Below are 72,089 nucleotides of genomic sequence, written 5' to 3'. Positions count from 1 at the left end.
GAAGTTGGGGATGATGTTTTGTTCCTCCATACAACATTGCAGATAGTTCAATAGGCACGAGGCATATAGTTTGGCTTCCACGTCAATCAAGGAGATTAATCTGTAATTCCCTGGCTTACCATGATCTCCCTTTTTATAGATGGGGTGAATGACAGACCCCCTCCAGGAAGCTGGGATATTAGAGTTTACATAAATCTCGTTAAAGACTGGTGTTAGGATTTCAGACCATAGCTCTGGGTTATTCCTGAAGATTGCGTTTGGAATGCCGTTTGGCCCAGCCGCTCCCTCGGGCTTTAATTTCTTTATGAGGATTTTTAGTTCTTTCTCATTTGTCAGAGGAGTTTGCTCTTCGAAAGAAGAGTTTAAATGGGCTAAATTAGCTGTTGGTGTTGCGTGGCTCGGTCCGGCTTGTGCCTCCTTTTGGTCATGGTGTTGCCCCTGGGGTTGTTGTTCTGGATCCCTCGTGGATTGGTTGAACAAAGTCTTTACGTGGTCTGTCCCGATTTCTGCCCCGATTCCTGCCTGTTGCTGGAGTGTTGGACCCGTTGTTAAGAATATTAATAATCCCCCAGAAATCGCTGCTGTTGGATTTTTTGCCAGCTATTAGTAGTTGCTGCCAAAATGATTCTTTATACTCTGATTTTACTTTCCCCAACTGCTTTCTGTAGGCACTCCTTAGTGTCGGCAACTTAATTTTTTCTTGTTTTAGGTCCTTTTCTCCTTCACGGGACAAACGTCGGACTTCTCCCGCGATCTCTCTTTTGCGCATTTTGAGATCGTGATTGAACCATGGGTCCCTTTTGGCTGTTTTTAAGGACCTCTGCGGCTTGGTAACTGGGAAGGTTTGAAGTAGAAACTCAACCACTTGCTCCCAATGGCTTACATACGCACGTTCTTGAACTGGGCCTTGAGTTTCGATATAGGCCTTTACTTTGTTCTCAATAAGTTCAGGAGCCTCTCCTCGCCATTTTACTTTACGCAGGTTGAACGTTTCTGAGTGCTGCGTAATGGCGTTATTCTTCTGAGCGGGGTTTGTTCTATTCTTCAGATTCAGTATTAACGGCAGATGATCACTTTCAGCTCTTGTAATTATCCTAAAGCTGTTTATTTCTGAGAGCTGCTTAATACTCGTAATAATAAAATCTATTGTAGAAGCGACTTTTCCACTCAGGTAAGTTGCCACTGGGGGACAGTCCCACGGGGATTTACCGTTCATGATTATTAAGTCGAGTGCTGCTAGTTTGCGGACAAAGTCCAGCGCACCATTCGATACTTTGCGGTTTCTTCCCTGATTGGTCGCTAAAAGATTGGTGTTAAAATCGCCGGCGATCACCAGTTGGGCATTTGTGTGGCTTTTCTGCAATACTTTTAGCAGTTTTATAAGGATTATGTATTTACCATTTTGCTTCTTTCTCTCTGGGTGGATATAAACAATTATTAGGAGGAGATTTGTGGTTTGTTCCTTGCCGGTTACCTTGGTCACTTGGATCCATTTTTCCCCTGTATCTATTTCTTCTGTTTCCCAATTCTGTTCTTGAGTTATGAAGGTTGATAAGCCCCCTTTCGGATGGCCATAATTTGAGTGTTTTTCTCCCAGGCAATGATGTTCAATGAAACCTGGTATTGAGGTTGCCCCCATGTTCCATGTTTCCTGAAGCATGATTATTTGTTGTTGATTTAAAAAGGTTACAGTATCTTGGTCTTGGCACATGTCCCTGAAGCCATGCACATTCCATGAACAGAGCGAGATGTTGGTTGGTTCCGATGTTTGTATTCCTTTGTTAGGAATACTTGTCATTCAAAGTTTTTGCGATCTAGGCCCAGTCCTTAAGGTCCTGGGGGCATCCCCCAGTAGTTCCCGAGCTATCGCTTTTGGGGGGCCTATTGTTTCGCACGGATGTCATTAGTGAATTGGAACGTGCTCCGCGTAAACATGTGTGCTGATGTCTTCGTGGGATGTATGACGTTACAACGCATACTTTTACCACGCCTACCATTACCACACAATTTTTACAACGCAGGATCCATTACAACGAAGTACCATTACCACCCATGTATTTACAACGCATATACCTTTACAACGCATACAATTACAACGTAAGTATTGGTAAGTATATAATATTTTTTAAAATGTAATTTAATTAAAATTAATATAATGTAATTTAATTTAATTAATGTAATTTAATTTAATTTAATTTAATTTAATTAATTAAATTTATTTTAATTTAATTTAATCAATTTAATTTAATGTAATTTAAATTTAATTATATTTAATTTTTACCCTGTACCCATTTACCCAAAAACCCAAAACTGACCCTGAACCCTAAAAATACCCCTTTACCCAAAAACCCAAAACTGACCCTGAACCCTAAAAATACCCCTTTACCCAAAAACTCAAAACTGACCCTAAACCCTAAAAATACCCCTTTACCCAAAAACCCAAAACTGACCCTGAACCCTAAAAATACCCCTTTACCCAAAAACCCAAAACTGACCCTGAACCCTAAAAATACCCCTTTACCCAAAAACTAAAAACTGACCCTGAACCCTAAAAATACCCCTTTACCCAAAAACTGAAAACTGACCCTGAACCCTAAAAATACCCCTTTACCCAAAAACTGAAAACTGACCCTGAACCCTAAAAATACCCTTTACCCAAAAACTGAAAACTGACCCTGAACCCTAAAAATATCCCTTTACCCAAAAACTGAAAACTGACCCTAAACCCTAAAAATACCCCTTTACCCAAAAACTGAAAACTGACCCTAAACCCTAAAAATACTCCTTTACCCAAAAACTGAAAACTGACCCTAAACCCTAAAAATACCCCTTTACCCAAAAACTGAAAACTGACCCTAAACCCTAAAAATACCCCTTTACCCAAAAACTGAAAACTGACCCTGAACCCTAAAAATACCCCTTTACCCAAAAACCCAAAACTGAGCCTGAACCTTAAAAATACCCCTTTACCCAAAAACCCAAAACTGACCCTGAACCCTAAAAATACCCCTTTACCCAAAAACCCAAAACTGACCCTGAACTCTAAAAATACCCCTTTACCAAAAAACCCAAAACTGACCCTGAACCCTAAAAATACCCCTTTACCCAAAAACCCAAAACTAACCCTGAACCCTAAAAATACCCCTTTACCCAAAAACGCAAACTTATAATATTTTTAATAAAATGATATACTTACCAATACTTACGTTGTAATGGTATGCATTGTAAAGGTACCTGCGTTGTAAATACATGCGTGGTAATGGTACTTCGTTGTAATGGATCCTGTGTTGTAAAAAATGCGTGGTAATGGTAGGTCGTTGTAAAAGTTGCGTGGTAAAGGTTGTATACCGTCTTCGTGGGCTTTGCTCTTCATTTAGTTTGTTTAAGAAGGGATACGGGTACATTGGGCGTTGCACTGCCTGGATCCTGATGCCCCATGTCTCAAATCTTCCGCTCATAGCTACAATGTAGTCCACCAGGTCCTTGGACGCCCATGTTGTCAGGGACTCCTCCACCCCCCTTCGGGATGGTTCCATGAATTCCACTGAAATTAAGACACGTGAACAGATTCCTTTTAGTTCGGGGATATCATGGAAAAGTCTCAAGAGGTTTCCCCTGTTGAGCGTATCCTGGGTGCCTTTTGATGAATATTACGGGATAAAAGACAGCTTCAATTCACACGGGTCTTTTGCTTCGTGCTTTTCAGAAGACTGTGGAACGCTACCATTTCTTCCGCCTGGCCCTTTGATAGTTTGCAGGGGTTCTTCGCTGCCTCCCCGTTCGTACTCTGCCGGATTTTTAATTTTTACCTCTTGCCTGGCTGTTGGAGGTCCCGAATGTTTTTGGGTCAACGTCTTTATTTGTGGGTCCGCTTGCTCCTGGACTGAGATCTTGCAGTGACGATCCTTCCCCCTAAGTGTTACAACAATTGGTTTCAGGGGGATTTGAGGCATAGTTGACAAAGTTCCCTCTTGTCTTTTTTGCTTAAGTTCTGCAAGGTTGAACCCATCTTGCGTCTCTGGTTCTTGCCATGCTAATTGTTGACTGTTTTGTGCTTCGTTGCCACTCGGACTGCTTTGTCCCGGCAGTTGGTGGTTTTCCATGTGTGCTATTTCTTCCAATTCGTTTTCACGTAATTTTGTTTTCTTCTCTTGCCTCACCACCCGGATATCTTTGCCAATCGCTTTATCCTCGCGGAATGGGCTTCTGGCTCCTTTTTTGTTTTGAGACTCAGAAAAAGATTTAGCCGTGTCCCTAAGGTCTTGACTGTCTGCGAAGGAGGACTGTAAAGAGTGTGCTTGATTTCTTTCTACGCTTCCTGCCGCAGGTAGGGGTCAAGGTATTTTCGTTTCCGTATTTGGCTTTGCTGTGAAGAGTGGGAATAATTTAACCAGAGCAGGGTTTTGTTGTTTGTTGTATTTTAGTCTGGCCTTCCTTGCACACTTTCTTTCCCGTTTTGTGATTTTAACTTCTGCATTAGTTGTTGGCAGTAGTGACGCTGTTTGATCTTCATGTTGGATTGGATTTATCTCAAGGTCCAAATTTATTTTAGCTTCATTTTTATTTTTTGCTTCCTCATCGTTGACATTAGATAGGTGTGAGGTTTGCTCTTGCACAGTTGGTATTTGAAATGTTCCTTGGCAGTGGTGTTTTAATGACTGTTTAGCTGCCCCTAAGACATCTTTTAAGATTTCCGGTAGTGTAGCCAGTTTCTCTATTATCGGACTACAATGGAAAGTGGCTTGTTGATTATTTGTGTCGCTCTGCCTGTCTAGAGTTTGTTTTTTTGTTAGTAACGCTGTTAATGCGTCCAGTTTTTTATTTATTCCGGCGATGTGACTGGCCATCAAATTTATTAGGTCAATTTGGACGTCCATTTTATCAGATTGGAAATTCAAAACCTTTATGGATTGTTCCAGGGTTTGAATCAAATTGTCAGCCCATTTTGTATTGTGGCGGTCATCGTTGTGTTGTGTCAGAGCTGACGAGCTGGGGCTTGACCCATTTCCGGAAGAGATTGTTATTGGTGAAGACAGGATTAGTTGTTTCTTTGTTATAGGGCTATGGCCATCCTCCTGTGGTTCTGTTATGTTGACATCCTGAATTCTTTGAGGATTCAGGGGCATTGATGAGACCAAGATGGCTCTTCTTTGCGTGATTGTAGTCTTTGGGCTCGGGGTGAGTTGCTCCCTGTCCAATCCCTTCCCTTCTAGAGACTCCAGGACTTCGATTAAGTTCGCCTTGCTTATATTGGAAATCGATTTGCTGATCCGCAGTTCCTTTGTTGCTAAACTTGTTGCTGATTTTAATAGGTTTATTTTTTCCTCCTTTGACCATTTTGTGTTAACGCGGCACTGTTCCTTGTTTCCTTGGGGAATTTCGCCGACGTTTCGATTTAACATAAGTGAGGGGTCTTTTTGTTCCTGTATTTGACCTTCAGAAAGGGAATGGGATTTTTCACACTTTCTACTTGTCCCCATGAGAGCCTCTAGGACCTCTAGGACCTCTAGATCCGAGGATTCCGCGGTGTCTCCGGTATTAATTTTATTTGCTTTTACTGTGATTTCTTTTTGTACTTCAGTTGAGTCACAACGGTTTAATTATGGCAGTTAGTCCCGTCCTTTCAATTACTGCCTGGTGCACCTGGGCTTTTACTGGTACCATTTTTCTGTCATCTGTATGTGCCAGCCGAATCTCTGGGAGTTGTTCTTGTGATGGTACACTGTCTAACATAGCTGTAGTAGCTCTAGGGGAAGGTTGTATTTTGGCAGGCTGCATTGGGGTTGGCAGTAGCGCAGATTCCCTTTGGGGGGGCGTACATAGACGCCAAAGGGTCTTTTAGGAAGAAAAACTTTTGTATCACTGTTTGGTGAGTCGGTTTGGAAATTGACTTTGTTGGTGGGGTTGGGACTGAGACCAGCCTGTCCCTGTAACCCACTCCGTTTTCCCCAATGTTAGTTTGTGAGACCTCCTCCTCTTGTTCTTTTAGTTTTAGTTTTTTGTTTTTATTTCCTTGTTTCCTTCGTGGTCTTGCTATAGCCTCCTGGTGGATTGTACCAGATCGCATTTGTGCAGAATCCCGGCGCTGTGTTTCTTTGCACACCCCCGGGTGCTGACGGCCAAAGTACACTTCATTAACTTCCTCTAGCACTAACACCTGTCGATCTCTTTAGCGGCTGTGCATCGGTAAGTGCAGCCCAGCAATAACTAACCCCGTGGCTTAGGGCTTAGGGGTGGCTGCTGATAAGGCAGATCACTAGCCAGGGGTCCAATCTAGTCTTTCCCCTGCTAACCCCCTGCTTACCGCTCACCGCTTGGTGCTCAGTGCTGGGTGCTGGGTGCTTGGCGCCGGACTCCGGGCTGAGGCTGCCAGGTCCCGCCTTCCGCCTGGTCGGAGCTGCACACTGGTTTAGCCGGTTTCACCACCTCCTTGCCACCGCATCTCCTTGTCTCCTCGTCTGCTCGTGGGTCAATGCTCGCTGGTCACTGGGTCTTGCTCGCTGCTACACTCGACAGGGCTCCAACACTGCAAGTCCCACAATGCACAGCACAACAAAGACCACAAGGGAACTTGTCTTTTAGGCGGCTCCTGCCGCGTTCCTTTTGCAAGTTTGACAAGCTTTGTCTTTGCAAGCGGCTGCTTTGATGTTTATCGCTGGCGGCTCCTGCCGCGCTCGTTTTACAGATGGTGATGGCCGCTGGCGGCTCCTGCTGCGATCAAAACTGCCTCGAGCGATGGCGGCCCCTGCCGCGTCCTGCCGCGTTTGCATTTGCATTTTCAGCAGATTTTCAGCCGCGTTTCAATTCTGCCGGCTCCTGCCGCGTTTCGATTCTCCCGAGACACACTTCTGCAACGAATGTGCAGCTCCTCTGTTCGGGTGTCGGGTCGAAGGCGTCCCTCGCGTTTTCGTGTGAATAACTCATAAGCCAGTCTGTCAGTCCTCAGATAGGTAATTGCATACCACCAGTCTAGGATGTTGATGGAGACTATGGTTCAAGTGTCGGTCCTGTATGTGATGCTTCTGTACCATACCACCCATGGAGTCCAACTTACAAAACATCAGATCTTGTTTGCAAAAAATCTTCTTCAGTGCACACCACATATACAGGATCCAATTAATGTTGACTACCAGTGCTCTTTTCTAAGCATTCCCATAATGTGTGTGCCATGCTAGCATCCCCCTTTGACATTTTAACTATGAGCTTGTTACATTCCCTAATGAGGTTGGCATTAGTTACTTGTATTTGCTTTTTTATATAACAACAGCAAATAGCTGATAAAATGACGGAGCAGCCCTTTTACCGTAGATTCCATTGTGAGTGCAGAGGTTTGCCTATACTGATTTTTTTAATTTGAATTTGTTTGCTGAACACATGTTTTTATGCACCTCTAGCTTTCTATGTAAGTATTTTTCTCACTTTTAAAGAGAAGTACTGTTGTGGGGAAATCAACGGCCCAATTACAAAGTAAAAAGATGGTCTTGGCTTCTCTGTACCACATCTTATATATGTTATTTCTACATCTATTTCTTCACAGATATTGGTATATTAAGTCTTTCCATGGTGTTCTTGGATGTTTACCTGAATTCTGGGTTTAATGTGTAAGAGGTGTTACAAGAAACTGCATAACGAATTCAGGACAGGTACAACAGGTAAATAACATAACCAGAGAAAGGAAATTAAAAAAGCCTTCATTTTTCTTTCATTTGAATAATTCTAAATCTGAAATAATGAACACTGCAGGGACCTGGGTAAAACAGTGATAATCAGGGCTTTAAGTGGGCCGGGTCTCAAGGGGTCTGAGCACCGGCAGTTTTTTTCAGGGGGCCTCGAAACGGGTCTCTGTCTGGCTCTGTTTTGAGCCCTGGCACAGGCGGTCCGTTTTTTTTCCCGGACTGCAGTGACAGGGAAAAAAGTGCCAGAGCCAGATAGAGACCCGTTTCTAGACAGCAGGCACACCGATGTGCGCTGCCCACACTGCTTACTTCTCAACTAGTGGAGAAGTTACGACATGACGTCATGCAAGGTGAGCTGTAGGGAAATGGAAATCCTTAAAGAGAGTCATTTTCTCTCTGGATTTCCATTCTCTTTTTATAAACTGCAGGAACAGCTACATTGTTAGGGTCACCAGGGCTTTAAGTGGAAGTGTTTTCAATATTATATGTAACACGTCATAGTTGCAACTTATTTATTTTATGCAACTAATAACCATTGACAAAGCCAATAGTCCTGACTTGTTGTAGGTATGATGTTACTTGTTGTATCTTATATCTGGATGCAATGACAGAAATAGCAAAATACATGTTGGGCGGCACACTATGCTAAGCACAGATTTTGAACATAAGTGTTTTAAAGCCACGCCCCTAATTACACTGACCACGCCCCTTTGAGAGACCCCCCAGTTTTTTCATCCCACTTAAAGCCCTGGTGATAATCATACCTATGTTTAAACTGAGAGGCAGGTGGTAAAATACTTTAAAACAAACTTTAAGACAAAGCTGCTACAAAATGTTTGCCAAGTATGCCACACAGCAGCAAAGCAGTAAAATTGTTAACTCTCTCCTGTCTCCGTCTTCGCAGAGTAGGCCACGTTCAAGACTTACTCCGAGGGCACACAGTGCTTGCTGCAGGCCACAATGGTCCCTGGATCTGGCTAGCTGCAGGTCAGTTGGTGACCAGGGTTTAAGCTGCCCAAATCGTCTCTTGCGAAATAAAAAAAGATTGTGCAAACAATTTTTCTGAAACTTTCATCCTTAAAGAAATCCACACAAATGTTCTGGTGTGATGCCTGTCAACTTTGCATACTTCAGTGGATTGTTTGTTTGTTGACAATCCAGTGATGTATGTGTTAGACCTGTCAGCCTTAAGACGATCCTCCCTTAAATTGTTTGCCTTCCTCCTCTATTTTTCCTGATCTCTTTTGTTGCTGGGCATAGGACTCTGCTACTTTTCACTGCTCACCAGTGCTGGCGTGTCTGTCCTCCCTGCTTAAAACGTAGTAATATTGGTTTATACCTAATTTGCATATTTGATTTACTTATAAGTCCCAGTAAAGTGGTGCTACACATGCTCAGGGCCTGTAAATCGAATGCTACTAGTAGGCCTGCAACACTGATTGTGCCAGCCTCTTTAGTAGTCCTTTAAACATGTCTCAGGCCAGCCTGCATGTTTGCAGTTTTAAAACGCCATTTCGACCTGGCAAAGTAACCCATTTGCCAGGTCCAAATCTTCCGTTTTAGTACATATAAGCCACCTCTAGGATAGGCCCTAGACAGCCCAGAGTACAAGGTGCAATGTATTTAAAAAGTAGGACATGCACTTTTATGTTCTACATGTCCTGGTAGTGAAAAACTCCTAAATTCATTTTTCACTACGGCAAGGCCTACCTCTCCCATCGGATAACTTTAGTTACCATATTACATTTTATAGGGTAATTTCCAAATGAGAATAGGAAACCAGTTCATGTTTGGTACCTCTGGAATCTCAATTTAAAATTCTAATTTATGGTGAAGTCAGATTTTCAATTACAATTCTTAAAGTTCTTAACGTTAGAAAGCTGGCATGTTCCTGCCTTAGCCATTTTTAGGTCGAGCCTGGGCAGCGCAAACACTGCTCTATGAGGCATGCTATATTCGATATGGACTTGAAGCTCTACCCACTCCCGGCCTATATTTTTCATTGGCTTGTGTCATTTTCCTTTGTAAATGCTGGGTTCTGATTCGTTAATAGGCTTGTTAGTCCCTCCTTAGTATCGTCTTGTCTTCATTTATAACCTCCCAGGGTGACTGGCCCTTTTACTTCTGATGTTACACGGCATGTCTTATTTAGTATGTAAGCACTATTTTCTTCAATGAGTTTCTCCTACTGCAGGCACATGCTTTCCTGCAACATTCAGCGCACCATGCACACTTTCACTTTCCAAGCAGCCCAGGACAATGGTGGCCACTTCTTTGAAATTAAATAGTTCTCATATTTACAAATGTTTGAGCTATTGGCATTGCAAATGACAATGCCTTTTATTTATGGTTTAATTATAAAAACATAAATAAAAGGCATTGTCATTTACAATGCCAATAGCTTAAACTCTTGCAAATGTGAGACCTATTGCATTGCAAATGCTTGTTTGATATGTAACTTAAATAACAAGGGTTTGAAAACTGTTACAATCATGAATCACATTGAAAAATCAGACGGCCTAGTTATGTGATTGCAGGCAGGTTTTATTGAGATGCCACATTTTAATCTCTTGAAATATGTTTCAGTAATTGTCTGCCTATTCTCCAAATAGGGCGAAGCATTTCCCACAAGGAGAGCAGATAGCCTACAGTTGCCAGATTGTTGCAGGGGAGTTGATTCCTCGATTCGGCCCCTCAACTTCTATTGAGATAATCAGCAATTTTATTTTAATTATTGAACGCAATCCTCAGGTTTAGTGGAACGCACAAATGGCACTTTCAAAAATAAACTGGCAAAAGTTTGTTCTTCAACTGGACTAAATGGGCCAGATGCTCTTCCTCTTGTTCTAATGAATTAGAGATGTACTCCTGACAGAAAAACTGGTTGATCTTCACACGAGATAGTGATGAGCAGCAATGGGGCTTGCATATGTACCTTCAGCTGCACTAGTTTCAATAATCAATTATATCATACTGGATTATTGCTAAAATCTGGCTGACGTGGTAAAACCTGTCTTTCATCAAGTGAATATGGCAACAGAAGATTTCAAAGATACACCCTGTCACCGACTGAATGCAAGAGACTGGATGGTAATTTGCAAGCATGTTTGTAAGGGCTACTTCGATGAAAAGTGGAGAGGGCCATACCAAGTGATACTTATGACTTACACCACTGTCAAGTGTGCAGGTGTACCTCAGTGTATCTATGCTGCTCACAAGAAGAGAGTGAGAGTAGCTGAAACAGTGCATGAGGTGAATGATCAAGGTACACAGCTTCAAAGCCAATTTCACGTTCACAGTGTGATTAAGGGGGGTGGAGATTTTTCTGGAACTGGTGAAGACAAAGTACTTAAACAAAAGCAAAGGTTTTATGTGAGTGAAAGTTCTGATGAAGGACCTGAAAACTCCTGAAGTCCAGTTACAGAGTGATAAGAGTGAAAAGATGTTACAGTTCAGAAGAGCAAAGAATGAGTGGCAGCAGGAAGAAGTGGCCTCTGATCAAACTGAAGATAAGTTCGCAGTTAAATATTAAAGTGACAAAGACCCATTTCGGAAGAAAGAGATTGATTGTGAAAAAAGCAGACAGAGACAAAACTGATCTAAGTGTAAGTTCAAGTCAGGGTTCAGGATTGGGCTAAAGTCAAAGCCTTGGGTAAGACAAAAAGCTAAAAACTGGTGTCTAAAGAGAAAAAATGAAAGAAATTCCAAGGAAAGGAACTTGCAAATGAAAGTACTGTGAATTAGAAAGAGATTTTGAGATACAGTTGAATTCAGAAGCTAGTGGGGGTGAATCAACAGTTGATGCTAGACCAACCAGGAGGAGAGTTCCAAATAGAAAAATAGATACATTTGAGGAGGATTATTCTCTGGTGAACAAGTGCCAGTGCAAGGGTGAGAGTCGCTGAGAAAATGAAACTGGAACTGATGAAGTCACCATCAGAGTAAAATAGAGACTTTGAATATCCAGCTTTGATCAAAAGACATGAACAGAAATAGAGAGATTTTGTCTGAAGACAGAAATAGGATACTGAGTATAATCGATCCATGACAAATTTGTTTTGTATTCAATATATGAACTTTTGAAAAGTATTAAGAAAACTTATACTGAATTTTGCTTCACATTTTTGTTTTTAAATATTATTTTAATGAAATAACTAGTAGAAAATAAAAAAAATATCATTGTTTTAAAGAAATTGTTGATTTTTAATGTTTTGCCACTGTAAGGATTTTTGTCTCAGGAAAAGATGAGAAACAGCAGATGCAATATAATTGTAGGGATAATGCTGCTAATTATAACACTATTAATATTAGTTGGTCTTTTAACGTGCTCACTGAGTCCTGTGGGATATATTAGCACTAATCACAAGGTCTTCAAATACATAATACCAGTACATGAAGAGCACTAAGTCGTTTTAAGGATAATGTGGGTACTAAAATGATTAGGGAATACATAGATATAATGAAGATTAGTAAGTGCTATGTATGTACTTACCCTTTCCACACTGTCTAGGGAGGGTTCGATATATGTCCAGTAAAAGATTTCATATGCATTATAGTGTCATTTTTTCAGTGCCATTTTTAATTATGAAATGTGTCTCTAGAGAATGTGCTCATTAACAAGAATAATAGGTAAATTAAGTATGATGAGTATTTGAAAGTGATTGCATAAAACAGGTATGATACTAACTTGAATAGAGATTATTTGTGTCTTGTGTACTGAGGAGCGTGATTTCATTAGAGAATATAATGAAAGAGGAGTGAAAGTAGTGAAAAATTTGGAAGAGCAGAAAATTGCTTTGGAAAGAATAAAGAATAAGAGAAGAAGAATAATTTAACCTCTCAGGTTTATATCCTAGATTAAGAATAGAACAGGAAAGAAATGGTGAAATGTGTGTGGCAAGGCGTAGTCCTATGAAAAAGAAGAAAATAGAATTTGTAGGTGAAAGAGTGAGTGACAAATCTTATGACATTAGTGGAAATCATTTGTCTGTAGAAAAACTGATTATGAGCGGAATCTGTTATGTTTGTGGGAAGACTGCTTATTTTAACCTGCCTGAGAAATTGGTGGGGTGGATTTAAAGTTATTTGACTCTTGGTTTTCCTAAATTATATCATGTAGGTGAGTTGGGTGATGAATATAGTTTGAGAAGTGTGAAATTAACTTTTGGACAGGTAGTCTAAAATATTTTAAGAGCTTTTATTCCATTTATAGGAGTGACAATGAATGATTTGAAAATTAGACAATTGTCTACAGTAGTAGATACACTTGCTGTAAATACAGCAGGATCTTTTAAGTTAGTGAATGTTGAGATGGTAACAATTAGGGCAATGGCCATGCAGAATAGTCTTGCTTTAGAAATTATTTTGATGAAAGAAGTTGGAGTTTGTAAAGTAATTAAGGCTTAAAGGTGTTGCATCTATATACCTGACAATAGTGGAGCTATTTATTTTTTCAATACTAGCATAGCTACTTTAACTCTTGAGAATAAATTATTGGAGGAACCAGGTCTATAAAAAACTGTAGAATACTGGATGAGTTAGTTAGGAAAGAGTTTTGGTAAAGTAGGTGAATGGTTAGGTAATATTTGTGGTGGTATTCTTCAATCAGTCTTAACACCTCTATTAATCTTAATGATTTGTGCAATTATTCTATTTCTTTTATTACCATTTTGGAGTGCATAATAAGTAGATATAACAGTAGGACTAAGAGCAATAATACATTGTTAAAGAGGAAAAGATCAATGCATTTGGAAATGGCTGACTCCAGAGATTAGGCTTATCAACAATTAAAGATGATGGAGGAGAATGGTCAATTTCCTAAAAAGATGAAGACACCTACTAATTAATGGCTGATTAATAAAGTTTGTTGATGGGGTTATAGTAATTACTTAAAAGTAATCTAGAGGAGGCGGGTGTTAAAGTTTCTTCTTATGTGCAAATCTGGGTGCCAAATTGCCTGCACAAATGAGTGATTTTTTTAAAACTCTTTTTATTAAACAAGCAAAGAAAAAGAGACATTACAAAAAGGAAAACGAAACTGCAGGTGAGCACATACAGTCTTAATCACATGGGTTATTATGGCTAAGTACAGAAGCAATTGTTACAAAGTTCAGTATTGGGATCATGGGGATCCCTGCGCTTCCAATTCCAACCTTGGCCTAGGTGGTTCACAGATCTCACCTCGATAACTGTTCCACGCCCCCCATATCTTCCCCCACTTCTTCGGGCAACCTCTGGCCACATACACTGTTTTCTCTCTAAACATGCACCAGTCGAGATCTTCCGCCCACTTGGTGACTCGGGGTGGCTGAGTGGCTCCCCAGAGCTGAGCTATATTCCCTTTGGCCACCATGTAAGCCAGCGTCACCCATTGTTTTTGGTACCCATTTAGATCTGTAGGCTCCCACACATTCAACAGACATTTTCAAGCTTCTGGTCGTATCTCCGCACCCAAAACTTCCCTCAGTTCATCATGAATCTTCATCCAGAATGACTGTATCACCACAAAATGCCAGAGAATATGTATTAAGGTGCATGTTTCTCCACACTCTCTCCTACACTCTCCACTCCCACTTTGTCCCATTCGTACCAAGCGAGGCCCAGTTATATAGGATCTATGTAAAATCTTCAATTGCACGAGTCGGAGCCGCATCTGAATAGCCACTACCTTCGGGGAGGAAACTGCCTCCACCCAATCTTCGTCGTCCAGTTCAAACCCATCCGCACTCCACTGGGCTCTAATTCGCTCCAACGGGTTCTCCATGTTATTGACCAGCTTCCTATATATCAAAGAAATAGTTTTCTCGGGAATGTGTCCATCCAGTACACGTTCTTCAAGAGGCGACGCCTCCGGGAGTACAGTGTTCTTAGGGACGTGAGTGGTGAGGGCGTGTCTCACTTGCCGATACCTATAATGTTCATTATCGTGTAAACTATACAATTGTTTAAGAGACTCAAATGTATGCACTGTATCCTTCCTCCACACATCCTTTATCTGGGTAATTTAATAAGGTCCCACTTGTCGAGCCCTTTAGTTTTCCACAGACTACCCAGCTTCTCTGAGTTTAATAGGGGGGTGGCCAAAGTCAACCTGCCTTCCCAACCAAGATACCTATTGGCCGCGTGCCACACCTGTACCGCGTGCGGGGTCGGGCCAGTCAATGAAAACTTTCCCGGCTTGGAATATAGAGCTCTATCTATCATCCCACCCGGGGCCTGACCCCGGTCCATGGTGTAGCCTGGATCACCAGGGAGTCCATAGATAATATGGTTCACTGCAGCCAGCTGCGAAGCCCAATAGTACTTCCTCAAGTCTGGGAGTCCGATCCCGCCATCGTACCACGGGAGAGTTAGTTTAACAAACGCTATACGGGCCCTGCCGTCCCACAGGAGTTGTCGCTGAAGAGCCTCAATCCCCCTAAAATAGGAGGTCGGCACTGGGTCCATCGAATTCTGCAAAGCATACAAGAACCGAGGCAAAGCCATCATCTTAACGACATCGGCTCTCCCGAGCAGAGAGAGTGGAAGTGCCCTCCATCGCTCCACATCCTTCTTACACCTGTTTGATGGGGAAGCTAAGTTATTGAAGAAGGATTTTCCCTTGGCAAACCAATTTATGTTAAACAACCCAAAATGGTTGTCCAGGCCACCCCAGTTAAGGCCACTAGATCCCTTCGCTATCTAGTACACTCATACAACAGCAATGTAGTTCATTGTTTATTATAAAATTTTCTTTACAAATACAGTTTTTAAAAACAGCTCATTGCGCGCCTACATTAAAATCTCATAAACAATTTCGTAAAAAATACAATTTCTAATACACATAAAAAGTAAAAACACAATCAATTTACATTTGGCGTTATTAAACTGGAGGATACAAAGAAAAAGGGAGAGACATACAAAGACATAAAGCTTGTCATTAAATTTTGCACGTTTTGAGATTCGACATAATCAAAACCAAGTCCTGGACGTATTTAATTCTTTGTCTACAGGCTAGGTTTTTGGTCCCTTGATCGTGCAGAGGGGCGTTGACGCGTTTCGATGGTTTTTATTGATGCTTTACCATCTTTATCAAGACTACATTAATAAGTCTCTCCTATTATTGGGCACTGGTTGGTTGCCGCTGGCATAGACCACATGTTCACGTAACACAGGGTTTTACTTTAGTCGGTTTTCTTGCGTAAAACGTTCAAACCTTCATCTTGGTCTGTTCGTACATCTTATCCTCGTTCTTTTCTTATTATCAGGAAACCACCTCTCTGGTACCTTTGTACCCCACTGTGCTTCCTTTGATTTTTATTCTTTGGCAAAATATGGTCCACTACTGTGTCTTCTATTGGATTTTTGACGAGGTGTCCAAGATTTGCAGGTATTTTTTCAAATGTCCCTGCAGTTATATAGGCTTTGTTTTCTCGGGGGCTGGTCCTGTTTACTGGCTTGTTCCGATGAGCAGAAAAGCTCTTATCTACCGCGCCCCACGTAATCCTCTGCTTCCCTCCGATCGCCGGTCGTCTCGCGCCAAAACGAAAAGGGAAGCTAAGTTATTGACATAGCACAACTGTGGTTCAAGCGTGATGTAAATACCTAAATACTTAAATCTGACCGCCTCAATCTGTATTGGACACGATTGTGGGATCACTGGGGGTCGCCCACAAGGACAACGAGCACCGACTTTGCCCAGTTTATAGCCAATCCGGAGTAGCTACCAAAAATGGCGAGTACGTCCAAAAAGTTACGCAAAGATTCCTTGGGACTGGTAAGGTAGAGGAAAACGTCATCTGCATAAAGCAAGATTTTATCGTAAGCCCCGTATCGATCCATCCCATCTGACCTAGGCCGCCAAGGGCTCCATCGCGAGTGCAAAGAGTAGTGGGGACTGCGGGCATCCCTGTCTCGTGCCTCTTCCCAGCGGAAAATCACTAGACTTACAGGTATTGACAACCACCCTAGCCAGGGGTTTGCATATAATAGACGCACCCAATAATGAATTCACTTCCAAAGCCCAGCTTCGCCAACACCGCAAATAGATATTGCCACTCCATTCTATCAAAGGCCATGGTGGCGTCTAGAGAGACCAGCACCGTCGGCTCGTGGATCCTCGAGGAACCCCCAAGAATGCCGTGAAGCCTCTGCAGATTCAGCGCCGTGCTGCGACGCGGCATGAAACCGGATTGGTCTGGGTGAATCAGAGTCGTAATCACCTTAACTAGCCGAGTGGCAAGATGTTTTGCTACTATTTTTGGCTCCGCATTATGGAGCGATATGGGCCTATACGAGGAACATTGTGTCTTAGGCTTACCCACTTTATGTATGACCACTATATTGGCTACTCATTGGTCGTATGGAAGCTGACCCTTCTCTCTGCTTTCCAAAAACATGGCACGGACATGCGGGGCAAGTCTACCGGTATTTAACTTGTATAGCTCAATCGGTATCCCATTAGGGCCTGTCGCTTTACCGGATTTTATCTGTCTGATGTCCTGCGCAACTTCATCATCAGAGAAAGAAGAGTCTAGATAGCTCCTGTTCTCCTCTGACAAACTCGGCATAGCAGTGTCCTTAATCATATCGCTATTCTCAGCCTCGGTGAACTCACTGCCGGCCTTATAGACCTTCTGATAGTATTCCGAAAACTCGTCTGCCACCGCCTGTGGATCCGTGATTCTACAGGACTCCGTCCCCTCCAATTCAGGTACCAACCTAGATGCCCGCTCCCCGTGCTCAAGCCGAGCAATCAGTTTACCGGCTTTATCGCCGTGCTCATATATGCGGCTCTGCAGTGCATTATTTAGAGCAATCGCTCTATCTCTAACAAGGCCTTTATATTCCTCCTGCCGGAGTCTCAGAAGGTGGAGCACCTCAGGCGTTTGTGACTTAGCAACCCTCTCCTCCAAAAAGTAGAATCTCTGCCTCTTTCTGAGCTACCTCTGCCTGAATTTTCCTCTGTTTCCCCGTCACCAAGGACAGGACCTTACCCCTCGCTACTGTTTTGTATGCTTCCCAGAGGGACTGCGCCGAGTCGACTGACCCCACATTTTCCAAGAAATAACGGTCTGACATCTGGAGTACCTCTTTTTAATAACAGGGTCCTGTAGCTGCCAGGCATTAATAGGAGCTCTCCTGCCCACTGCCGGTCGACCAAGGGCAAGCTGTAACCACAATGGAGAGTGATCAGAGAAACCCCTGCCAAGATACTTCACCTCTTGGATCGTGATCGCCATCATCGCCGGCAGCAATATGTAGTCTAACCTAGAAAAGCAACCATGCGCTGCGGAAATGTGAATGAAATGTGTCAGTGTTGGGTTGCGGACTCACCAACTATCGACCAACCCTAGAGTATCCAGGAATTCTGAAAGCCACCTCTGTGATTGTCCAAGCACTCGCGGTGGGCTGCGGTCAACCTCTCCATTCAATATGGCATTAAAGTCACCTCCTAAGACTAGGCTACCAAGGGGCAGCGTGGGAAAGACAGAGCCCAAGTCACGAAAGGTCGCAGCCTGGAGGCCCGGTGGTACATATATAGATATAAAGGTGACCATCCTGTCTCCCACTCGCCCCGACACTCCCGCATACCTGCCCCTCTGATCCAACCACGTAGCCTGCACGGACATGGGGAAGGAATTCTTGACCAGAATCCCTATTCCTCTAGAACCGGTGGTAAGCCCAGCATGCGCCACCAACTTATAGCCCCCTTTATGGAGGGCCAAGCATCTGTTACCGACTAAGTGTGTCTCCTGCAGCAATACCACATCTGGGGAGTGTCTCCTAATAAGCTGGCTGACCATCCCTCTCTTGATCTTGTCACCCAAGCCATTCACATTCCAACTCAGCACTCTCATCCCCGATCCTTGACTACCCTGTGCCATCCAACCCACGTAGAGAACATCGCACTACATTATATTCACCTGACTCGAAAAATAGAGGAAAAGAAATTAAAAGATGGAAACAACAACTACACAAAAACATTCCCAACCTGCCTCCCCCCGCCCTGCACCCCTGCTTGCGGCATTCGCCAACCCCCAATTCGCAGTGTGCCTGTCGCCCCATGTTCTAAATAACCAACTATCTAAATGTAGATCAGATGTGGATGTCAGAGCCCCGCATCTCCGCCCCTGCCCATAAGAGTAATATTGTGCGCCTTGATTAACACCCAGTTCAAAAAGGCCGCTCCATAGGAATGTCTCGAAAGCAGTCCCTCTCCCCACCAGCGCGCGCTGCTCAAACCACAGCGATACTTATCATTCCTGTTCCTGTGCATCATGTCGATCCACGCCGCCTTCTCCCCGGAGTTCCTCCTGGGGGGGAAGACCCTCTAGCCAATCTGAAGCAATTTCAGGGTTGTCGAAGAACCAAACTTTCCCTGCAACCTCGAAGCGCAACTTGGCCGGGAACAACATAGCATATTTCAATACCCTGTCTCTGAGCCGCTTCTTCACTCCGAGAAAACTCTGCTGTTGCCTCTGCACCGTCTGGGTAAAATCCGAAAAAAGGTGAGGGTGGAATTCGTATAGTTCAGGGGGCCTCCCGATCTGGAGGCCTGCAGGATAGAGTCTCTGTCTCTCAAGTTGAGCACCCTTGCGATCATTGGACGTGGTGGGCCCCAGCTTAGGTCGTCCTCCCGGAATCCTATGAGCACGCTCTATCGTGAAGAAGCGTCCTAACCCTTATGGTTTCAGATGGTTAAGGATAATGTCTTCAATGAAGAGATCTGGGGCCAAACATTCAGCTTTCTTCGGAACGCCGATGATGCGTACGTTATTCCTCCGAGCCCGTCCCTTCGTAGTCATCCAGCTTACGGTGTGTCAAGTCGCTGGAAGCTCTAAGAGCTCGAACCTCCTGCTGCAATTGTGACACATCATCCGTCAGGCTCGCGGTTTTAATATCCAGCGACTTGACCTTCTCACTGGTTTTAGTGAGATCAGCTCGGATCAGGTTAACCTCAATGGACACAGTGTCCAGCTTATGGTCCAGTGACTCCATCTGGTAGCCCAGGGATGTCTTGACCCCATCTATGGCGGCCATCACATCTTGTAGTGTGGGTTCTGGTGAAGAACCCATGGACTCTCTATGCACGTCCAATATTCGTCCCGATCCAGAAGGCGAGCTCTTGGGCTCTGTATAGCGGTCCAACTTATTACTTTGAATGAATCGGGACCCCTTAGTCGACCTGGATGATTGTTTCTCACTCTCAGGCTGCGCCGCTATCGTAGGGCCGCACGTGGAGGGCTATAAAACCACAGTTACAGTGGTTGCGATGATGGTCGGTCAGAAAACAGGAATGCCACCACTGCCAATTCGAGCCCATCAACCCTGCATTAGGGGAACCTGTGTTTGTGCCAGGAATGGACCACCAGAGCGGCAAGATAATTGTCACGAGCTCAACAGGTCACTCCACAGCCCCGGGGTCAGTCCTATTCACACACAGATGGAGGTGATGCGGAGGGAATCCAGGAACATAGACCGCTATGCGGAGCACTGCCCGTCTGCAGTCCCGCGGGACAAGAGGCGCCCGCCGACGGGGCCAACAGCCACGCTCAATCGCCACAAGCCTCTCCCGTTCCGACCGGGCCCCGCAGGGGAAGTGGGAACTCCAGCCGCACCACGATCACCAACTGTCCACAGGGCACTAACAGCCAGTACCACAGAACTTCATACAGGGATCCGCGGTGCGTACCCAGGTGGCGACCAAGGGCTCCCCACACAGCCGTCACATCGGGCGGTCGAAGGAGTATCGAAACCGGGGAAGTAACATGGCAGGAGGGCCCGCCATCTGTAACTGCCGGCAGTAAGTGCGCCGGTAGGAAGTCCTGCCTCGGTGTCTCCCAACTCACATCCAGTAGCCCACCACGACTCAGGCCAGTTTAGTAGCTGGACCCCCGGAGCGCCGCACCACACAGCTACTCACTCCTCCACTCCGCCAGGCCGGGGCCCCCCCTGGCTTGGGGGTGTCAGTAGATGCCCTCAGGGGTTGGAATCACCAGAGGGACCGCAGCCGTTGGCCCCTCCACCATGCACGGCCCCGTGGGTCCCCATGCTCGCCCGACACGGCTACTCCCGACCGGGGAGCACAGCCGAGTCGCCACTCAGCTCCCGGCGGGCAGAACACCGCAGATGGAGCTCCGCTGCAGGCAACACGGGGGCACAGGTTACTTCGCCCGATTCAGGGCCGGGCGTGGCCAACAGCTTCCGGTCGGACTCACGGGTGTTATCGCACTCGAAGCCGGCCGCCAAATCACGCCAGTCTCTGGCTTCTATGGCGGTGAAGGCCCAAACTTCACAAGCGCACCGCTTCGTCCCACCACCACGCCACAGGCCCGGAGTGGCATCAATGCAGACCGCTTTGCTGCCGTGCAGCAAGCCACCTGACGGCGCATCAGGATGGGCACAGGATGTTAGCGGGCGAGGTGCGGGTCACTCGGAGCTACTGGCCTACGCAGCCATCTTGAATGCTTGTGTAGCTCCGCCTCTCAATGAGTGATTTTAATGATGCATAATGTCGTAACTGATGAACTTATGATGAAGTGTTTGAAACGACTTTGTTAGGTGGGTTAGAAGAGAGATTAATATTGCAATATATTTATGTCGCATTTTCATGTTGAAAGCAAAACCAAAGGGGATGATGGACGGGTGTTGACCTTTGCAAACACTCACCCCCAGCCAACTGATCTGAGTTTAATCCATCATCATTCTTTAGCACACCCCGCCACCCCAGTTCATACATGGCCGTATGCAAATCAGTCTGACCCAGTGCCTCATGGGACAGTCCAGCCTGAACTGCCATGCCATGTCTTCCCTTGACCGTAAACAAGCATCCTGGGACCGGTTTCGGGCTCACAGCCCTCATCAGCCAGGCTATCTTGAATCCAGTGGCAAAGTGAGCAGGGGACCCACGTCTAGGCATACCCTGCCAACTTAGGGGGAACAAAGCAAAATCAGACCAGTTGGGCTCCATTTTGATAGATGGATGAAGTTTCTGATGTTCTGGTCATCTTGCTCCTGCTCACTTCCGCTCCCAATCAGAGACCTGCTGCAAGTTATATCTCCTCACAGTTTCGGTGGAGTGCAGGGTGCTATGATGTAAATGCTGATTGTCCTTAGAAAGTGTGTAATGTCAATGAATCTTTCTACTGTGTACCTTATTTATCATTTTGAAGCATTTCAGCTGGAAGTTCCAATGTAGGGCTGCATAAGAACGTAATTCAATGGGCTTTATTTGAGAAATTTTTCATATTGTATTGAAGAAGTCCGGAGTGCAGTTGCTGAGGAGGAAAGCAGAAGATTTTCTTTTACCTTAAAAAATGGGTTGGTGCTAGGAGTTTTAATCATTACGAAGTTCTTTTTGATTTGCCAATGCGAATTTACCATGATCATGTCATACTGAGTCTGCTGTCTTGCTCATTGTTTATGTACAAAATGTGTATATAAACCTCTAATTTTGAAGGTTCGAGTGACTTCCTATTTTTCTCCTGAGGTTATGTCCAATTATTTTGAGACTTTCTCCTTCTCTCTTAAAATGCTGTCAGTACTCTTTATGATTTTGACACTTAGAATCTGGAGAGATCTAACTGCTGAAACAGGGGATTCTGCTATGAATTTATGATTATGTGTTCTGTATCCAAGCCTTCTTGGCAAACTATGCACTTTCTCTGCATTGCTTATATTAACAATTTCCTAATAAATCTTTTCAACTTATTTTCGATCTAAAACTCCGTTTTTGAGTGGTCCCAGTTTCTATTTGAATTTTACTCTTCAAATTTATGGTTTAATGTTGGGGATGGTGGTTCCTCTTACCCCTAGATTAACGAGAACAAATGGAGCTGGATTACCTCAGGTAAAAATTGGGTTGCATAAAATATTGGGGTTCAGTAAAATATTGGGGTTCTTCTCCCAGAGTTGGGTTTGCTTTACATTAGATTTGTTTTGTATCATTTGTTCTCCTGGTGGCTGTGAAACACCACCAAATTTCTCTTGTGTATATTTTGATGCAATGTACATGCATGGAGAAAATACATAGGATGCATTATGATCATAGGAACCCTACCGCAGTGAAGCACTAAACCGCAGATGAAGATATACCATAAGATATTTGTGAAGGTTTGACATCTTTTGACTGACTTCTGAGTTTGGTTAGTCTAAAGACTCAGATTTAACTGCAAGAGCCCATGAAGATCATTCCTTAAAGATAAACAAGGCAATGCAAAGCATTTGAAAACCTAGGATTGCTCTCATTATACACTGCAAGGATGAGTTAAAGAATTAAATGTGTGATGACAAAGTGTATTTCACTAGTCCCTCATGTATTTTGATGCTGATGAAAGGATACGCCCAAACGCCCAATCGCAAGATCATGACACTAACATACTTCTATGGTCTCATCCAAGACATTATTGACAATTTCACGGGTCAATGGCTGAAGGTTCCTTAGCCAAAGAAGCCAGTGGCTGAAAGAGGCTGACCCATAGCTTCTGCTTAGAGTGAGTACCACAGGACCATGAATCAAGCAGGCCCATTATAAGCAAAACTAAATATGAAAAACTCATATTTATTTATGTACCTAATTCCCACCAATGATTGCCCAGTAAAGTTCCTTGCAAAATATGAAAGATGAATTCTGAGGCAGAGCCTCTAAATGTCTCCTTGGGTGCCTCGTTGTCATTGGAGCGTTTTCAGACATGAATTAGAAAATAGAATTTGGTAAATAAAATCATATTTGCAGTGATGGTCAATGAACTGCTCCTGATCTCCTGGAACATTTTGGCCATCAGTGAGCAATGCTCACAGACTTAAGAAACACCTCAACCAAAACTTGGGTTTCTTCGACTGCGAAATGCAGTTTTTAAAGTGCCCATACCTGTTCCCGTGCCTGTCATATCCTCAGTTAAACGTGGATTGTGACTTGGGTGATGGTTGATGCAATTACAGACAGACAAGAACAGTTTGGGAGATCCTTGTGGTTTTCCGCTATGCTCAGCTTGTACTGCCTATCTTGTTATATTATTTTATGTCATATGTATTTATAGTGCGCCAACCAACATTTATATGACATCACAGTGCAGTCTGTATCTCGCCGCCCTTTGGTGTAGATCTAGGAAGCATAAATACTATTCAGTCACTTCAGGGACAACTCCCTTCTAGGTTTGAACCGCATACTGGCAATGTTTCACCTTCTGTGTAATTTGTATCTAAGTAACAACTGTTATGTTGTTTCAGCTATGACTCTTCCCTCTACTTTCTCAATAATTACGTTCTCAACCAGACAGTGGTGGGTTCACCTCTTATGCCACGTGCTTAAATCTGTCTCCTTCTAGCAAACAGCTGATTCTTCTTTCTTACCCAACATATAATTTTTTTTGGGTGAAATATCCAACTTTTCATAAATTGCTCAGGGTTCATCAGTGATGCAAAATATTTCCCAGCAAACCTAAAATCGCATTTTTAAATGGCAGCGCTGACCTTCACGGGTAATTCTGAAGCAACCCACAGTATCTGGTAACCAGCTCCTTTTTATAAAAGTGACGGGTGTGTGTTTTGCAGTTGTCTAAAGCACACAATACATGTTGTCACTGATTGGCAAGAACATTGTAATGCAGGAGATGAGAGATTGAAATACAGCTGAGTGCAATCCAATATCGTGAACTCGTCCGCCCTTCGCAAACCTCCAAACCTTTAATGTCAGGTTTCCGGGTGTCAGCAGATCTCATGGTCCTGACAGGGGAATAGCGATTATTTCACAAGCGGCTGCATCACCTGAAGGGAAGGTATTCAAATACATTTCAGTGCTAAACCTCAGAAATATTAGCTAGAAGTAGAAGGTTAAATCCTCCTGCATTTTAGTCATGATAATTTGCTTACGCACACCTTTTAGTTAACTCATTATTTGACAATAATATCGGTGTTAGGTTGCACTCTTAAATAACTGTGCATTTGTTGACCTTGTATCACTTCATAAAAAGGTATGTAGCCTGGGCAGTAATTAAAAATAACATGACAGGTGTATGTTTAATCTGTAGGGTAACATACAATATCAAGGGTTGTCAGGAGTCCACAACCAGGTGCTCTAAGCCACGCCACATCCAGCAGATTGGCTTAAACTCGTTGCCCCATTGTGCGGCCCCTGGCATTGGACAAGACCTAAATATGGCAGAGTACTTCAGCTCTTCCAGCCCAAATGACACTTTGCTATAACCACCATGTTTTGTACAAGATCTTTGGTGACCTCAAACACCAGGGCACTTGATGCATAAGTACTAAAAGGTGACCCACAATATGAACATGGTGAAAGCGAGCGAATTCTCATGAGATTTGGCAGCCATGTTGTTTGGGCAGAGTTTGACTACTTGAGGGGACTCTGACCGTGATCAACTGCCAGTTATTGTGGTACTGAGCAGCGGTAGCAGCACAGACCTAGAGTTTGTGTGCACAGTTGAACCACGCAGGAAGTTGCAAGAATCAAAGTACCTAATGAAGCACTTGTAAGGTAGGAGAAGCCTTTATTTTTCTGTTTACAATGGACCTGAGTGGATTCTGAAGAGGGCTGGACAGTTAAAGGGTGGTGAGTGCGACCCTGTCTGGAGCAGAACATTTAACTACTGTGCAGTGCTGTAATCATTCCTGATGAGGGAACTGGGAAAGGCTTTGAGTAACCATAATCAGGAAAAAAATAAGGAGGTACAAGTAAAAACTCTTAGATCACCACAAGAGTGGCAGTGGTGTCTCAAAAAAAGACCCTTCTTGGTGCATGAAGTGGCAAACAATCTAACACAGACTGTGCCTCTCATGCCACAGATCTCTGGAACCAGGGCACTCCGCATCAAGAAACGCACTCTTAAATAACAAAACTACGATATTGGACACTTTGTTGAACTACTGAAATTGATTTATTCATGTGCGTGTATGTGTGTGTGCTCTGACAGCAGCCGGAATAAGGGAGGGTTTTTGTGTGCAGTCTCCACCTGAAAGTCGGTTAATAGTTGACGTATTAAAGGGTATTTGATACCTCTGCAATCTCATTACATGGTCTCAGCTCACCTTAAATAAATGTATTCACAAATGGTGACCTTGTACTTGTAAATCCTTTTAATCATGCTCGATATTACACCATGGTGTAGAATTTATATTTATTTAATTAATTTTGGGAGTTTTATATAGCGCAGACTAGATAGTTTCGGGTGGCAGTGTGCTTTACAATAATGAACAACAGAAATTATAATACAAACCGTGTCAATGCACAATAATTTCAAAACAAAATGGTAAGAGTGGGGATGAGAACTAAAGGGTCAGACATAATCCTTGGTCAGGCAATAATCGACTAACAAGATCCTATGGTGTGACAGAGCACTATACAAGAAAGGACCAAGGAGAATATGAAACAAACTGTGGTAATGTACAAACATGGTGTGGAGCATGAAGAACAACAATTACAAACACTTACAAACCTAAATGGTAAGAGTGGGGATGAGAACAAAAGGACCGGACTAAAGGCCTTATTTAGATGTTGGCGATGGGTTACTCCATCACAACGGTCACAAATATCCCATCTGCCGAAATGTAAATCCCATAATATATAATGATGCCTGCACACGATGTTTGCAAAATGACTTTTTCCATTGCGGCTTGTGCTGCGGTCCTTTTCCGGGCCGCAGCTCAAGCCTCTATGGAAAAAGGCATTTTTCTTACAGCCTACATGGGGGTTGCATCGCAATTTGGTGAGTGGAACTGCAGACTACATCCTGTGGAGATGGTGGTCGGGCACTTGACCATTGTAATCAGGCCCTAAATGACAAATCTTGAATCATTAGATAACAGTGATCTCTGTGTAAGTAGCAACATTTTGAAGAGCTATATGAAAACATTTATATAATTATTATTCATTATGAATAAAACGACTATTAAAAGGTCAAGAAATAAAAAATGTACGTACATTAAGAATTTTCTAGGCATGCTAGCATGTCAGGCAAAGTTGCTTCAGCTATTTGAGGCCTAGTACGAGTAGATATGGTTGCCTACAACAATTTATGCATTTAAATGCATTTTTACATTTCATTAAAGACTGCACTTTAATTATGCACATTATTATAAACTGTATTATTTTCTCAATATTATTAAAATACTCCCTCAATGCTCTGGTACGTGGTGGTGCATATACCGGAACATGTAGTAAAAGGAAGTCAAATGTATGTTCAGAAAGGCTGAATCCATGGCAGGTTTTCAAAACTGCCCCTTTCTGCGTGAATGAGTTCCATTTTAAATAATTATACATAAATATATATTATGTCCATATCCTGGAAATCTGAAATGAATCTGATCCTCCTGTGTACGTAGAAGCCCACTCCTGTCCTATCTAGTTATTTAGAAAATTAATTCTGTAAAACTGAATGTCTATTCACGATTCAACTGTCACAGCTGGTATTTATGTCTTAGGATGCATTGCCCACCATCTTATAGATTTACACGGATATACTTAGCTATTCAAGGTGTTTTAAAGCACTACGGGCCGGATGTAGGTCGGTCGGTAACGGCCGAAAATCGGTATTTTCGGCCGTTACCGACCGGTATTTACGAAATGGTATGTAGGGCCACATATTTTACAGATTTCTGTAAAATACCGAATCGGTATTTTTACCTATTCGATAAATTTGATATGTAGGTGGGACTCTTCTGAGTCCCACAACCCTTACCGAATCTGTATTTTACCATCAAATATATTTGATGGTAAAATACCGATTCCGGTGTGCATGCACATGTGTGCATGCACACCTGTGCCATATGACAGGCAGACCTGCCCTTAGGGCAGGTATGCCTGCCACATGGCACCCGAGCCTCTTTTGGGGGTGCCAGAGGGTGTCAAAGTGACACCCCCTGCACCCTTGTGGAATTCGGTATTTACCGATTCGGTAAATACCGATTCGGTAATGCCCATTCATTCCTATGGGCTGCAAAGCCCATAGGAATGAATGGGCATTACCGGTCGGTATTTACCGAATCGGTAAATACAGATTTTTACCGATTCGGTAAAAGGAACATCTGGATGTTCCTACATGTCCCCCATTCTTATTTACCGATTCTTAATTACCGAATCGGTAAAATTCGGTAATTAAGAATCGGTAACTGAGTCCTACCTACATCTGGCCCTACGTGTTGATTTTGGTTTGATTCACAGCACGTTAGGAAAATGCATTAAGAAAGCCAAACCCGGTTATTGATGAAACTGGTCCTAGGCCAAGTGTGTTGATTAAGCAGTCTAATGTCCAGTCTTCCCAAAGACTGACAATAACTTAAGTTATGTTTTAATAATGTAGCGTTTTATGCTTCATATCTAAGCGCTTTACCCAGCAGACATTCACCAGTTTAGCCCCTCTGTGTGATTCACATTTTAAGAAGTGCATTAGCATTCTGTTGTTAAACCTCAGCTACTTAACTTTGCTTCCACTTCAAAAGTCATAAAAAAAAATTATGAACAGCTTCTGCCGTTCTGGGTTTAGTTTACTGTCAATTCTCTTTTTCACTCAAATATGCCCAGAGAAGCCAACGCCAGACTACGCATCAGCGACATGTGTGTGTCTCCGGCACCTCCGCACACATATTCCTCCTTTCCACAGCCACTTTACAGCTAATTAAACTAGACGTTGCTCTGAAGAAAAACCACAGACGCAGCATTGTACCCTCACAGATATTAGCACAATCCTGGCTCCTGACAAAGTGAACAATCGTCCAAACGCTGGTATCCTGCTGTCGACCTGTTTTGCTTTGTTTGTTAAATCCTATTTTCCTTCCGACTTTCCTGTTGACTGCAACACAATTGAATGTTGCTCAACCCATCTCACACTGGGTCAGTGGAGCGCTCTAGTTCTGCAGAAAACGGGTTAACTCGCTCAGTGCTGGCTGGGTTTTGTGAATATCCAGGTTTGCGGGGATATTTTGGACGAAGGGCAAAAAGAATGAACCAATGTGACATTTACTGAGAGGGAAATGGGGACCATGAATTTGGAGTATGGGTGGTGCAGTACTTTGCTCCATGTATACACAGGGAAAATGTTCTACGAAATGTGTTGGTGGACAACACGATGTGATGTGATGATGTCCCAGAAAGTTGAAAACCACAGCACGTGCTGATATTGGAAGCATTATGCCAGATTTGTAAAAAAACAAAAACATTCTGAGAAAAGAATTTGTACAGATGCCCAAAAAATTCTAAGGAGTCAGCCACCTACACACTTGGTGCTGTCTACTTCAGCCTATGCCTCTGTTCACTGCCTACATGCACAATGAATGGAGTCCATCTTCCTCAAATAGGGCTATAAAAAAAGGACTCTCCGAGAAGAAAACTTGAAAAATGGAATTAAATAGTGGATTATATAGTCCACTCTTCACTTAAATGTGTGAAAAATACATAGGCCTAGATGTATCAAGCCTTTTGCGATTCGTTAAATTTCGGCCTTAACGAATCGCAAACGGACATTTTGCATCTTTTGGGATGTATGAGAAATTAGCAAAATAAGGAATCACAAAAAATTGCGATTCCTTATTTTGCTTAAGCATTTAAGGAATCGCAATTTTGCGATTCCTTAAATGCCATGTATGAAACTTTTTTACATTGCGAATTCAGGTTAAGGAATCGCAAATTAACACCAATTTGAGGTTCGTGTTAATTTGCGAAATCCTTTCAAAAACCAAAATATGACAATTTTGAAGGTGGCATGTGACACACATACATGCCCATAGGGCATGTATGTGTTTGCATATGCACACACATGTAAGTTTCAGGGGTGCAGCAGGGTGTCCATGAGACACCCCTGCACCCTTGAAATAATTCTCAAATTGCGATTAGCAAATTGCGAATTCGCAATTTGAGAATTACTTCACAATCATTCCTATGGGCCGCCTGGCCCCTAGGAATGCATGGGAAATTATTCCTTATTTGCGAATTCGCAAAATGCGAATTCGCAAATAAAGATTAATAAGGAATCGCTAAAAAAAAGCGATTTTTTACATAGATTCTATTTTGCGAATTCTAAATAGCGATTCGCTAAAAATCGCTATTTAAGATTCGCAAAATGGAATCTTGATACATCTAGGCCATAGTCTTTGAAGGGTAAGCCTGAATAGTCACTTGCAAAATATCCAAGTACTTTGATGGTCTGATATCGCTGAGGGCAAAGGTTGGGGGTACCCGAAAAAGTGCTCCGAGATCAAATAAAAAATGAAAACTCATGATGAGGGGTATGGCAAGGGAAGGAAGAAATGGACAACATCGGGAACAGAGAAGGGGGTAATGCTATACACAGACAGGATTGAGGGAGGCATAGAAGAGATGGAAATGAAGGGCCTCATTTACAATACAATGGCGCAGCGTGGTGCGGCAATAAATTTTGAGGCGCCGCACTGCGTCATTCTAAAAGTGCAGGAATGCGCCATATTTCCAAAAATAAAGTGCATTCCTGTACTGACCCCTACTCGGGCGATAGAAAAGTAGCCTAGCGCCAATATAGGCACCCTTGCAACATACTGCAAGGGTAACTGTGTTATGGGGATGATTGATTTTGTGCAGGAAAGGACACCTTTCTGCACAAAATCAATCATTAGAAGTGATTTCCTCCTTCTCTGTGTGCTTCAGAATGCAGCAAATATAGAAAGTGGAAAAAGTGAGGAGAAATAAGGATATTTCTCCTCATTGCGCCTCCATAATGTCACCCGTAGGGTGGCGTTAGAATCTGACGCATTGCAAGGTTTACGATTCCTCGTCAATCTGGAAATGCTCCAGATTCTATGGGGGTTGCGTGGGAACACCTAAAGCAACCCTCATGGAACGCCCTTTCACGCAGTGTTCTGCATAAAAGGGGCACATATTTACAAAGCCATGAAAAGCCACGCAAAGTGGCTTTGCGTAGCCCTGTAAATATGCTGCAGGACACTGTGCCACTTGAGCGTCAAAAAAGTGATGCTCCGGTGGCAAAAAAGTGCTGCTAGGTACTAGTAAATGATGCCCGAAATGAGCACAAGGGATTGGGTTATACCATTTCCAGAGGGAGGGGGAGTTAAAACCTGCGTTAGAAGGTGAGTGAAACCATGCACACAAAGGAGATTTATGATACCCATAAAAAAGAAGGCAGGGTGATTACCTTGGAAGATAGGAGAGGGTAACACCTTGGGCACAACAGAGGATATATCATGCTACAGATCAGTGCTTGAAATGGGAATATAGAAGGACAGATTTTCATTATCCTTTAGTAGCTGGAAAGTGCAGGAAAAGTATCATGAAAAGTTATTCTCTTCTGAGATGTGCAGGTACTCTCCTTTTAAAACAGAAAAGGTCTGGTAATCAGAACCAGACAGTATCAGCTCATTTAAAGCATTCCTAAAGTTAGAGGGTATTCAGAGGAACCCGAAATCAAACATAGCTCTGAATATTTACTTTGAGCCTGTGAATACAATCACAACCTTTAGCTCATCCAGAATTGAGGCTCAAACAATTCTATTACAGGACCGGAGGCTTCAGATTATGCTTCTCAATCTTTACTGCATAAAACACAGCAGCCAATGAAAATGTATATTTTCACAAAACAGTAACAAAAAACTTCATTACCCATGAACACACATGAGCATAGGCACGCCCCCACAGTCCATAAGAACCCCCTGCGTGCTCCCATCATCCTCTTTCTTTGCTGCTCACAAGCCAGAGTTAAGTGCACCTTTCCATGTCCCCTCACTCTGCTTGTTGGTTTGGGGGTGCTGTGGGAAATTGTTTTCGGATATACTGGATTTAATGCGGGTCATTCCGCTTCCTATTTGAGGACTTAGGTGCTAAATATCTGGTGTGTGTAAAGTTTGTATTTGCGTGCTACTCGCGAGTGGCGCTCTCACCTCGCGCTGTACTCGCTGTTTAGGCCGACCATATTCTGGGGCTGCTTCCGCTGAGGAGCGCGCGCGTGTCTGCGTGATTGTTGACGGTCTTTTGACCGGCGAGGGGCCGCCGCGCAAACCAGTAGAGCCCCGTTACCGCCAGCCTGAAGGCGCGCAGGAGCTCCCTCATACGCCCTGCATTAAGGCCGGGTGGCTCACGGCCGACGCGCGCGCCCAAAAACGCTGACCATTTGGGCTTGTTTTTAGTAGGTTTGGTAGCGTTTTGGGCGGCGCGCCTCGGTACGTTACCAGGGCACACAGGAACGCGCGTTTTGCACGTTCTACACACCGGCTTGCCTCTCGTGACACCGCCAGTTCTCTGGTTGTAAAATTTATGTGGCCCAGAGTGTGCACACGCTCTCTAAATTGTTAGGGCCTGGGTCTCTGACCCTGTAGACTACAGCTTTGCTGAGGGGGTTTGGGTAACGTTGTAGGTTTAATATATATCTGTGTGCAGTGGGCTGACCCCCCCCACCACCCCCAAGATCTGCCAGGGTTTATCCCTTGTGTTCTTTGTTATCTATAGCACCATGGAGAATTGGGTTAAGTACCCTGAGGAGGAGGAGGCAGATGGGGAGGAAATGACTGAAGGACAGCAGGAGGCTGTCCTGGAAGATAATATTGTCGAAGCTTTGGATGCCTCGGTCCAGGCTTCAGTAAATCGAGCCATGGAGACGAAGGTCCCCCAGACTGTGCAACAGGCACTCGCAGTGGCCCTGCGCCCCATAAGAAAACAGCTAGAAGGCTTTGCTAAGCGCCACGGCTATGATAGACAGAAGAAGCAAAAGCGGGCTAATCCCTCTACCTCTACAGCAGGTTCGGACGAACGTCAACTATGGCCGCATGCCCAGTCCATGGCTTCCTTGCCGGCTCGAGACGCCTTAGATCAGCCACGTTCTGGCGGTAAGGCAAAGAGTAAGCGCCATATAGTGGTGGACACGGATACCACCACCACCAATACTGATACCAATACAGACACTGATACCTCGGAGTAACAGCCTCCGCCTCCTAAGAAGGCCAAGCCGGCTCCCAAGACGGCTGAGGACAAGACCCTCAAGACCTTTAATTTTGATCCTTCCGATATAATTCATCCTCGGTCTTCGGACTGGGTCCCGCCAGCGGAGGTCTCTGACTACCTTCACGACCACCTCAGGAAGGGTTTCTCAAGGGAGGTCCGCAACCGGCTGCGGTCGGAGTGCCCGCGTCCAGATATACCGGACAATGTCGCTGACACTCCGGAGATTGATGCTAGTATGTTAACCTTTTTGAAGAAATTTTCAAAAGACCCCAAGAGAGGGCTGGACAGGGCCTGGCGGGGCTGTCAGGACAAGATGCTTGATGTTGTTGGTCCCCTGGCGAAGATTTTAGACATGGCCCTGGCGGCCAAGGAAGGAGCGACACCTGTGGATCCAGATATATTGGCTGAATGGGCTCAGCGCGCGATTTGCTTTGTAGGCAACGCTAATTGCGCTGTCTCTTCGGAGAGGCGCAAGTCCTTGCTGCTCAGAATGGACAGCAATTTGACAGAACTTGCAGAAGCGGAGCCGGGTCCCCTGGCTGGTGGTTGTCTCTTTGGAGACCGTTTCGTTAAAGATGTCACCAAATACGTAGGTACTTTCACCGCATTGGATAAGGCCCAGAGCGGTATCAAGCGCGCACTCACGCAGGGTGTTTTCAACAGGGCCGGGCGAGGCGGGGGTCGCTCGTCAGGCCGAGGCTTCCAGAGAGGCTCCCAGAGAGGAGATTTTGGCCGCGGCCGTGGGGAGTGGGACTCCACCCGCGGTGGCACCATCGATCCGTCTCGGAGAGGTTTCAACAAAGGACGTTTCCAGTCGGGAAACAACAGAGCAAGTTTCAAGGCACACCAAAGTTCCGGTGAGTGTACCAGATGTGTCTCTTCTTCCGTTGGGGGGTCGCACGCAGCATTGTCTTCTGCAATGGCAGGTGTTAACTCAGGATGCTTGGGTCTTGCAGACCATTCAGGGGTTCCACCTAGAATTCTATTCTCCTCCGGCGCAAGCGTTTCCCCCGCCACCTCTCCATTTTTCCCAACTAGATCACAGTTTCATAGAAGCAGAGGTGGCAGACTTGCTGAGGAAGGACGCGATCGCTCCATGTCAGAGAAGCCCTCGTGGCTTCTCCAGCAATGTCTTTATAGTTCAAAAGAAAGGAGGTGGCAACAGGCTAGTGCTCAACCTCAAAGAATTCAACCAGTATCTGATGTACAACCATTTCAAAATGGAGGGTATTCACATGTTAGCGGATTTGTTACAAGAAGGAGATTGGATGGTACGGCTGGATCTGAAAGATGCATATCTTTCTATTCCGATTTTTCCTCCGCATCGCAGATTCCTGCAGTTTCTTTGGAACGGCCGTTGGTACGAGTATTTGGCTCTTCCTTTCGGTCTCTCCTCGGGTCCCTGGTGTTTCACCAAAGTAATGAAACCAGTGGTAGCCTTTCTCAGAGAGAGAGGAGTGCGAATGATCATTTACCTCGACGATATCCTGATCATGGCGCAGGATCGGTCTGCTTTACAGCAACAGCTGACCATGACTACTTCGCTGTTACAACGCCTAGGGTTTGTGATAAATCTGAAGAAGTCCGTGGTGACCCCTTCTCAGGTGATAGATTTTCTGGGGTTCACGATCAACTCCCTCACGGCGCAGCTGTGTCTTCCACAGGTGAAGTTGAGGGAGTTGAAGAAAGAGATCACGAAGTTACTGGACAGTCAATTGGTCACGCTCAGGACGCTGGCCAGGATTGTAGGGGTTCTAGCGTCATCGATCCAGGCGATATTTCCAGGTCCTTTACACTACAGAGCCCTCCAACGCCTGAAGATCAGGCATCTTCAGAAGGGTCTCTCGTATACGGACTCGGTTCCGCTTACGGACGAGGTTCGGAACGAGCTTCAGTGGTGGCTAGGCCACATGGATGCCTGGAATGGCAGGGCGATCTTCGGATCGCGGCCGGACGTAGTGATCGAGTCGGACGCCAGCAGATGGGGCTGGGGCGCGCGCTGTGGAGATGTTTCCACAGGCGGCAGGTGGTCCTCACAGGATCTAGAGCTTCACATACATTGTTTAGAACTTCTGGCGGGATCGTTCGCGGTCCGCACGTTATCCCGGAAGCAGACGTCATGTTGCATCCTCCTGCGTCTAGACAATGTGTCCGCAGTGAGGTATATCAACAAGTTGGGCGGCACGAGGTCGTCTCTTCTTGTCCAAATAGCCAAGGATTTTTGGCATTATTGCCTTCAGAACCAGATATCGGTGATAGCGGAGTACATCCCGGGGCAGTCCAACCAGGTGGCGGACTGGCACTCCAGACATTTGCGGGATTACAGCGACTGGAAGCTGCTTCCCCAAGTATTCCTCTGGTTGCAGGCGATTTGGGGTCCATTTCAGACGGACCTGTTCGCCTCCAGGCTGACGTACCAACTCCCCCGGTTCTTCAGTTGGAGACCGGATCCGATGGCGACTGCGACGGATGCATTTCTGCAGGATTGGTCGCAGGGGACTCAATATGCTTTTCCTCCCTTTCTGTTGATCCCCAGGGTGATGACTCAGGTGATACGGCAAGAGGCGGAGATCGTCATGGTGACTTCGTGGTGGACGTCACAGGCATGGTTTCCCAAAATGTTGCAGTGGAGCTGCGACCGCCCCCGGCTATTACCGGATTTGAAGTGGCTGTTGCAGGGCCCTCGTCAGGAGCAGCACCCGTTGCTGTTGGAGGGCAGGTTAACCCTGATGGCATGGAGGCTTTCCGGGAACAGTGGCAGCTGCCAGGCATTTCGGGCCAGACTGCTGACTTCATCAAACAGGCTTGGGCACCTTCCACCAGGAAGCGATATTCCGCTGCCTGGAAGAACTGGGTGGATTGGTGCATGGGACGACATCTGGATCCCGTGGGGGCAGAGTTATCCCAAATTCTGAATTTTTTGTCAGAAAAAGCGGCCGATGGCCTAGCATATCGCTCGGTCAACAACTTTCGTTCGGCCATCTCGGCGGGGCATGCCCGGGTAGACGGTAGGCCAGTGGGCATGCACCCGGTTGTTTGTAAGTTGTTGAAGGGCATCAGGGTAGCCAACCCTCCCAAACCCAAATATACGGGTTTGTGGGATGTCTCAGTTGTAATTTCATTGTTTAACAGATGGCCGGTTAATTCTCTCCTGTCCAGGAAGCAATTATCGGCAAAACTGTCCATGTTGCTTTGCTTATCGTCTTGCAGAAGATCTTCGGATGTGAGAGCGCTCGACGTAACAGGTAGAGTGTTTACCCCGGAAGGGGTTTCTTTTCATATTACAGGTCGTACTAAAACATTGTCTCGACATATATCTTATAATGCTTTTCCTGAAAATGAAAAACTATGTGTAGTCCAATGTTTGAAGTCTTACGAGGAGTGTACAAAGGCCTTGCGGCCGCAGGGCTGTTCCCAACTATTGATTGCTATTCAGAAGCCCTTTAAACCGGTGGTGGCAGCCACTATTGCTAGATGGCTTCGATTCATTATGAAGGAAGCAGGTGTTGATACACAAATTTTTGGTGCTCATTCAGTAAGAGGCGCTATGGCGTCAAAGTCATATGGTTTAGGATCAAGTATCCAGGATATCATGCGTTGTGCAGATTGGTCCTCTGAATCAACGTTTAAAACGTTTTATTATAAGCCGGTGGGAGATATTACTTCAGTGGTATTTAATCAGCGTTAAACTAGCATAATCTGAAGCCTCCGGTCCTGTAATAGAATCAAAAATTTGCTAGCATTCGCGCCAAGAATTTTCAATTCTATTAAGGACACGGAGGCAAGGATTATCCCACCCGGCTTAATGTACTGTATGTATTAAGCTTTCCCACCCTTTTATGCAACGATTACGGTGGTATTATTTCCTTTATTTCAGGGTCTGATAAGAAGTCGGATTGATCGATTCCGGATGTCAGGATATTACACCTGAAGCTGTTCTTCCACGTTGGAGGATTGTGAATGTTCAAGTTTTGTTGGACTTGTTTCGCCTCAAAGAAAGAGGATGATGGGAGCACGCAGGGGGTTCTTATGGACTGTGGGGGCGTGCCTATGCTCATGTGTGTTCATGGGTAATGAAGTTTTTTGTTACTGTTTTGTGAAAATATACATTTTCATTGGCTGCTGTGTTTTATGCAGTAAATATTGAGAAGCATAATCCTCGCCTCCGTGTCCTTAATAGAATTGAAAATTCTTGGCGCGAATGCTAGCAAATTTTTGATTATTCAGTAACTTGGGCAGATGTTACATCATGCAAACGGCGGTTCTCAATTACTTTTATATTTTAACCGTTTTTATTGTGGTTTTTCATGTAACAGCAGTACCCCCAGCATGCTTGAATAGTATCATCCGTCCGACCCAAGTTTTCTCGGGCTCTAAAATATGAGAAGAGAAATTGACTCTCTCCATCTATGGGTAGGAAGAAGAAGATGGATCAGAGATCAACCACAGTAAACCATTGGCCATTAGTGGGATGCAAGAAACACATAGTAACAGTTTGGAGACCAATAGGAAACTGTGAATAACCACATGATTGATGGGCATCAAATTTTGGACAAATCTATGCACATTTGTGTTTCCCTCCTTTTTCGTAGGAAGAATTGGAGTATTGCATCTCCTAATAATTGGTCTACACAACCTCTGCTTCATTACGAGATACATTCTTTCCTCATCTTTGAGCTTTAGAAGGTACTGAGGAATCGATGGCAGGCACTTCATATGATTGAGGTTCATTTGCACAGGTTCCAGAGAAGTGATACACCCAACATTATTGGTCCCTGTAGACCACAAACTGAAGGGTATCTTGATAATAATTGGTTAGATCCTTGGCCATTTATGTATTATTTGCAACAGATTGGTTGACAAGTCATGTTCACAGAGTGAATCCAACACCTCATTCTTGCAGTGCTGGTGTATGTTGAGGTAGACTTCATTGGGTGGACAGAGCACCATGCAATTGAGTTTGAACAAGATGCCTCGACTCTATAGATTAGCTGTTAAGGTAAGACTTAGCAGGATGCTCATCAGTGATGGGGTCAAGGGTGATGGATCCAGAGTTGGAATTGTGATGAGGAATACATTTGTTGGAAATACCGACTACATCTCTAGCCAACCCAAAAAGAGGTAATGAAGGGAATTCAGAGGTTTTCCGGGCAGAGCGGCTTCACCGGTCTCAATAAGTCAAGTTGTGCATTTGCCACCTCTGACGCTGTACTAAAATACACAATAAGGATTCTGGGTAATCTGATTACATTCAGGTGGGTCGGTGGGGCAAAGACCATTAGAAGCAGAGTTAGGGCAATCCCGTTTCCAATGCCCCACTGCCCACAGGCAAAACATGATACTCCCGCATCTGGTACTTCTCTTCTATCCCTCTCCCTTCCACTTGATCTGTCTTTTGGTCTCCCCTTGTAGGGGTGATCCACCCACTCTCCCTCAATCTTTGCTGCACGTCATGTAGCTTCAAAGACATCAACTTAGATTCATCATTCTCTTTCTTCCTGTTTTGTGAAGCCTTATGGTGATCTGCAGCCATCACCAATTTTGCCAATTTCTGTGCCATTCAACACATATTGTCATCAATTGACTTCTTACGTTCGGTAACAATCCCTTCACTAAACCAGCACCTACAGCTTCCCAAACCACCTCTGTTAGATGAACAATGCCCAATATCTCTCAAATGGATACTTGATTGTGTAGTCAAGTCCGTTCACACTGGGCCAATGACCACATCAGCATTCAACTATGCAGCGTTTGCCGTATTTGATATCCCATTATTCCTTGAGTCCTGTCTTGGCCAAGCTGACTTTACAACCAATTGTCTCTCACTTCAATAGGTGCCACTAAATTAAAAAAAGATTCACATTAGCCAAATTTGGGTAGTAAATTTCAAACTTGCAATTCTTCACAAAGCTGATTAGGATTTTCTATAATGCGGATGAACTGCTTCTTAAAGAATTAAATCAGAAGAGATCAAAGGGACCTAGACTGCGGCTATATTTTACGAAACAGGGTGGCTCTTAATAGAAAAACGGTGTCAGGAAGGAGTGGGATGGGGTCTTCATCAGCTGGATTGCCAGAGGGAGAGAAGGCTTCTGCCCTCTCTCAAGGAAAGCAGCTCCTAGCCAATTGATCTGTTGTCTTTCTCAAACTTTTTTTCAGTAATAATGGGGCTGTGCTCATAATGATCTCTATGTCCAGCTGGGACTTAAAACACTCTCTGTCTAGACTGATTCACACAAGTGGTGTAACCGTCTTTTTTAACTATTCATGTGCTTCTGCTTGGTGTTCTACTGTCAGTCACCCAAATCACAGTTTCATCTGCCGGTGGTCCAACAGGATTCGCTCCAGGTCCATGTGCATCCACAGGTACACCCAGGGTCGGATTGGGAAAGCGGGCATTCGGCCGCTGCCTGAGGTGCTGTGCCTGAGGCTTGAGGTGGGCCGGTTCTTTCACGTCAATGTTCGGGCTGGCTCTGCTGCTCTGAATTTGAGAGGACTCAGCAGCCCCTTCCCAACCCAGCACCGATTGGCAGAGCCAGAGGATGCAGAGGGAGAAAGTTGGAAGTGTTAGCAAATTCTAGCAAATGAGGGTGCAGCAAGGAGTGCACCAAGGCAGGAAGAAACGATGTAGGCAAGAAGGAGCAACAAGGAAAGAGGCAAGCACAAAGGAGCAGACTAAGCAATAAAAAGTGGCAACAAAAAGAAAGCTAAAGTGAGAGTAAGATATTGAGTGCAGAACAGAGAGAAGAAGTGCAAAGAGGCAAGTGCTGAGAGGCAAAAGATGGCGAAAGGCAAAGAGTCAGACAAGAAAAGAAGGCCGCAGAAGAAGTAATTGGTAGGCTGGGGGCTTCTGGTAAAAGAAGCACAATGATGCAATGTCGAAAAGCACCGGGCTGGGCGTGGCCAGAGGACAGAAGTGCTCAGGTAAGGCGGTCAGGCAGAGCCAAGCGATGTTTTTTTAAAAGTGGGATGGAAAAAATCTAAAAATTTGAAAATATTGAATCTATGTGGAAAATATTGAACCTAAATAAAGTACTGAAAGATTTTAGGAGGATTGTACAACTAAAATGTTATTATACAATTTTCAAAATGCCCAAATGTGGTATGGAAAGCTGTTTTCTACTTGTCACATTTCTTTGTATGGAACAGATGATAAGGACCTGGCAAATCAAGCTTAGTAAAAAAAACTCATGCTCTCTGGACCGACTCCAAGTTGCCCTATAGGGCAAGGGATACGTATCCTTGATCATGATCTAATTTAAACCTCTATAATCAATAATCTTTCCTGCGCATGAATAATGAAGATAAGACAATCAAACATTTTACATATTCTTTCGTGAGTAAATCCTGGATATCTTGGAGTAGACCTCTTTATCTCAGTTAAGGAATAAATATGTCCGAAGGAAACAATAGAGCCCGGTTCCATTGAAATAGTGCAATCATAATTCCTGTGAGGAAGATGTGAACAAAATGTAAACTTAGCAAACAAGGAAGATAAAAACATGGTACTGCAGTGATACTAAAGAGAACTGTATCACTATTAAACAGATGTGGAGTCCTTCATCTCATCTCTCAGCAACCAATAACTTCCAGAAGCATAATAATCATGACAAAACTGTTATGACAAGAATACTGTTTGAATTGTCCAGTTGACATATGTTGTAAGCCTGCCTCTGTACCCCAAAAATTCCAGAAGTTACAGCATAATTGGGGGGGAAGGCACAAAAATGTCAAAGGATACAGTGTCTGTATGAAGCTTGCAAAGAAAGAGACCACTCCTATAAGATGTGATATTACTGTCAACCCATCATCATTTTGTATCACTTCAAAAATCTTATCTCTCTTGGGAATATTATTTTTAGTTGCACAGTGTTGACCAATAAACATGCCACAGGCACCACACTATACCAAAACAGAGGTATCAACAAACTTTCTTTTTATTGTGTATTATTTAGAAATGTGCTCACATTTCAAATTCGTTACCATGTCCTGTAACATGTGCTTATGTCTCTCTGCATAAAGAAATGTTAATCAAAGGAAAATAAGTATGTGAACTTCATCTAGGTAATCATGCAATTTCATAAATAACAAAATAGGATCTGAATTGATATTCCCGGCATAGAGGTGGCATTTGCCAGCTTCAATCTCTAGGCTAAACCCAAAATGCAACAAGCATTTGCAAAGCCAATAGGTCTCACCTATGTGAGATCTATTGGCTTTGTCAATGTTGTAGAACATGTTGCACAGCAGCGTGAGTCAAGCAAATGAAAAGTACAATTACAATGACACAGCTAGACCATGTCATAGCGCTTTTTTTTTATTGAAGCCATGTTGTATTCTGCTATGCAATATGTAAAAAAAAAGTGTGGGGGGAGTGAGCAGCAATAACGGACAGTGGGAGTACCAGAATGGGGCGGGGGGGGGTCAGAGGGGGAGGAAGAAATAGTACCCCAATCTCACTGGGAGAAGTGGATGGGCACTGATCAAATTGAATCAATCTGTGCTCAGTCCGTATTTCACAGAAAGGAACGAAGGTGATGCTTGGCCTGCACTGGCCAATTAAGACTCTGCAAAAAAGAGTGACATTGAAGCCAAAAAATGGTAAGTAAATTCCTTTATTGCAAACAATAGTGTTTCACATGCAAGAGCACATTCATGGAGGGGTAGCATTTTCCACCCAATCTTATAAAGGTGTCAAGCGAAACAAAGTAGACAAATTACAGACATATCGCTCTAATAGATGTGGAAGCTAAGTTATATGCAGCCTGCTTGCTGACCCATTTGAAAAAATGGCCAGATGGCAATCATTGGATTCCAAGGACACAAACAGGTTTCAGGGCTGGTGCGGGTACCTTAACAAATCTAAGGGCATTAACGCTATTAGCCGAAAAAGCCAAACATAAGAATAATCATTTGTTTGGCTGCTTCGTGGATCTCAAGTTCGTTTTTGACAGTGTGCCCCGAAAACGATTATGGGAAAAACTGGACAGTTGGGGTGTCCCAACAAAGTTATTGAACGCCATCAGAGAACTATACACAGGTACCTGGACGCAGGTAAAAATAGGGGCTGTCTCAAGGATAACAAAGAAAATAGACACCCACAATGGATTAAAACAGGGGTGTGTGCTAGCCCCCAGCCTTTTTAGTTTGTATTTATCTGACCTCGAAGATGCTCTCCAGGAAGCTAACAGCCATCCACCATCGTTAGTCAATGAGGAATTCACTTTTGCACTGCTCCCCATCAGTACCATTAGTTTGAGAGCACCTCGGCTAAACCAACTATTGGATAGAAGTCTAGTGTAACACAGCCGTTCCGTCCTAAGGTCTTGGCACACAGATTTCACTCCACTTAATTCCCAGATGACGATGCTCCACCAAAGTGGTGGGCTGATGGGATTTATTTACTAAGCCCTGGGCTACTCTAATCATTTGTGTCTGATGTTCTTATCCTCTTGTAGCTCATAATACAGTTTTTGCTAATTGACCTGTAATATCTTGTTTTGTAATTTGAGTATAAATCCCAGCTCACCACAATGAAGGCCAAAACCCAAAATCTTATATACAGCTTTAATCTACTGAAAAATAAATTACGTTGTCAATCCCACTGTAACCTACTATCAGTTATGCTCGCTCAGCTAATGTCAACCGTGACCTACGGTACAAAAATAATGAGGGGTTGTGAAATGCCAGCCTTGAACAAGATACAAACAAAAGTTTACAAAAACGTTTTCCACATTCAGCAAATGTCATCACCGGCTCAAGGCCGACTTGAGTTTGGTCTGCCCAACCAAACATCCTGGAGTACAGGTGCATTTATTAAATTATATTGGAGCCTGCGTGCCTCAAAATCCACTGACCATCTGTGCTGGAAATAAATAAATAGTCAAAAAGTAAATAAAATTCAAGTATCCTCGGGTTGCTATCTAAACCAGGTGATAGAGGAGCTGTGTGGTCATGATATATGGAACTCCAGCATTGGGAAAAAGGCCTTCAACAAATTAATCAATTCCACAATAAAACTTCTGTCACATACAACAGATGAGAATATTTTACTCCAAAGACGTCACGCCTGGACGGTGATCAGCTCATATGGCACAAGGAAGCCTCAGATTTATTTATCAGCCTATTTCTCATTGACCTTAAAATATCAATTCATGAGACTATATTTTGGCATGTGGGAAACAAAGGATCTTATCCCTTCATGGAAAGCGCAAAGGCAAAATCGAGACTGCAGACTGTGCGGCTATAAACATGAATCTCTTCAAAATATGTTCTGCGCATGCCCAAAGCTATTAAAAGAAAGGGAGATATTATTAAAAGAAATATTGAACAACATGAACATTAGAACGAGTAGAGAAGCAGTAATCACCTGGCTAGGCAGGTCCTTAATCCCCCTAGTCTGCAGGGGGGAAACTTTAAATCTGTATTTAAAGGAAATTGTTCAAAGTCCTGTGGAAACATAAACAGATTCTTAGAATTACTGGAAAACTACAAAAACGTGTAAAGAAATGAGCAATCTTACACATGGTTTTTACTATGATATGGTTTTCTCAATTTTAACAGAATTTTTATTGATTGCCCAATAGATGTAGAACTTGGACTAACTGTTTTAAAATTCTATCAATGTTTTTTTATTTTACTTTTTATTAGAATGTTGATGTGCTGCAAAACATGTTGCTCGGTGTAATGTTTTTCTTCAAAGAACGAACACTAAAATAAATACATTTGTGTGCAAGAGCACATTCAGTGCATGCGCTATCGCAGACTCGACCTTAAACTATATTTGGTGGGCAGTAGTTAAGCATTAAGTACACATACTCCAAAATGTCCTCTCTGAAGCCATAATTCAAGTAGAACGTCATTTCACCTTTTGAAAACTGCTCTTCTTCTTATAGGCTTATAGTCAAGCAACAGGTAACCTTCTACCTTGACTGGTCCAGCCTATGGGTTTTCTGCTGCTACTCCTTTTCATTATCCTCATTCTGCATCTAGATGCCCTGAAAAATCTCAATCAGCATGCCATGTCCTACAAAAAAAAGAGGGCACAAATAGAAGGTTGAACTCTACAAAAATAATGCATCAGTTGTTACAGCTCAAGACATATTGAGTACCTAGAACATAGAAAGGCATCTCTAAACCATATAAAAATAAAAAAAAGATCATATGGAATAGTGACTCTCGGTGCTGGAAACTTCAAGGTATGTCATCCTTGAAGTACAGGTACAACTGTTCAATATTATAATATTCTATACTTGAATGTTACTGAAGCTATTTCTAAAAGCACATTATATATTTTTTCCAGCATTCATTGAGTTATAATTACCCTCATACTTAAAGCCAGCTGTATGTGCCTTCTGGGTGAAATTAGAATTACAACCAAAATGAAAAAATTAACAGTTCATGTCCATCATCTTACACTGTTGACCCCAACTATAAAACCATATATTTCGTTAATTACTGACGATTAGGACTGACTTTTGTTAACAAGCTTCAGACTGAATTTTTACATAGATCCTTAAGTTTCCCTGAATTAAATGACTGGTCGAGAGTCTTATGCAAATGCCTGTGCGACGATGTTTCTGTACAGTCGACTATATATATATACTATTCTTTTGTAAATTTTATTCTATCCTGAGAAAGAGATGGATTATTCCTGTACTAAAAACATTTGGAGTGAGACAATGCCACCCCGCATTCTTGGCACTGCAATTCTTAAAAAAGAAATTATTACTTCCCCTGTTATTGTTTTTAAAACATTTTTTTAAAAAATATTGTAAATCTATTACGATGTGATTTTTTTAATGTACTTAGCCTTTGTTAAAAGTAGTCTCGACAAGAGTTGTTCTTATCATTTTTAACTGTGTTTTTATTGTTTGACATATGCACTGTGCTTTTATGATTAACTTCTACAGTAGAAAAGTTTACAACAAAAGGGAGAGATCTACTTTGAGAAGGGCAATTTCCACTCCTAGTGAGTGGTAGGCCCAGCCACAGCTAGTGCCCTCAGCTGAAGAGTGATAACAAAAAGGGCTGGGACCTCCAGAAAAAAGTAATTCCCGGTACTCCTAGCTTTATTTTAAACCACTTACACACGTCTACGCATTTCTGGCCCCCCACCCGCACTTCATCTAAACAGCTGTTGGATAAAAGATCTCCGCCAAAGAGACCCTCTTTGAGGTGTTGCCCGTTGGGTATTGCACCGCCGACCCAACGAGGAGCAAGCCCAGATGATGAAGCATGACACCTGAAAGGGTGTGCGAGGGCATTACATCCAACAAAATGGATGCCCAATCGTAGGACTCCACGAGACCCTACAACATCCCACACTTCTAGAGTCTTGTACATTCCTTATAATCTCTAGGAACAGCACAGCCCTTTTTGTTATCTAACTTCTACAGTAACAAAATAACGAGCTTTTGAATTGAATTGAGTTATAGAAATTGGGATTGTCTGTAAAATGTATTATCAAAGCCTCCATGGGTGTCCTTGAAGTTTCCCAGTGGCAATGCATTTGTTATCTCATGGAATTAATATTCATTGCACATAATAGGTTCAAGTATTTGTTTGGTGCTGTTCAATCTTCCAGACATATTACACTTCGGATCCAAACCAATAGCAGGTTTCTATTCACTCCCCGTGACTTAAGTGTCAGGTCTTCGAACTTGCCAACACAAAGAAGAGGGAACAGAGAGCACTCTCCCAAATACATTTCAGAGTAGTAATTTGTCCTCATCAAGAAGAGGCATACAACTTTGCAGACTTCACGACTTCAAGTCCTCTTTACTGTAAATCGAGGAAGGAGGGCACATCTAGACAAACTACCCGTTAATTGGCAAACAGCGTTGAAAATCACATCAATCTTATCTTTCTATGTAATGTAAGGGTTTGGACCAGCACTTTAAAATTCTTTGGGCACACTAGCCTCATTATCAACTTGAAAAGCTATTTTGATTACCAAATGCCCTTTAGAATTAAGCTCACTTTCACATCAGGCCTCCTTGTCCCCAAGTCTATTCACATGCTCTGCCTATCATTTGAGGTTGCAGTCGACATGAGGTGTACCCTGAAGTACCTATCAGCCCCAAAGAGGAATTTTGGGCTACAGCAAAGTCCGGCTCCAATATGGAAGCGGTAACAGGTAAGGTGAAAACTCAAGCTGGAGGGTATTGAGGTGAGACCAGCAGAAGCGCCTCTTGGCTCTATTCATTGTGCTCCATGGAATTTGGCATCAATAACGTTTGCATTAAGAAACGTTATTTGCTAGGCTAAATACTATGTTGGCCAAGAAAAACATAGAGCCTTAACTTATTTTCAATCTTTGTCTATACAGTGTAAAGGCTCGAAAACTAACCTGGTTTGAAAAACATAATATCTCTCCAAACTTTCACAGTGTACTCTCATCAATGCAGTTCAAATTAGTTTCTTCTCAAAAGAACTTTGACTTGAAGATCCACCATTAAATCGAAGATATTAAGAGAAACCATCTCATTGATTGACAACATTGCATCCTTCTGTAGCTTTTTGCAACAAGTTCATCCATGCAGAACATTATTCCTAATCTTGGAGGCTCCCCAGGGCAAGTAGATTGGAGGACAGGTCTAATGAACTGTTTTCTTAGGTGTGATGTCACTACCACCACGCCTGAAGAGAATCAACAAGGAGGAAACCATTCCATAAATCCAGTTGTTACGTATCTTGCCTCGGTTTCTGGATTCCTTTTCTCCCACCTAGAGCTGCTTCTTCACCTCAAGTCTTTTTCAACTTGAAAATCCATCACACTGAGGTAGAACCTTCTTTGGGCACCACCTGCAACAGGTTCCCACTTATGTCACTTGAACTCCTTAATACTTTCCAGTCATAATGTATTGTTTGGGAGTTTTTGGCTTCTCTTTGCTGGCTTTTAGAAGGCTTCTTAAAATCTGGCTTTTTAACTTGTAAATTATCTCTCACATCAAGCCTCTGTACTATGCTTAGCTTTTAGAGCCAAGACACCCTCAGGTATAGGTAGTTCTATATAAATTAATTTAACATAGCATAACTTAATCGAGTAACATTCACTTAAACAGCACAAAGTATATAACGCACGGTAGATGAGTTATCAAGTGAGCAATTTATCCTCCACGGAGGGAGTTTGAGGAAGTTATTGTGATACAACCTCTTTGTCTATAGAAAGTATCACACATAATGTGTGATAATGTCTGTAGTGGACAATTAGAGTCCCACAGGTTACATAATTATAGTTCCCAGAATTTCTGGATAAGGAAACCTCTCCCCCTCTTTTGAAGTATGCTTCATCATTGGTAGCCTAAGTCTTCCCTGGTTAGTAAGTACCTCCAGGAGGGTTTCGACCTAGATGTGGAGGTAATTCTTAATTGATGCTTATTTAATAAGTGCAGGAATCGAAAGTGATAAAAATTACCTTTGAGATAAACCTAAATACATTTCTTTACCAAGTGGTACCTCAGGGAAGAATAAAAATTGGAAGTGGGGGATGATTAAGTGAGAAACATTGTCTGTGGTCAGCACGCTCTTGGTAGTTTCCTTTGGTTTAGCGATTTATGTTTACAAACAAAACAACATTGCTATAAACACAATTTCGGGGGCAAATGAACAAGTAGTAAATTATGTGGGTGTGTCCTTAGCTAGTCAGAAATGTTTTCATCAGTTGAGGAAGATAAAATTTGAAGAGTATGGAGCATTTTCTCCTCTGGTATCAAGATTAAAAATGTATTTTCTCGTTCTGAACAATTTACCCAAATTAGCTAATGGGACGCTCAATATTCAAGCACCAAACCCCGTTTCAGCTCAGCATCTTCAATTATGATTATGTTTTGTACACATAAGTGTACCAAAACTGGCTTATCAAATTATGCTTACTGAGATTCTGATCTACGCTTTGTTATTTAGCCTTCCAAAATTATGCAGACCAAGGTTATTGTAAGGATAATGTGTCTGTACCTAAAGTGGCTTTTTCCACTGTCACTGTTCCATTTAGTTCATTCATTAGTTACAATTATTTTCTTAGTCCAAATCCCCCCTAATAATTTCTATTGATCCTTCTTTTTTCTGGTATTTGCTTAAACATTTAAGGGCTTCTTTACAAGCCCCTTGCACCACTTTTGCGTCATTTTAAGATGGGAAAAATGACGTACGGGTGTCGCATCAGGAGGCAAAGCTAAAGTGGACTGGCTTTGACGAACTTCTTACAGACAACTTTGTATGGATGGTCTCTTTTTAAAGCAGGAAATAATTATTCTGTGTGGTGGGTTAGTCATTGCTTCACATGGATGGAACGGAGGGCCCTGCAGCGCCCATGGTGCTGAAGGGGCCTACACACCATTCACCTCAAATGAGCCATGTGGGCTGGCCAGCTGCAAACAAATAAAATACTCAGAAGTTGCAAGGCAGTTAGGGAATGGATAATGGGGGCACATTCACCTTTATACCACAGAAGAGGGCCAGAGGAGATTTAAAGACCTGCAAGGGTTAGTTCCCCATCTCATATATCAAAAACACATAAAAGAACCCTTGGCTCTATAAGTATTGGTCACCTAGTTGAACATTTAACCAAGAAAAGACGTCCCTCACTCACAAAAATGTGGCATGCTTCATCATTGGGGAACCTCCACATAACGTGATGTCTAGTCACGATGCAGTATACAACCCCCTCACTGAGAGGGAGGAGCTCAGGCATGTTTTCATACTAAGAGAGGTATAGACTAAATACCCAAATGTGGAGCCAGAGATGTTGAGGGCAGCAGAGCAAATGAAAGAGGTGATTTAAAACTAGTTACAAGGTTTGCAAAAAACATGTTTCAGCCCATGACCCAGACGGTGTTGGGGCTTTCTTCATGACCTAGTGATGCTGCTGCTCAATGTGCTCTAAATAAACAAAATAAATCAAATAGACAATTCATATGAAACCATCTGTGAACATCAAAGGGGGTAGGATTCACTGGCGGTACACGCTGTGTTCAGATGTCGTAACTCAACCTAACTAGGCATGGAGTGGAAGGAAGGGAGGGGTCTCAGTCCCACTGTGGTCGGGTGTACTCCCTTCGTGGCAAGCGGTATGCCAGCACTTGTGTAAAAGAGGTCTGAATACCCTTACTTCCTTGCGCTCCATGCCAAGGTCAGATGAGCACTGACACCCGACCACAGCGGATGGTTGGCTGATGGTTTGCACTATCTGGGTAGATTTGTCCCTACATACAGACACAGCTTGAAAGTGGATCAATCAGACAGGATATTCATTTTGACAATAGCAAGTACTTCTCTTATTGAGAGTTGCAGATATGTGTATTTGGTCAAATTATCTTTTGCAGGGTAATTTGCTTTTATGTATTAAGTCTAGACATCTTTTGTGCCTGCTGACTACATCTGTTTGCATCACTCATGTTCTATGAAATTTACTTGCTTTCTTTCTGTTTTATAAATAATATTTTTAAATTAGTTCCAATGAGCTTTCCTAACTATCTAGTAGTGTGTTTCACAGCACTAATCTGATCTTTTGCAAATGTCTCCTTGTTTTGCTGATATCACACCCGGAATTTCACTTTGTGACTCCGACAAACTTGGAAGCACAGAAACATCACAAGTCAACATTTCTACTACATCATAATTTATTCTAAACCCTGTTCTGATAAACGGAAGGGGGTAAAAATCCAAGATGATAGCTTTGAAGAACTAAAATGTCTTAAACATGTTCCTGTTACATTTTTTCCTATCGGGACTAATACTTAAGTAATATTTATTGATATAATATACACTTTAGAGGAGACTTATCAAGGCTTTGTGCCAGTGCAAAGTCACAAAAAGTGACATAAACCGGGTCAAAGTATTTTTACTTTTCAGTGGAAACCTTGTTTTGTTTTGGAAAGTTGTCAGATAGCAATACAAATACTGTTTCATGCACTTTGCATAACTTTGCACCTAAACTCTTTCCAATGGTTGTACATGGGCGTTCCCTTGCTACAATACATCACTTTCAGACAGTAAGCACCGACTAAGAATGGTAGACAGGGCCTTGTGCCAAAAAACAGTGCCTTCTCGAAGCAGGCATTAACATTAAAAAATGTCTTAATTTCTCCAAACTTTTCCAACATAGCACGTCTGCTGTGTAGCACACATCCAATATGGGAAAAGAATGAAAGTTACTTGAAGCATAGTATTTTGTACTGGAAGGAGACCCTTCTCGTACAAACTTATGTTAGAAATAACAGACAAACCCTTGCACTATGGTGCAAAAGTGTGTGCGTGGCACAAGGCAGGGTCATAGAGCGCCATAGCAGGGGAGAGTGAAACACTGTCACATCTTTTTGGATAAGGCACTGTTGTCCTCTATGCCACTCACGCCACACAGCATAACAACTTTAGCTTGTTCTGTGTTGTGACACATATTTGTCATCTGCCTCTTTACAAACGTTTCCATAATCCTGTATTGCTTTCGTAAATAATCCTATTTACATTTTTGCATAGTTTCCTATGACTTTCCTCGCAGACTGCAACGTTGGCCATTTTCGGTAGCGCCCCAGCGCTGTGGCACAGATATGAATATATGTCACTAATCATGCATATTGAACCATGCAGAGCTTTTAGTTATGTATCCATGGGAATTTCTATTTTCGTCTTACCATGGCTCTCTCTAACATTTCTTTGGAAAAGGCCCAGAAGGATTTCATCACATATTCCCGGAGAATTTATGTGCCGAACGCACGAGGCTCGCTTAGAAGACATCACTGCCTGAAATCACTGTTTATTCCTGTTGGCACTCCAGCCCCCAGCAGCTGGACGTGTAACGAGCTGCTGTCTGAGAAAGCTTTTCATTACAGGCTCCTTGTCTGTAGCAGCAGATGCCCGCAGCATACATCACAGGCTAATGTGCATAAGGCTTTATAGAACCATTGAGGAAGCCAGTTTCACTCTGTGCCATTCTCTCCCAATTGCACTACTATGCTCATCATTCCAGTACATAATATATTTTTCTTTATTCGGGGTCATAATCTGTGAGAGAGACATGGTCTTCTGGTGGATGGAGACCAAACATACATTTTCATGCTATGGGAATAACGAATAATCAGAAAAAATGTCCACAGTAAAGCGTACAAAAAACCCCAAAGCATAATAAGCATACTCACACCTAGGCCTGGAACCAAAAAACCAAAAGCCGCCCTGGCAAATATGTCCTCCCTTCTCCTCTCTCATCTCTCTCCTTCTCTCTATCTCTTCTCTCTCCCTGTACTGAAACCCCCCCCTCCGTTCCTGCTGTCATTACTCGAGGAAGCTGCTTGAGAAAGTGGCAGTGGTGTCAGCAGCGGTCTCTCCCTTAAACAAGCATTGTCAAAGCCAATAGGCCGGCCCTATGCCAGAGCTATTGGCTTTGCCAATGTGTTTTAACCATTTTGTAATCCAGCCTTGCTTCTGTTGAGCAGGGCTAAAAGTTAGGGACGTAGAAGAGGGTGGCGTGGAGTGGGGTAAAGTGGGATTGACACTCTTGAGTATTTGAGCGCGCTACAAAACCCTCTATAACATATAACATAACATAACAAGAGTGGAGTAGCGTGTTATGGAGTGGCAGAGTGTTGTGTATTGTAGTGACGTAGAGTAGAGCCATGTGTAGTGGCTTGCAGTGGAGTTGTTTTGAGCAGAGTGGAATGGTGTACAGTGTATTGGCATGTAGAGTTGCAGTTTAAAGTGTAATAGAGTGCAGTGGCATAGAGTGCAGTGGCATAGAATTAAGCAGAGTACATTGCAGCGTTGAAGAATGTAGTTGTGTAGAGTGTCGCATAGTAGAGTGGAGTGGTGAAGAGTGGAGTTGTGCAAAGTGGAGTGGTGCAGATTAGAGTGGCTTAGTGTTCAGTGGTGTACAGTGCGGTGTTGCACAGTAGAGTGTCGTAGACCCAGCCATCTGCAAATCAGTCTTGACCCTGCTTCATCAATCAATCAATCAAGACATTTATAGAGCGCACTACTCACCCGTAGGGTCTCAAGGCGCTGGGAGGGGGGGGGGTGCCGTTACTGCTCGAACAGCCAGGTCTTGAGCTTCTTCCTGAAGGAGAGGTGGTCTTGGGTCATGCGCAGGTCGGACGGGAGTGAGTTCCAGGTCTTGGCAGCCAGGTAGGAGAAGGACCTTCCTCCTGTTGTCGCTCTTCGGATGCGGGGGACGGCGGCGAGGGCGTGGCTGGTTGATCTGAGGAGGCGCGTGGGAGTGTAGAAGTTGATCCGGTTGTTGAGGTAGCTCGGGCCTTGGTCGTGTAGGGCTTTGTGCGCGTGGGTGAGGAGGCGGAAGGTGATTCTCTTGTTGACCGGGAGCCAGTGCAGGTCTCTCAAGTGTCCGGAGATGTGGCTGTGTCGGGGGATGTCGAGGATGAGTCTTGCTGAGGCGTTCTGGATCCGCTGGAGTCTTTTCTGGAGCTTGGCGGTGGTTCCGGCGTAGAGGGCGTTGCCGTAGTCCAGTCGGCTGGTGACGAGGGCTTGGGTGACCGTCTTCCTCGTCTCGGTGGGGATCCACCGGAAGATCTTCCGTAGCATGCGCAGGATGTTGAAGCATGACGAGGAGACGGCGTTGACTTGTCTGGTCATGGAGAGGGAGGAGTCCAGGATGAAGCCCAGGTTGCGCGCGTGGTCCGTCGGCTTGGGTGCGGTGCCCAGGGCGGGGGGCCACCAGGAGTCGTCCCAGGCGGAGGGCGTGGAGCCCAGGATGAGGACTTCCGTCTTGTCCGAGTTCAGCTTCAGGCGGCTGGTCGACATCCATTCGGCTACCTCTCTCATCCCTTCGTGCAGGTTGGCTCTGGCGGCGTCGGGGTCGTTGGTCAGGGAGAGGATCAGCTGGGTGTCATCGGCGTAGGAGATGATGTTCAGGTTGTGTTGGCGTGCGATGGTCGCGAGGGGGCTCATGTAGACGTTGAAGAGGGTGGGGCTCAGCGAGGAACAGTCATGGGAACAGTCCAGCCAGAACCGCCAGGCCAGGTCCTCTCTGGACCAGAAACAAGCATCCTGGGACTGGTTTCAGGGCATTACCCCTCATCAGCCAGGCTAGCTTTAATTTGGTGGCACAGAGAACATGGGACCCACGTCTGGGCATACCCTTCCCACTTGGGGTGACAATTGAAAAAAGAACAGATGGTGGAAGGAATGCTGCACAAATCACAACATTCACCACCCACTCACAGATCTGGGTTGAATCCATCTTTTCTTTTTTGCTTGTCGTGTCATTCCAGTTTAAACCAGCCATATGCAAGTTCAGTGGCATAGAGTAGAGTGGAGTAGAGTGCAGTGGCATAGTGTGCAAAGTAGATTAGTGTGGCATACAGTGGCTTGGAGAGTGCAGGGGTGTAGAGTTGAGCATTGCAGAGGAGAGTGTATTGGCATAGAGTGCAGTGGCATAGAGTGCAGTGTTGCAGAGTTGCATTGAGTGGAGTTGTGCACTGTAGATTGGAGTGGCTTAGAGTGCAGTGGCTTAGAGTGCAGTTGTGTAGAGTAGATTGTTTCAGAATAGAGTGGAGTGGTGCAGGGTAGAGTGGCGTAGAGAAGAGTGGCGTAGAGTGTAATGGCAGTGAGTAAAGGGGTGTAGAGGGCAGTAGCACATATTACAGTGGTATGCAGTGGAGTGGTGTAAAGTGCAGGACCGTACAGTTGAGTGTTACAGAATAGAGTGTTTAGTGTAGTGATGTAGAGTTCAGTGGCGTGGAGTGGTGTAAAGTAGAGTGGTGCACCGTAGAGTACAGTGACATTGATGTGTGTAAAGTAGAGTGGAGTGGCAGAGAGTGGAGTATCCATGGTGTGGTAGCACACTGCCATTACAGACAACACATTTTCAATTGAAATGACCGTTACATTTGCACAGTCATACAGTTTTACTACTGAAATTACACATCACACAAATGATAATGTGTGAAACAGGCATCACCTAGAGTAATGAATTGTTTTGATCACATAAAGTATTTGTTTACAACACACTTTAGAATTACCCAAAAATGTGCTTTATTTGTGTTACTAATGTTGATATATTCCAAAATACTTGCACAGTTCATTCAAACAATGTGGGCTAGAAAAACACCTTTCCTACTCCCTGTATCTTGCAATCATCTCACTTTGAAGTCAGAGAAAGTTAAGTAAACAACAAGCCCCCTCAGAAGACAGAGCCTGCCAATTGACCCTGGTCTTTGAATGTACAGCAAATGTGACATGAAAAGAACAAGATTGACAGGTAATCACCACCACACCCCCCCGGCGAAATCTCGCCAGAACCCCCCTTCCACTCTCCAATGTAGCCAAAGGGCTAGCATCGCCACTGTTTTAAGTCCTCTTCCTTCGCCCCTTTTAGGTGTCTGAGCAGCAGTCAGTCTTTTCGAGTCCTGAATTTCCACATGTGGTCTCGCTGCTATGTCATTGGTTTCTGGACCCTCCCCCAGAGAGTGGTCCTGTATCCCTTGGTGAATCAATAGGTAAGCAGTAATTGCAAAAAAGAAAAACACTAAACTGAAGCAAACTCGTAACACAAATCATAGAAATGCCTAAGTAATGCCTGTCAAGGTTCCCTCTTGTTTGCACCTTTTAAAGTAGAGACCCATTAGTTCCATTGGCTTCAGATGTATTAATAAAGTGCGTAATTAATTAAAACCATTATACATAAATAAGCATTAGAAACATTGCAGTTAATATAAAGTGAATAAAAGAGTTAAAAAAAGACCCCACAGTCAACTGGAGGTAAATTTCAATAAAATGTATTGTTATGCAGTGCTCCAGGAACCACTCTGAGCTCTCATCCTTGGTTCCCTCCACCGTCTTACGGTCTATATCTGGCAGCCAATCCTTCGAGGCTTCTATTGTAATAGGCATATATATCTCAGGCATCATCCTTGATGTCCTGAAGATGATCCCAATATATTTGTAAATGGATTGAAACGTCGTCAACTCCTCGCACCTTGACACAATCTTATCTTTTATCAACTTGTTCTATGGTTTTATAATGCATGCATATTGACCTAACTATTGATGAATGTTATAGGCCTCTCTTCTTCAATGCCTGAGTCCTTTTTCTGTTGTTACATGTCCCACCTATATGTTGTTCTCACAAATGCTCACATTAAATGATTATGTCCAGTTGGACAGTTAAAACATAGAAATCATTGTGTTTCTATGTAAATTACAGCAATAATATTTTGTGTGTAAGAGACTGTTATTTATAAAATAATAAGTGGCGAGGAACACTGTTAAAAGCTGCCTTGAAGTCAACTGAAGGAGTGTAGCGTATTGTTTTAGAGGCTAGCAATCACATGCAGATATTAAAACCAGTTAGGTTTGACGACTAAATCTACATTGATTCCATTAGATACAGTCTGAAGTCTCTTCTCATGCTACTAGGTCTTGCTGGAGTAATCTTGTCAAGAATGTGGAATCATGATCTAATAGTGCTAATAGTCAGTAGTTACCAGGGGTACCTCTCTCACCATCATTATGGACAGGGTGGATCTTTGATCCGTGCCATGAATCGGGGTCATCTAGTTCTCCATCACTGAACTGAACAAGATGTTAAAAACTGTTGCCCAGTATTCTGGATTAGATTTGAAGCAGTCGGAAGACCGTTGGGGTCCGGCGCCCCGTGCCCCATCTTTCTAACTCCTTTTTATGATGTTTTCTGGGGTTCTTAGATTTTTATTGTAGATCTCTAAGAAACATCTGTCAGATCCGATGTCACTGCAGATTTCACCAAGTGATGGGTGAGGAGAATTGTTGACATTCCCAGTGAGCTTTTTATCCAGCAGCATCGATGACGAGGTTTGATGACCTGTGGAACTATGTAGTTCAGTTCCAGATGGTGTGTCTTTATCTTCGGTACATGATTTTGTGCAGCTATGCTGCCTCAGATGCTGCACTCATGGTTTTTCTGAAATATTTGTGTTGAAAGAGGCCGTGGTATCCTTACTAAGATCATTTATGATTTTCAGAAAAGCCATTGGGTTGGTTGTTTACAGGCGTGAAAGATCCTAGCCCAAAGTTTTTCAGAATAGTCTTTTTTGGCTGACAAAATGACCCATTTGTAGTTCTGGTGCATTACTGTTATCTTCTCCTACTGGGATGTATTTGTGGGATACCTTCTAAGTCTGCGATATTCTCTGAATAAGGAATTCTTTGTGGTAATGAGCTGTTTGGAAGTTCAATTGTGAGGATTATGGTTGATGTTAACTGCTGGCACTAGGATCTTAAAATTACAGAACTGTTTTAACAGCATCTTACAGTATCGGTCCAATTTTGGAGCTTTTCAGAGCTCAATTAGGTGCAATGGTGTCGGCAACAAATATATTAGTGAAGTGATGTTGGCGGACAAAAGTATTTAGCGATATTATCCGACAGTTGTATCACTACCCTCACATTCCTCTATCCCATAGCTACCAATCTATTCGAAGAGTGAAAGAGTTACGGCTGCGTAGTTTTTTAATTTTTTTATTTTTTAAAAACCTTTATTGTACCTTATCACAAGAACACAGCACTTGGCCTACAACCCGCTGAGAGGGCCGGCCGCAAAGCAATTCCAATGCCATACATCAAGCATCCTGACAGATTTAGTGGTGGATACCAAAGGCACGATGTTACAGCAATTCAACATGACGAACCTGAGTCTTGCATGATCATCATATAGGTTACAATCAGTCTTATTTTTAGGTATAAAACAGTAACAACTAAATACTTCAACATCCCCCCTCCCCAATAACCCAGGGATTCAATCAGGTCATCGTTCAATAATGCAAAAAAACCTCCAAAAAAACAGAAGTCATTCAAGGCCTACGGGATATAGAGGTCATCACAGCATAGGCCGATGCATTGGACAGACTATGGTCACTGCAGAAAGGTTCTCCATTAAAGGAATACGTACCACAGGCAACTGGAGGTGGGGTCAAGGATTTACAAATGCCTACCCTATAATGAATACACGTATGATAAGGAGAAGAACATCAGTACCAGAATCACAACTCGACAATGGACATCTGGTCAGTCAATACCGACCGGAAATCCTTTCTCGTCACCAGACCCAAACGCTGCATCACACATCAATCATCATCAAGCTTAGACAGCATATATTCGGTGTAAGGGCCCCAAACATCGCGTGGGCGTGAGGTGGCGGGCAGTTCTTCATAATAACAAGTCAGCTGCTCACGACAATATGCCATGTCCTGCAACCAAACTTTGACATCCGGCGCTCGTCTCCCACCCCAGCAAATAGCCACTCTGCGCTTAGCAATCTGCAGCGCCAACACCACCAATCGTCTCATTCCGGCAGTTACTCCAGAGGCCACACCCAGCAAACATAAGCGTGGGTCAGGAGCCATTTCAATTGACGTAATTTCAGATAGTGCCGCAGTTGCAGCCACCCAGAATGCATACACACGGGCACACCCCCAGGCCAAGTGGATAAAGTCGGCGCCCTCCATTCCGCACCGTACACAAACAGATGATTCGCAGAGACCATACTTAGCCAATTGTGCAGGTGTGTAATACCATTGTTGCAAGAACTTATAGTGGATGAGATGAACATTTCCATTAGCTGCAAAACCACCAGTCATAGAACAGCACTCAGACCATTCATCATCAGTCAATGGGTCAGGCAAACATGCATCCCATCTTGCTTTAGCAATCACACCGCCTACTCCCTCATCCTCCTGTGATGCCCGGTACAAGCGCGAGATCAATTTCACCCGATTGGTCGTTGTATATAGCAACTGTAAGGCACCCAACACAGGCGGCTCATCCGGGAAAGTAGGATATAGAGCGCGTATTGCCGCTCGTAGCCTGACATACATGAACGTGGCCATGGTTGCATTAGACACTTGCTCCAATAAGTTCTGCAACGGAAGAAACCGAGCAATCGGAAAGACATCACCCATAGTGCGTATCCCGGCATCCTGCAGCAACTGTAAAGCTCCCATTTCACTAGAAACTGAGATATCTGCATGATACAGCAGCGGCATACCCGGGGCGTATAGTGGCAGTCTGTTTGAACGCTTGCCTAATTCCCCCCAAGCCTTAGAAGTACACTGGACCGTGTCCACTTCACCCTTGTCAAATACCGAATGCGGATTCACTATCATCGCCTTTAGGGGCAGCGGAAGAACTGCGCTTGCCTCAAGTGCCACGTGCGGCGTATATGGTGGTGCCGAAAGCCAGTAAATAGCAAAATGAGCCTGAGCGCATAAATAATATAGTCTCATGTCCGGCACGGCAAAGCCTCCCAGCTCATAAGGTTTCGTCAGTATGTCCCACTTCACACGTGGCTTCTTTCCTGCCCAGGCTAACGTAATTAACAACGACTGAAGCTGTGCAAAAAAATGAGACGTCAGGGCAATGGGCACATTGACAAAATAGTACAAAAATTTAGGAAGGACCACCATTTTGATCAGAGATACTCGATCAGCGAACGTGAGTGGTAGCCGAATCCAGCGTGTTACCTGATCTTCCAATTTTGAAATAGCCACTCCGTAATTAGCTCTAATTATCTCTTGGGAGTCCCTGTGCACCCAGATCCCCAGGTAACGAACAGGTTCCATTGCCCATGCCAATGGAAATTCCAATGGGAATGGCTGCGTGGCGTCTGTAAGAGGCAACAATATGGATTTATCCCAATTTATGGATAAGCCTGAAAAACGCCCAAACCGAATAAATTCCAGAAGTATTCCTTCCAAATTTTTAGCAGGCTCCCTTACGTACAGAACCATATCGTCGGCGTACATAGATACCACCAGAGACCGGAGAGGGAAACGTAATGCCGTGTCTGCATACCTCTGTCTCAGAATGCATGCTAGAGGTTCCAATATTATAGCAAATAGTAAGGGTGATAGGGGGCAACCCTGCCTAGTTCCCCTCTGCACAGAAAATGGTGTCGACACATGACCGTTAACCCGCACCCGCGCAATCGGATTTGTATAAAGCAGAGTGATTAAGGACGTAAAGAAAAACGGCACTCCCATGCGATGCAGCACTGTTATCATATATCGCCAGGCAACGGAGTCAAACACTTTCGCAGCGTCTAATAGCACCGCCACCGCAGCAAGATCCGGTTTAAGAAGATGTAAAACAGCAAACAAAGCCCTCAAATTATGTGTCGTGGAGCGAAGGGGAATGAAACCGGACTGGTCCGGCAGCACCATATCCGGCAATACAAGGCGCAGTCGTGTCGCCAGTATCTTGGCAATAATCTTAACGTCCGTGTTCATCAAGGACAGCGGCCGATATGACTCGCATTGATTCGGTGGCTTGCCCGGTTTCGGCAGAGCCATCAGCAATGCCTCCCTCATCGTTGCTGGTAATTGTCCCTGCTCTAAGGCCTCCTCCAGGACCATCGCCAAATGAGGCAGAAGCAAATCTACATACTCCTTATAGAATTCATATGGTAATTCGTCAGTCCCAGCAGCTTTACCGTTTGGCAGAGGTGCAATGGCGTCCCGAAACTCCCCCTCCGTAATGTGTTGCATTAAGAAGTCTTGTTGTCCCTTCGAAAGCCAGACCAACGCTATGTCTTCCAGATACTGCACTATCTCATCCTCCCCTGCCGTCTCCCTATGTCCATACATCTGCTCGTAGTATTGCACAAAGCAATCCAGGACACCAGCCGCATTCGTCATGTTGGCATCCCCATCCCTAATCTCCTGTACGCCACAGTGCCTAGCCCATGGTTCCTTAATTCTGTCCGCCAACCCAAGTCCCGGACGCCCTCCCTCACCATAATACCGTGCCCTGGTACGTTTGGACAAAAATTTAACCTCTTGCTCTGCTAGGTCGTTATACTCGGTGACTTTTATTCGTATGTCAGCCAGTAGAGAGTCAGCCGGCCGCAGCTCATGTTGTCGCTCGAGGCACAACAATTCACGCTCCAGCTTGTCCATGGAATCCCTTAGCGATTTGAGCACTCCCGACTGCATTCCAATACACGCTCCCCGCACCGTCACCTTAAAGGCTTCCCATACCGATCCCATGCTATCAACAGAGCCAACATTCTTGTCAAACAATTCTTCAATAACTGTCCTCAGCTCCTCGCGCATCACTTGGTCCGTTAAAACACCAGTTGGCAGATGCCACGTGAAGGGAGCAGGTGCATACGATGGCAACCACACTTCCATAAGCACAGGAGCGTGGTCCGACAGCGTTCGAGGCAAATGGCACACTTTCATCACCCAGCCGCTAACATCCCTTGTTACCAACCAATAGTCCAGCCGCGACCATGTGTCATGTGCCGATGTGTAACAAGTACCTTCTCTCACTCCCGGGTGCCCCAGTCGCCACACATCCACCAATCCAAGCCCAGTCACACCATCACGCACCGCATCAGCTGCTTTCCTGTGCGTGTAGGGTCGATCATCCTTTCTATCCAATGCTTTATCTAATGTCACATTCAGATCCCCAGCACATACAATTGCTGAGGGTGGCAGAGCATACACCTTATTCCATAGATTGACATAAAATTCAGGGTCATCAATATTTGGACCATATACATTGATCATCGTGACCAGCGTACCACACAATTTCCCATGTAAAATAATATATCTACCTTCTGTGTCAACATCCTCGTGCAATGAAACAAATGGTACATTTTCCTTTATTAGAATCATGACCCCACGGGCATATGAGGAGTAGTTCGACCCTAATCTAGTACCCGCCCATTGCCTAGCTACTGTCTCTGCCGCCCGCCCTTTAAGGTGTGTCTCCTGAAGGAAGACCACCTGCACTCCGTGTCTGTTTAAAAAGGCCACTACCTGCCTCGTCTTTTGTGGTCGATTCAGTCCCCTTACATTCCATGTGATCCAATTGATCTTGCCCCCCTTATCCATAGGGCCTTCCCTTCATGAAATCTTGAAGCATATAAAGCGAGCTCACCCCTACGTACCAGTTGCGAAGTACAAGGCAACAGACCAAATATCCGTCTGCAGGCACCGTCTCAGAGGCAAAGCCGTATTCCAACCCGCAGATCCCATGTTCACCTCCCATACCTCCTGACTTCCCGCCCATGCCAGCTGAACAAATAACCCAGACCTGGTATCCCTGAAAATCCCTTGCCCATCCCCCGCCCACTTCAGCTCCCCCAACCTGCCAAAGCCTTCCCCAACCCCCCAGACTCCAAACCCCCAACCCAGCTCCAAACATATAGTGGGGTTCTCCCAAATGTGGGGACGTAGAGATGCTCAGCTCCTATTAGTGAAATAAACGGGAGTGGACTGAGCCATTTGTATAAACAGCCAACCCCTGCCACAATAGCGTCATGTCCTACCTCACAGCATTCCCCCACTGCTCAGACTGAGAGGCTTTACTCCGAACAGTGACCCATGCAGAGCCACTGCGCAACCAATAATACATAACAACACTGTGACTAGCGGTGATTTCTAGCAGTCATCTGATCACTAGCGCACGTTCCTCCTACATGCCCAACCAGTGCCTGAAAGAGTAGTAACATAAGGCCAGCCATATTCCCCAAAATTTGTGAACTCAAACAGCGCATAAGCCTCGTAATATCAGCTAGATTGTGTATAACCACCATCAAAAAGTGTAAAGATACATAAATCCACCACCCAACAATCTATAAGTCATGTAATGCAGAACCTCCAGAAGTAAGAGTGGTATAGCAATTTACAGCAGCACCCCAGTTAAAATGAGCAAGGGTCCCTGAGATGTTTGAAAGGAACAAAGGTTCATGCTACTTCGTCGCACAGCTCTTCCTCCCTATCTTGCGCCACAGTGGGGTCTCGCTTCCATTTCTTTTGTTTTTTAGCATAATCCATGGCCGCCTTCGGAGAGGTGAAGATTTTGTTATCAGATGGTGCCCCAATCCGCAGACGAGCCGGATACAGCATGGCATACGGTATTTCTTCCGCTCGGAGAAGTTGCTTCACCATATTAAATTCTTTCCGTGCCATTTGCACTGCCATCGTGAAGTCAGGAAAAAATTCTAGTTTGTTGCCTTGATGCTCTAGGGTGCCCTTCTCCCGTGCTAGGCGTAAAATCACATCCCTGTCTTTATAATTGAGTATGCGGGCAATTATGGGGCGTGGTGGGGCTCCAGGCGCCGGTCGTTTTGCTAAAGAACGATGAGCTCGTTCTACTATGAACACCCGGGACAGTTGCTCTGCCCCAAATATTTCAATCAACAACCGCTCCATGAAGTCCTCCATTTTGCCAACATTTGTGGACTCCGGCAGCCCCGTGACGCGGATGTTGTTGCGTCGGGACCGCCCTTCCAACTCCTCATTTTTTGCCTGAATAACCACCAATACCCGCTCCATATTGAAGACCTTGTTAGTCACCGTGGTGAGGCCATCCTCCGTGGCAGATACCCTCTGTTCAACTTCCCCCATCCGTTCATTCTGTCTGTCGAATTGCGTGGCAATGTGATCAGGTCTATGATTAACTGCCTCCATAGTGCCTTCAATGGATTGCAATGTCTTCAGCATAGCCACCAGCGTGGCCTCTAAATTCGGCGTCCCCCCGGATGCCCCGGCTGATTCAGTGTCTGAGGGTGCCTGCGAGGATGACATCGCAGTCTTGCTAGCTTCAAAGTTGATCTTGGGCTGATTCCTCTCCGGCCTGCCCATGTTGTCACCAGTCTGCTATAACCAATGCCACTGCGCCTAGGCCCACCCAGCGGTATTCAATCTGAGAGTGGCCCAGCAATAGCAATCATTCATATGGAACAACCCCATGTACCAGGCTAGCTCAGTCAGAGCCAGTACACAATAAAATCAAGCCTCAGTACCACATGGGCATTGCCATCAGCAAACAATCTGTGTCGAAGGTAGGCCCCAGGCCAGACACTCCTCAAGACCCCGACTCCTCTCCTCAGTCGACGGGCAGCTATCAGGGCCCACAACAGCTCCTGCTCGCAGTTATTTCCAATACCCCAGGCACCACTGGGCCGCCGCCTCACTGTCGCCGCTTACCAGCCCTCCCGGACTGCACCCCACCCCCGCCGGCCGCAGTTCGCGCAGCGCAGCCCAGTACGGCCTAGCGCCGCCTCCGCAGCCCCGGACTTTCCTAGGCCGCTGCCCCACTCACCGCTACCAGCAAAGGCGAGCGCAGGACCCGGCGACGGCCGTCCATCGCTGTCACGGACCAGAACGCCTCCGCTTGTCTTCAGGATCGTCTCCTCCTGCTTCCGCTACTCCCAGTCAACGTGCCTGACGCCGCAGGGTCGCTCCACAACCGCCAGGCTCCAGGAGCAGCGATCGGCCGCAGGTCGCCGCAGGTCGGCTCCCGACTCCACGAGGCTGAGACCCGGCAGAGAAGCCAATTGCCAGTATACGCGGCAGAAGAGGAATCTGACGTCCAAAACAGCCTCTAGCAATGCCGTGTGGTATCAAGCATGCACAGCCATCAAGGTGGTGCGTGGCAAAGGCAGGATGTGTAGGATAATTTAAGGATATCTGCCCGGTCTGGCGGAGCCTCACATGAGTGCGGCCATCTTGCCTGGCGCCCTCTAGCGCCCCCACGGCTGTGTAGTTAATTACGGATTTTGACCTGTGTGAAATGTGGGTCCAGGATGGGAGTACTGATCCTCTGAGTAGGATTCAGGATGCGGAGACTGGAGTTTTTGAGTATACTTGCAATCTTCCAGCCCCAGTTGTCTCTACTTATTGGTTCCAGTATTGTCTAAGCTGTGATATTCAAAACACGATTTTGAAGGATATTATTCTCATCTAGAGTTTCCTGATGAAGTAATTTTGACTTAAAATCTCTGGAAATTTTTAAATGATGGGTTTCATTCTCTGCCAGAATTTTGGTAATTACCTCTTCCAGAGCCTCCACTGAGGCAGCCTTAACTCTTGAGGCTGAGTTGATACATACTTTGAGTGGAAAAAGTGGCTGATTTCCATTTGGTGTCCAGTTCCCTATTTTGACAGCCTGCAGGGAGTTCTGTGTAACATGGATTTCCTCCATTTTAATTTTGAAGGCAGCTGAGATGTATGTTGCAAGGCTCCTTTTTGGTCAGCCTTTAGGGCTTGTTCTCAGGGCAATCTTGTGTAGTTCCATAATCATCAGGACGGACTACTCAGTTCACATTTTCTGCAAGAGAATTATGTGACAATCTTTTAAATACTGCAAGACATCAATGTCGGACAGTTTTTTTTAGAAGAATCAGATATTGTTGTATAGCTTTTTAGGACCCTAGTGTAATTTTCCCAATACATGCCCTTATATAGGTATAAATGACCTTGTCCTTATATAGGTGTCACGGGGCTACTGCGGGACATGAGCCGGACTTTAATGCCTCTTCCTTTCCGCCCCGTGGACAGGATTCCTGCGGCCCCTTTAACGTGGCCTGGGCTTTCCCGGAGGAGGACTCATCATCTGTGACGTCACCGGCTTGTGACCAATCCGAGAGCGAGACAGCGGTGAAATCCTGCCTACAGGAAGAAGACGGGGCAAAAGCCGAGCGAGGACGGAGTGAGGAGACGCCAAGGAGCTTGGAGACCGTTCAGCGCCACGAAAAGGAAGCAGAAGACGGGCAGCCCCACCGAGAAGGAAAGCCAGGAGGCCCACGTTTCCATGAGCCGCCCCGCCGCACTTCAGGAGAAGTGTGGCTAGACAAGATACGGGGGCGGCTAAAAGGGCTGTTTACTTCACGGGTAGGGGAGGACTGAGGGAGGTCACAGGGCTGACTTCGTACCGTAAACGCTCCTTCCTTCCCTGAGCACTTGCACTCGTAGTTCAAACCGTTGCTTGGTAAATAGAGTCACACTTGGTGCTGGTCCCGGGTGCTTCCCTCACTCCCCCATCCTCTCTCTCAAATTACTTTCCCCCCCGACTTGCCAGTAATCGCTGGTCTTTGTTTTTTTTCTTTTCTTTTCACGCCGGAACCAACCTTGCTGTACCCTGGCAACCCTCCGCGTCTATAACGAGGACGTCATACTCCGGTGTCAAGACTCACATGAGGAGAGACTTTCCTTTCAGAAAAGACTGAATGTTCTTTTTATCCCTCCTGAACGAAGCATTACTTTCTTTTGTAAAGCCGTGTTTGACGAGTAACCATTAAAACCCTCACTGAAATCTATGATACTTGTGTGCTGCGTCCTTCAGAAGCCAGTACACAGCTGCACATCCTACAATTGGCGAGCCAGATAGGATTTTTTGGGTACGACGAACCACCGTCTGATACAAGATGGAATCCCTAATCCAGAAGATGAAGGAGAACCAAGATAAGCTCGAGTGGGCCATCGGGCAAACGTCCGCGCAAGCCGAAGCAGACCGTGCCACATTCACATCTGCTATACAAAATCAGGCCGACAATCTTATCAAGTTAGCTGAAGGACAAAAGCACTTAATGGCAGTACTTGGACAAGGAAAAACCACCGCCCCTCCCCCAGGAACAGTTGTTCCACTGCAAAAATATGTTACAGGGGAGGACCCTTTAGCCTTCTTTTTGAATTTTGAAAGGGCCGCTAGAGCCAGTGCTTGGCCCGGGGACAGGTGGCCCTTCTATCTTGCCCCTCTCTTGACTGGAGAAGCGCAAGCAGCATATCAAATGGTGAATAAAGACGGCACTGTTGCCTATGGTCTTGTGAAACAGTACATATTAGACCGGTTGGGTGTTGATGAAGAAACACATAGGTTGAAGTTTCGGCAAGAAAGAGGGAGCCCTGGAGATCTTCCCAAAACACTCTTCTATCGATTAAAAGCAGCAGCTGACTTGTGGCTGAAACCACAAGAGTAAAGCATGGATGAGGTCATGAATAAAATCTATCTTGAGCAGTTCCTGGAGGCCCTGCCATATGGAACACAGCGATGGCTGAAACAACATGCTGGACTGACTCTTGAACATGCCATAGAAATGGCTACAAGCTATGCACGCGCCCAGGGCCGGCCCCCCATAAAGGAACCTGAAAAACTAAATCGCACAGTCCTAGGAAAACCAGAGAAGAAAATAATAAAACCTCCAGTAGACCTTCCGCGTCCTCGTCCCCCTAGACGTGAGATACCATTGTCTTCAGGCCCGCAATGTTACGATTGTGGGGAATGGGGGCATATAGCACGTTATTGTAGGAAGAAAAAGGAAAAAGAAGAAGAACCCATGGATGTGAGCTACGCACCCCGTTCCCTCCTGTATGCCCAGGAGACAGGGCCAGTTTTCTATGTGAGTGTGGATATCGCTGGGAAAATAGCTACGGCTCTGCTTGACTCTGGGTGTCGACAATCCGTAGTTAGAAAAGAATATGTACCCCCTTCTTGTCTTCTAGCCGGGAAATCTGTTCACATAAGGTGTGTGCATGGAGACATTAAGGAGTATCCGTTAGCCAAGATATCTCTTTGTAGTACTTCAGGAGTCACGACAGACGTGGTGGTTGGGGTCCTAGAAGAGTTACCTGAGTCAGTCATTATAGGCACTGATAATCCAGGGTTCCTTTCTCTCATGAGAGACGCTCTTAAACAGCCTCCTAATAATGCCCTCCTGGTATCAGAACCCTGGGCTGGGGACAGACACTTTAGAACAGCACAGTTAAACGATGCCAGTCTTACCAACGCGTGGCAAATAGCTCGTTCAGGTCAGGATCCCTTAACTAGGTCCTACCCCACTTTTATAGAACAGAATGGGTTGTTATATCGACTAGCAAAACCCGACGGGGCACCCCAACTGTTAGTCCCTACAGATTTCAGAGACCAAATTCTATTTTTTTCACATGCCCATCTGTTAGCGGGACACTCCGGAGCGGAGAAAACAGGGCAGGCCATTCTTCAACACTTTTTCTGGCCAGGAGTTTACGCACAAGTACAGCGATACTGCCAGGAGTGTCAGAGTTTGTCAAAGACGTAACCCCTACGTTCCTCCGGCAGTACCACTGACTCCCCTTCCCATTATCGGAAAACCCTTTGATAGGGTGGGGATGGACCTAATTGGTCCCTTACCCAAGTCAGCAAGAGGACATCAATACGCATTGGTGTTGGTTGACTACGCCACCCGTTATCCGGAGGCGTTCCCTCTCCAGGCTGCTACTTCATCCGCAATAGCTCAACGGTTGGTTGAGGTCTTTTCCCGAATGGGATTTCCCCGGGAGATCATTACCGACCAGGGGACTCCCTTTGTCTCTAGACTGATGAAGCAGGTCTGTCAACAATTTAGGATCAACCACATCAAAACTTCTGTCTACCACCCTCAGACAGACGGGCTGGTAGAACATTACAACGGGAGCTTAAAACTCACTCTAAAAAAACTTCTGTCTGGGGATGGTAGAAATTGGGATCAACTGTTACCCCTAGCCCTTTTTGTCCTCCGTAGTCAGAAACAAGCCAGCTTAGGTACATCCCCGTTCGAATTGATGTTCGGACGCACCCCAAGGTCCCTACTAGAAATAACTAAGGATAGCTGGGAAAAAGAAGGAGCACAAGAAGCAGAAGCCCTGTTAGATTACACCAGACAGCTACAGTCCAGACTCCATAAACTGAGAACCCTCGCCCATGACCATCTGGCTATAGCACAGGCAAAACAAAAAGTGTTTTATGACAAAGGAAAAAAATGGAGAGAGTTGGATGTTGGGGACTGGGCCTTAGTTTTACTTCCCACGTCTACTCATAAATTAAAAAAAGAGTGGAAAGGTCCCTTTCAAATAATCAAGAAGATAGGGAGAACCACCTATATTCTACAGGTGTCGAAAAACAAAACCCAAATGTACAATATCAACATCTTGAAAAAGTGGTTGGGTAAACCTCCCCAAGCGGTTCATACCATCAACCCTGTTGTTCACACTGTGCACGACACCCCTATAAACCCCGACCTTACCCCACAAGAAAAGGAGGACATCCTTTCTCTGTTTCTTAGGTACAAGGATGTCTTTTCAGATCAACCAGGAAAGACCCAGATAGCGGTACATACCATTACCACAGACCCAGGTGTTGTGGTAAAACAAAAGCCATATCGCATACCCGAAGCTAGGAGACAAGCCTTTAAAAACAAAATCGATCAAATGTTACGATCTGGGGTGATAGTACCTTCGCACAGTAACTGGTCTTCGCCAGTGGTTTTGGTACCAAAGCCGGATGGCAGCATTCGGTTTTGTATCGATTTTCGTGCGGTAAATAGAGTGTCCAAGCAAGACGCATACCCACTTCCTAGGGTGGACGAGTTACTAGAACGTCTTGGTGAGGCTCATTATATCACTACTATTGACCTCACCAAGGGATATTGGCAAATTCCTCTAGCTCCGAAGGACCAAGAGAAAACTGCCTTCTCCACTCCTCATGGACACTTCCACTTTACCGTGCTTCCATTTGGCTTACATGGCGCTCCGGCGACTTTTCAAAGGGCCATGGACACGGTACTATCCACGCACCACCATTACTCTTCCGCATATTTAGACGATATCGTGGTCTTTAGTAAAACCTGGCCGGAACACCTTGAACACCTTGAAAAGATCCTTGCCAGTCTACGGGATACTGGCTTTCACATTAACGCAAAAAAATCAAGAGTTGCATTTCGAAAGGTGAAATACCTCGGTTACCTCTTGGGTGATGGTCTGATCGAACCCCAAGCTGAAAAGGTGAAAGCTATCCTGAATGTACCCTATCCCAAAACCAAAGGAGATCTGAGAGCATTTTTGGGTTTAGTGGGCTATTATAGACGGTTCATCGGCCAATTTGCAGAAATAGCTAGTCCACTCACAGATCTCCTCAAGAAAAACCATTCATCTTCCAAGTTGCCAGCCCGCTCTGATAAAGAGTCAGGAGCCTTCCACAAATTGAAAACCTTCCTCACATCCGTCCCAGTGTTAATGTCACCAGATTTTTCCAAAACCTTTATACTTCAAACAGACGCCTCTGGGGTAGGGATCGGCGCTGTTCTCTCACAGGAGAATAACGAGGGTGTTGAGAAGCCCATCCTCTACATCAGTAGAAAGCTGTTCCCCAGAGAAATGGCGTATTCCACCATCGAAAAGGAGTGTTTAGCGGTTCGCTGGGGGGTTGACAAGCTTAGGTATTATTTGGAAGGCAGGCCCTTTATCTTGTATACGGACGATGCGCCATTGACATGGCTGCAAAGGAATCGTGGCCATAACGAGCGTATACTCCGGTGGTTCCTGGCGCTCCAACCTTTCCTGATGGAGGTCCGTCATCGGAAGGGTTTGCAACAGGGCAATGCTGACTTTTTGTCTCGTTTTCCTCTTTCCCCCGATCGGGAAAATCCCGGGGGTGGGATCTGTCACGGGGCTACTGCGGGACATGAGCCGGACTTTAATGCCTCTTCCTTTCCGCCCCGTGGACAGGATTCCTGCGGCCCCTTTAACGTGGCCTGGGCTTTCCCGGAGGAGGACTCATCATCTGTGACGTCACCGGCTTGTGACCAATCCGAGAGCGAGACAGCGGTGAAATCCTGCCTACAGGAAGAAGACGGGGCAAAAGCCGAGCGAGGACGGAGTGAGGAGACGCCGAGGAGCTTGGAGACCGTTCAGCGCCACGAAAAGGAAGCAGAAGACGGACAGCTCAGCCGAGAAGGAAAGCCAGGAGGCCCACGTTTCCATGAGCCGCCCGCCGCACTTAAGGAGAAGTGTGGCTAGACAAGGTACGGGGGCGGCTAAAAGGGCTGTTTACTTCACGGGTAGGGGAGGACTGAGGGAGGTCACAGGTCTGACTTCGTACCGTAAACGCTCCTTCCTTCCCTGAGCACTTGCACTCGTAGTTCAAACCGTTGCTTGGTAAATAGAGTCACACTTGGTGCTATTCCCGGGTGCTTCCCTCACTCCCCCATCCTCTCTCTCAAATTACGCTCCCCCCCGACTTGCCAGTAATCGCTGGTCTTTGTTTTTTTTCTTTTCTTTTCACGCCGGAACCAACCTTGCTGTACCCTGGCAACCCTCCGCGTCTATAACGAGGACGTCATACTCCGGTGTCAAGACTCACATGAGGAGAGACTTTCCTTTCAGAAAAGACTGAATGTTCTTTTTATCCCTCCTGAACGAAGGATTACTTTCTTTTGTAAAGCCGTGTTTGACGAGTAACCATTAAAACCCTCACTGAACTCTATGATACTTGTGTGCTGCGTCCTTCAGAAGCCAGTACACAGCTGCACATCCGAGAATAGGCATAGAAATAGTAACCATATTTAGACATAGCCCATGCAGTCCAAATACAGGCATTAGTTCCGAAAAGCCACAATGATTTCTTGGAAAACTCGGCTTCAGCAGTTAGGGACTTCCCCTTGCTTGAATATTGATTTGTCCAAGACCTCATGGAGTTTTCAAAGAACTGCGACTCTTTGATGACCTTATTATGTCCACCTTTATGTCAAACTCGGCACCTTCAAGGTATAAATATGCCCACACTCGCCCTAGCAAACACACAGTGGTTTGGAGCAGTTTGACTATCTACTTGCCTGACGCATCTCGCTACAGCAAGTGCCGAAGGAAGCCAACCCTCCAGCTGACGCACTGAGAGAGACGCTGTCTTTTCTCTTGGCGCGAAATCCAGCTCCAGTGTTTCCAAGCTCCCCTCGCGGGGTGTTGGGAAATCGAGTCCGGAGACAAAGCAATACCAGACCTCCTTCATTCTAAACCAAGATACGGAGCTGATTAGACCCTAAGAGAAATCTTGGATAGATTCTTGGCAAAAGAATACTAAACTTATGCTACACCACACTTGCTCCTTCCCTCGTACTAGACTTAGGTTAGGTACATCGGGGTAGGCATATTTTAGAAGCACCAGTTGAGTACTTTTAGTCTTTATTTATTTATGTATATATTTTATGGCTTAGAAACCATACCATGCTTTTACAGTATTATTTTATAATACTTTTCTTGCTGTATGCCTTATACTTTACAGCCAGTATTACGATTTAGCAGTTCATTTCTTTTGCATGAGAAAGTAGAATGTTCAATAAATACTTTTATTGAAAACGCACTTCTCTCTATTTCTCTGCACCTCTGGTGAAACGAAGCATGCACGAGTGACTGAGTGAAATATCTATCTATTGTTTCCACGACTCTGAAGATATGTTTTATCTTGGGGAAACAAAGTTGTCATGTTTATGCGGTTGTCAGAAACTAATCCATTCTTGTTTATTCGAGAAAGCTTGTAGTGACCTCTGAGCTAGCTGGCACTCACAATTAAGTCTAATATATTTGATAGAGACCTAGTAGACCTAAGTCCTATGTCAAATCTATAGGATATATTATTCCAATGCGCAGAGCTTATTGGGAATATAGGAACTACACTACATGGTGCCCAATGTTTGGTAAAGCACTAATTTGACGCTAGATACTAAAGTAACTCAGTCGGGCTTTTCACAGAAACCCCTTTTTCCTGTAAAAATACTCCAATAGATGTCTGGAGTGGGTTAAAGAATAAAATATCCGTAATGACTGAGTAGGACGAAAAATCCTATGTATTAGTTTTTGGTTTGTTCAACGTTGAAGGATACAGTGTTCCAAAATATTGTGCACCTTATCTTTGTTTCCTTGAAACTTGCTCTGCAAACTTTCAGTCAACAAAATGAGTGACGACGAAAACGGTGGAGATGCAGTAAATGCAAACCACCCGGGTTTAAACCTTACAGGTTTCCAAGAAACTGATGCGGATGCTATAATCTTCCCGGAAAACGTAAGGAAAACCATCGCTATAAAGCTTATACAAAATGGCCTATCATCAAGAGGTGGTAGGGTCATTTTTGTCATAGAGGCACACGAATATCGGCAGACAGAGGTATTCTATTCATGGATTATCTTCCCTGAAGCAAATCCAAGAACACATGTGTTCCACTTCTACAAGATAGAGGAACCTCCAGCGGAATACACTCCTTTCGAGGATATTGAAATTCCATTAACATACCAAGAGCATGCGCTCTGGTTTAAAGGCGCCCTACAACATCAAAATCACATTACCAGGCTCGGTCCATTAGGTAGACCAGGAGCAACATGGCCGGTACTAGCCAGCTATACACCACATCCTGACATTGAAAGAATGTCAAGTGAAGAACTATTAGCTCAGCTAAAACAATGAAGTAAAATACATAGACAATTGGTTCAATATGTCATGCGGACTCTAACAGTCCAACCTGCTATAAGAATTCCACAGCACACCCCTCATCAGGGGAACACAAACAAAATTACACCACAGACTATACAATTGGTCATTGGTAAATTACAGACAAAAAGGGAACAAATTCCATTCTGGTTAGCTAAAAAAATTTACTCAAATCGAGGCAGGATTTGTCGATAGTACACCTCATGAGAAACAAAGGATTCTAACAATCTGTTTACCAATGGGAATCGCACCCCACCTGGAGGACTGTAAAACTTGGGGTACAGTCTTTCCTGCAATCTACACAAAAACACACGGTGTTCCGTCCCTAGGGGTAATACCAGACGTCCTGAAACAGATTCAAAATTAATACGTGGCAGAGCCTGCTTTACATCTCGGTATGAAGTTACTGAAGGATTTCAAACAAGTCTCAGCTATAATATTAGCTAATATTAAAGGTGAAGCAGCATCCGTGGCGATCTGCCAAAAAATAAAAGAACTTGATGTAACTGAGC

This window comes from Lissotriton helveticus, chromosome 4_1, assembly GCF_964261635.1.
Source record: "Lissotriton helveticus chromosome 4_1, aLisHel1.1, whole genome shotgun sequence".
Taxonomy (NCBI): Eukaryota; Metazoa; Chordata; class Amphibia; order Caudata; family Salamandridae; genus Lissotriton; species Lissotriton helveticus.
Note: the sequence above shows the minus strand (reverse complement) of the source record.